The sequence below is a fragment of the Emydura macquarii genome, unplaced genomic scaffold (genome assembly GCF_026122565.2).
Source record: "Emydura macquarii macquarii isolate MOO-44397 ecotype Brisbane River unplaced genomic scaffold, CSIRO-AGI_Emac_v2 contig_3004, whole genome shotgun sequence".
NCBI classification, from domain to species: Eukaryota; Metazoa; Chordata; order Testudines; family Chelidae; genus Emydura; species Emydura macquarii.
Window position 1 is genome coordinate 1 of NW_027133141.1, and position 63,410 is coordinate 63,410.

A 63,410-nucleotide genomic window follows, 5' to 3' on the forward strand; every position below is an offset into this window, starting at 1 on the left:
TATGCTCATGCATGATGGGGAGAAAGGGGGAAAATAAAATGTTGTGTCAGTTTTTGTTGTTGCAGATTCGTTTGTATTACAGTAACAATGACATAAACAACAGGGAGAGGGGAGTGAAGGAAAAATAAAAATAAGTCAAACGTAATACAGTTATATAAGAAGATCACAGTTAAGCCAAACACTTCAAAATAATAATTAATGATAAAAGGGAGGAGAAAAAGAGATCAGGATGTTAAGATCCCACTGATATTTGGACACACGTTGCCTGAATCAAAATTCAAGGCTTTATGCCATGGAAAACCAGCTACTCTCTCACTGAACAGCCAGGATGAGCAGGATTGAGTTGGGACGACCTTTTGGCTTCAGTCACTGAGTGTTTCTTTCTGTTCCCTGTCCCTTTCTCTCCCCTCCCTTCGTATTTCCCTCCTCTACTCTCTCTGCCATTCCCCTTGGGCTCTCACTGCCCCTGAACTTTCTCAGGAACTCACCCCATACAGCATTTAGGAAAAGCCAGAGATTCTATAATCTGCACACATCAGAGGGGATGTGACCCAGTTCATAACCAGTCAACAGGAGAAAATGAGTCTTTATGGGAAACTATTTCACACAACGCACAGCCAACCTGTGGAACTCATTGCCAAGGGATGTAGCGAAGGCCAAAACTATAACTGGGTTCAAAAAAGAATTAGAAAAATTCATACAGGATAGGTCCATCAAAGCAATTAGCCAAGATGATCAGGGATGCAACCCCATGCTGCCAGGGTCCTAAGCCTCTAGCTGCCAGAAGCTGGCAGTGGATGACGGGGGATAAATCACTCAATAATTGTCCTGTTTTGTTTGTTCCTTCTGAGGCATCTGGAATTGGCCACTGTCAGAAGGCAGGACACTGGGCAAAATGGACGGTTGGTCTGATCCAGTATGGCTGTTCTTATGTTCCCAAAGTTACCCCCTCAACAAAAGGGGAGGAGCAAATCTGGTTGCGACCCCATAAGGGAAATTTCAGTCCAAAGGCAAATTTGTATGAAATGATGAGAAGGGATGAGTGCCTCCGACCCTCCCAAAAACCCAAACCAACCAAACTAAAAAGGGGAAATCCCCAGAACTTCAGCATCTCTAGCACAGAGGATGTATCACTGGAGCACACAGCTTTTGAACCTTGGACAAAGCAATGCTGAAGGGGTGCCCAATCCAGGGCACTCAGTCTGTGCTGATGAAACCTTTCCTTCTAGGACTCAGGGGTCTCCGCCTTCTCCTTCATCATCGACCCATCATCCCAAGAGACACAGGGGACAGGAATCTCAATAGCGCCAAGGTGATTTAGGAGCACAAACCCCTCTGACCTTCCATGTGACTGGCGCTTGCCTCCTGCAATGAACAGGAACTGAGACTGTGCAGGGAAACCCCACTAGATATTGAGTCCAACGCCTTAACCAGCAGATCGTCACAGCTGGGCAGGACAACAGAAACTGGACACACAAGGGATGGAATCCAGGAAGCAATGTACACACCCATCCACTGAGCTAGGGAGCCCTTCCTGTATATTACACCCAGAGGCCTGCTTTTCCCAAAGTGTCCCACGCCCTCACAGCTGCATGGAAAGCAGATTTTCCTCTCCTTCCCAGCGTTCTCTCTGGGAATGGGTTTGGTTCTGCAAGGGAGGGTTCATAGGGAATGCCCTCACAGCAGGGCCACACGCTGTGCAGCAGAGGTGGGCGGGGAGGCTGTTGTGCCCTGGATTCAGGATAAAGGATATGTGAATGATCAATAAACAAGCAGAAAGCGATGGTTCCCCACCCCAGCACCACTCACCTGGGCAGCAGGGAGTCCTTTGCAAGGCTGGTTGAAGAGGGCCAGGGGAGAGAGGAGGGAACAGGAAGGCTCCTAGGCAGTGGGGAGATTTTTAAATGAGAATAGAAAATCAGAGAGAAAATGGGGTAATTTCTGAGGAGGAGAATGGGGAAAGGGTCAGTAACATGAGAAAAATGGGGAAGTGACATGGATTTTACATACATATATGATAGTTACACTGTACAGGGGGAGAACTGGGAATAATTTTATCGTTATTCGAGAAGAAAGTGGAAAAATAGAGAGGATTTTATCACCCCCTCCCGTCACCGGCTCTTTCCCCCTGGAATTTCCTGCCTGCAGGAAGACAGTTCAGTCTCCCCCGTTCGCACTGTCTTCCCCTCCCTGCATTTCTGGCTCATTTTTCCTCCCGCCCTCCCTGACACCTGCGGCCCAGACACACAAAGGGGAAACCCCGCTGGGGCCCGGTCTCCATCCCCACCAGAACCCCGCCTTGTGCTCCTGGAGCAGATCCTGGCAGGAGCTTTGCCAGCGGCTCCCCTGTCGGTAGCGGGGCCCCGAGCTCTTACCGAGCAGGGAGCAGAGTCTCAGGGGCTGCAGAGCTGAGCCCCCGGGGGTCCCCCTTGTGCAGAGTCTCTTTCCTGCCTGTCCCTAGCATCTGCCCCCAGGTGCCTCTCAGTTACCGGGCTGGGGTCGCAGAGCCCGGGGCTGCTCTGGGGGGCTAGTTCCAGCTGGAGAAAGTCCCCCCTCCCGGCGGGGCACTGAGGGGTTAATGAAGGTCTCTCCCCAGCACAGACCCGGCGGGGAATTCAGCAGCTGCGCAGCCCGGCTCCAGACAAATGGCAGCCCCCGGTACTCCAGAGCTCTCCAGCCAGGAGCTGCCAGAGTCTGATCCCTTTGTTCTCCCTGCCTCCCGTCCCTCTCCCGGCCCCACCAGCCCCCTGGGTCCTCAACACCCACCCAGCTGCTCCCGGCTGCAGCGCTCACCGGACAGGGGCTTTCCCCGGCCGGCCTGGCCCCATCCCTGCTCCCCGCGTGTCTCCCAGTCCCGGAGCCGCTGCACCGGCTGACAGAGGCGGGGCCCATCCCGCTGGGGAGAGGGACGCGTGTGTGTCCCAGCCGGGGGCTGAGCAGGGTTTCCCCGGCGGCGTCCCCGAGCGTCACGGACACCCTGCGAGGGGCCCGCCGGGGGCAGGGCCAAGTCTGGGTAGGAGCCGCCTCTTCCTGCCCCCCCAGCTTTCCCAGCCCAGGAGCCCTTTGTGTGTCCGCAGCCGCCGAGCCATGTCCTGGGCTGGGAGCGCAGCGCGGAGGCTGCTCCGGCCCTGCGGCGCGGTGGGTCCGGGGGCAGAGGGGAGCGGGCGGTCCCGGGGGGGGCGACGTGGCCGGAGACACGCGTGGGGCGGACACGCTCCGGCCGGGAGGGGCCGGGCCGGGCCCGCCTGCCTGGTTCGCCCCCTCCCCGGGTGGGTGCCCGGACTCCCCGCGGCCGCAGAGGGGGTGCGGGAGGCAGGGCGGGGGTCCCCGGCTGGGCAGGGAGGAGCAGGGTCGGGGCGACAGAGACAGGCAGCGGCTGGCCCGGGAGCTGCCGGAGGGGCCCGGAGCCCGGTTTGTGGGGGGCAGAGCTGGGGCTGGGGTGGGGCCATGTTCAGATCCGGTACTTTGGGGGGGGAGGCTGGAATTGGGGAATGTCTGATGGTGGTGGCTTGGGAGGTGGCTGGGCCCAGGGGACATTGGGAGCTGGGGGATTGAGCTGCACCCCGTCACCTCACCATGGGGGGGGGAGGGCGGTTGTCTGTGTTTTGTCTGGAAAACCGGATCCCCCTTTCACCAGCTCCTCTCAGATCTTCCTCACTGAGGCTGAACTAGGCCTGGGGAAAAACTAATCTAAGCAAGTCCCAGGGACACTGCCTGGGAGTCTAAAGGGCCAGATGGACCCTGAAATCGGGCAGTTGAGAGGCGGTTTGTAGCAATTTGTAACTTCCATCCCCTGCTTCTTCCAGGAAGCACCGGGAGAGCATCTGGCTCCTCTACGAAAAGAGAGAGAAGCAGCCAAAACTGAGGAGGAGCAGCAAAGCGAGGAGCTGCTGGTAGGTGCCCAGAGCCCCCTGCCCCTCAGGTTGGCCTGGGATCCAAGCGCCCTGAGTGACATGGTGAGTGCAGGGCCCGTCCTGCCAGCCTCAGCCAGGAAACCATCCCCGCTGGAGCCCAGGGAGAGCGCAAGGTCTGACACATGTGGGTGACACGATGCCCTTAGGGTGCAAAAGGCTGCTGTGCAGGAGAGTGTCAGTCTGTGTGATAGGCCAGAGACCCTGCCCATGTGCTGTTTGGATGTCATGGGGATAGGGGTTCCTTTCTAGCACCTAGGGAAGATGGGGAGGAAGGAGAGGAAATGTGGAGAGATGGAGAGTTTGGCCAGGGCAGTTTGATGAAGTTTTGGGGAGAAAAGTCCCTCCTGTTAGCGACGTACAGCTCACCCCTGCCATGATCCCTCCACCCTTCCAGGCTGAAATGAAGTTCCCATCCCCAACTGTAAGAGTCCCTGTGATCTGGTCAATAACTCCCCCATCTGCCGGGAGGGACATTTGTGGTTCTCCCCCGTTACCAATCTGCCATTTCCCTGTGATTGCAGAAAGAGACAGAAGCTGAGAGACAGAAGATCATCAGGGAGTGGAGGGAGCTGCGGGAGTTTCTGGAGGAGCAGGAGCAGCTGCTGCTGTCCCAGCTGGAAGAGATAGAGAGAGCCATTGTCAAGAGAAGGGCTGAGGGCCTCTCCAAACTGTCCCAGGAGATTTCCCTACTCAGTGAGATGGCAGGAGAGAAGGGGCAGCAGCTGCTGAGCCGATCTGTGCAGGTCAGACCATGTTGTTGCAATCATAATATTCAGCATTTTTATCGCAGTCTCAGGCCTAAACCCCAAAGCACTTTATAAAGGGGGGTGAGGGCAAAATCCCGATTTTACAAATGGGGAAAGTGAGGTTCAGGAAGGGGCAGAGCCCTGCCAAGGTCACACAGGAAATGCCCTGTAAATGTCTTAATTGCATTTGGGGTGGAGGTTGACATCCGCTCCCTACCATGCTGAGGCCCCGAGCCAGGTCTGAGGCCCCACATCACCCCAGGTTGATGGGTTTCATGGAGTAGGAGGCTTGTGGGTCTCTCAGCACTGGTGGAAATTTCACTCTCCAGGCAGATAAGTATTTTTTCCCTGTAAAGTGCCTGGGCAGAAACTTTCCCCTATGGCGATGTCCCAGCAGGGATCCTTGGAGGGGGGGGAGGGGCAGCTCCTCTCTAAACATGAATCTGAGTGTCTGAAATTCCCCAAACCCCCAAGACTTCAGTGGTGGCTGCCTTGTGGAGCAGGAGGCCTTCCCAGACTGGGACACCGCCCTTAACTTGCCTCTTCTTTCTCTCCCTCTCCAGGCTGCTGGAAGCACTGAGGGAAGGTAAGTCCCTGGCTCCATTACACTCCCCCTCGTGCTCAGTTATGCTTGGAAACTGCACTAAATATAGAGCTTCCCCTGGCCCAAGGAGTGTGACGCTCTGGGTTGGTATTTGCAATCACGTCTTCCCTAGCAGCTGCCTCAGCAAGGGGAAGAGCCGGTTACTCTCTGACATCTAGTGAGGTCACACCAGGGCTACCAGACATGGAGCAGACCTGTCCTGTCAGGTATTTATGTGGCATATCACATATTCACAGTGTGCAGCACCTCAGCTTTCAACTTTATAGTAAGTTCCTAGGCCTCATGGCAGCAAAGAAACCCTCCCCGATGCAGATGGAGACGCTGTTGCCTTTCTGAGTCTGCCAGTGGCCTGAAGCCATGGCTCCGAGATCTGTGAACTCCCCTGTCCTCTGTTCGTCCCATTGGTGCATCAGCTGAAATGATGAGACTTTAATGTCAACGTTCAATGTTCCATGGCTGATCCCTTGAGCAGGTGGAGTGGGACCGGGGGCGGGGAGTGAAGCCCTTGAAGGGTGGGAATAGGGAGTTTCCGTAAGGAGGGAAGAGCAGGAGAGACACTAATGCCTGGTCTACGCCAGAGAGTTTTGTTGACAAAAGTGAGCTTTTATCGACAAAACAGTGGTGGTGTACACACTGCAATCACTCCCCCGCCCACAAAACTGCCCTGTTTTATTTTCAACAAAATAAAGCCACCTCAACGAGAGGTGGGGGCTTTTGTCGGCATAGCTAGGGCGACACTGTGTCAATGTAGACACTGCGTCCCTTTACGTGGGTGGTGGGGCTGCCATTCTTGTCCATTTCACCGCTCTCCGGGAGTGGTGAAATTGACAAGAAAGCCCAAGCCCTGAGCTGCTGGTTCCCTCTGGGGCCTGGGAGTGGGGCACGAAGCCCAGGCTTCTGCAATCCTGGGTGGCTGGAGCCTACCTCTGGGCTGCGAGCAGGGACTGGGGAAGACACGGTCGGGAGGGGAGAAGACCTAGGCAGCTTCTCTCCCTTCCAGCCCAAGCCTGGCAGTCTTGTCAATTTCTCGCAGAGCCAGGAAATTGACAAGGCTGCCAGCTCCTGGTGGGGAGAGGAGGGGTGAGACGGTGGGGCAGCTGGACCCCACTCCTCACGGCTGCTTCCCCCTGGGAACAGGGAGGAGGGAAGCCCCTGGTGGCTGCCCCTGGCTCCCAGTGAGGATGGCAGAAGCCCAGGGCTGGCTCCTGGTGGGAAGAGGGATGGGGGGATGACGACAGCCCCCCGGGCGCCAGGCTGTTGAGCTAAGAGCCCAGTCTCTGAGCTGACACGGCCCCTCTTAGGTCGTGGAAGTGCTTTTAGTGAAAACGCACTCCACCGACCCAAGGAGAGTGGTGTGAACGTCAGCCACCGCAGCAGTTACTGCAGAGGCTGTAAGTCGACCTATGTTTTGTCGACTTGGTTTTTGAGTGTAGACAAGGCCAAAGACAATGAAGAGAAGAGAGAAAAATGGAGAAATGAGGGTGGAAAGGAAGGCAAACAAAGAGTAGAAATAGCAGGAGCCATACCAGGTGCGAGAGGAAGCAGCTCTCCCAGTGTGTGATCCTGAATGTGTCAGTAAAGGACTGAATAAATACAAATAACTAAAAGTTTATTTCCTGTACAAAGGGCAGCCTCTCCCCTTGATATCTGTGCCTGGGTGTCCCATTGAGAGCCGTAGGTGTCGTGCTGTGACTGGAGCACTGTATCAAGTCCTAAACCATAACCATGACCATCTTAGGTTACAAAGCTCAGATCCAGCTTTCCTGGAGTTTGAGGGTTGCTGGGCTCAGGGGTTGGGGATCAGGCCCATTTCTCACCCCCTCCTCCTTTCCCTAGCATGAAGGACGGGACATCGGAGAAGCCAGAGCTGGGGTTTGTGGAGCTGGAGAAGAGACTCAGCTATTTCTCTCTGAAAAATGTCATCCTGCGGCAGGTGCTGCTGGGATTCAAAGGTGAACGGGAGTCTGGGGGTGGTGTCTCCCCTCGTTAGAGTGACCCGTGCCCTGGGGAGGAGTCGGGGACTCAAGTGAGGTCACAGAGCCGGAGCCCCGTTTCACAGCCCGGCTCACTGAGTCGCCCTTCCCCATGAGAGTAACCCTGTGAGGCTGGCTCTGTCTGCAGCAACAGCATTATTGGCTTCAGGCTGTGTCACCATCTCAGAGTGAACAGCAGTTATTTTAATAATCAAGAACAACCCCATGAGTGCAAGAGCCTGGATTCTCATTTCTCCTGTCCTCTCCTTCCCCTAGAAACTCTGCGCCTGGAGCTGGGGAGAAACACAGGTATGTGTCTGTCTCTGACAGGCCATGGGGGGATTTCAGACCAATAACCATATTAGTGACATGGGATCACGGCCTCCAGCCCCCGTGTGTGCCTGGAAGTGGTGGAACAATGTGAAGCAGGGTGAGCCCCGTGACTGGCAGATTCACTTCTGCTGTGCGGTCTGATGAGGATTCAGAGTGAATCCCAATCTCAGTGGTGTGTTTCCCTTTGGAAAAAAGAACACAATAGTGTGAAATAGATGAGACAAGAATGAAACATCCATACACTGAATAGTCTGACAGCTTTGAGTGAGCGAACATGACCACATGGGGGCAGCAGAGTCTCAGGAGTGAGGAGGGGTTGGATCCCAGCGGTAGCCTGAATTGGGACTGCCCTTGAAGAAGAAACAGGGCTGGGATCCTGTGTGCAGACTGGCTAAGAAGGGGAAGAGAGCACTATATTGTATTTGGGATCATTTGAATGAGAAGAGAGCTGCTATAGTGCCTGTTAGAGTATTGCACACTTTTCACATTGGTGGTAACTTATTTCAAGTCAGTTTTCTGGGGGGATCCCCTCACATTTACTGTAAAAATAAGAATAAAACGTGCACCAAGGCTGATCCCGTATAACTCGGATGTGTGTGTTTCAAGAGGCTGACAGAGAATAGTGACCTTGAAAGATAAAAGTGGCAGGAAGTGGGAGAGTAAGAATTTCTTTCCTTTAAATGATAACAAAACAGATAGTGTCTCAAGGTCCATCTTATTGCCTGTCATGAGTCACTTGGGGTTGCAAACCACCACTTGAGAAACAGCCGACTAAATCATTCATTTTCTTATATTGCTATTGGCTAGGAATGGGAAGAGGGCATTATTTTTTATATCAAGCTACTGTGAATAGGCAGTTAGCTGCTATAGCAGATCTGAACAGAGCCAAGGAACAATTAATTCCCATATAACCAACATTTCAAAAATCTTTTCCATATTTAAGAATCCCATCTTGCTGTTAATCCTGATGTCCAGTCTAAACTGCCCTTCTTGCAATTTAAGCCCTTTTGCTTTTTGTCCTATCCTCAGAGTTTAAGGAGAAAATTTTTTTATTCCTCCTCCTTGTAACAGCATTTTATGTACTTGAAAACTGTTAACTTGTCCCCTTCAGTCTTCTCTTCTCCAGACTAAACAAACCCAGTATTTTCAAGCCGCCCTCATAAGTCATGTTTTCTAGACCTTTAATAATTTTTGTTGCTCTTTTCTGGACTTTCTCCAATTTGTCCACATCTTTTGTGAAATGTGGTATAATACTGGACACAATACTCCAACTGAAGCCTAATCAGCATAGAGTGGAGCAGAAGAATTACTTCTCGTGTCTTGCTTACAACACTCCCGCTAATACATCTCAGAATGATGTTTGCTTTTTTTGCAATAGTGTTACACTGTTGGCTCCTATTTAGCTTGTGATCCACTATGACCCCCCAGATCCCTTTCCACAGTTCTCCTTCCTAGGGAGTCCTTTCCCATTTTGTACTTGTGCAACTGATTGTTCCTTCTTAAGTGGAGTACTTTGTATTTGTCCTTATTGAATTTCATCCTTTTTACTTCAGAGCTTTTCGCAAGTTTGTCCAGATCATTTGGAAATTTATTCTTATCCTCCAAAGCACTTGCAACCCCTCCCAGCTTGGTATCATCCACAGACTTTGTAAGTGTAGAATAGTGAAGGCATCCATGAATAAACAGTAACCAAGTCCCCAAGCCAGAGGGAGAGGAGAGAGAAACTGAGGAGAAATAAGTGGGGAGAGAGTTCACAAGCTCCCAGACCTGCTCAGTTCCAGTTATTATCTCAGGACTGGATAGATTTTGTCCAATCCCTAGCTCTGCCTAGGTCCTACCCTGCTGGGGGAATGTGCTGCACTTGGAGACCATGTCAGGTTTTAAATGATCACAGTCGGTTTAGCTCTGGTAGGAAGAGTTAGGTCTGCACTGCAATAAAGTGACTGATTGTTTTGCCAGTCTGAGAGCCTAGAACATTCCTCTGCAGGAAAAGGGCCTGGGGCAAAGGTGCTGTGAAATTAACTAAAGCTGGTTATGAAACTGCTCCAATCACCCTTCTCACCCGGACAGGCGGAAGAATAACAACCACATTTCACTCCAGATTGTCCCAGCCTCCCAGGGGGCGGGGAAGGGAAATGGCTGCAGTGGAGCTGGCTCAGGTAGGGATTATGAGAAAGTTGCTGGTGGGTTCCCATAGAAGGTGGGAGCTTCTGGAGGGAGTTGAGTCTGGAGGTGGGAGGGGGCAGGAAATACACAGGGTGGAGAAAAGGAGGGAGACAGGATGTGACAAACCTGCTTGGACTTGTTTCACCTGGGGGCTTAGATTCTAGTAATAGACCCCTTGGGGTTGTGGGAAGAAATTACCCTATTTATGGGATAGGAAACAACTCCCCCTCCCCGCGTCTCCCCTCTGCTACCACACAGGGCTGGAGAAATGACCAGACTGCCAGTTCTGGAGCCTAAACCCACTAGCCAGAGGCTGCTATGAAATACGAAGTGGGCACCTGCCAATGAGGCTTAGTGGAGATGCCCTATCCCCTCACATGCAGCTGCTGACAGTGAGGAGGGGTTGGGGTTCCCACCAGGGAGCTGTCCTTGGACACTGCTTGGGGCTCCATGTCCTATAGCAGCCTCTGGCTAGTAGGTGTGTGAGGAATAAAAATATTCTGCCCCCTCCATCTGCTGGGCGGGATGAGGGGCTCTCTCTATCTCCCCTACACCTCTTGGCTGCTCTGAGCAGGGTGCAGGTGGGATTCTGCTGACTGTGAGCCTGCCAGAGCATCCATTGGATTGGCCCCGCTCCCCCGTGAATAGTGGGGTGGTGATGGGGGCAGCAGGTGCTGAGTGCTGGACCCTTGCTCTTTCAGAGGCCGGTGACCTTCGAGGAGGTGGCTGTGTGTTTCACTGAGGAAGAGTGGACTCTGCTGGACCCCACTCAGAGAGCCCTCTACTGGGACGTCATGCGGGAGACCTATGAGAATGTGACCTCGCTGGGTGAGGATTCCTGTCCCCTTGGTTATTAGAAGGGGAAATGAAGAGTTAAGGCTCATGTCACCCCACATTGCAACCTTCACTCTGTCCTGTTTCAGCAACACCCCAACAAGCCAGTTACTCATATGGTAACTGTCTGCCCTCCCCTGCTAGAGAACTGTCTGGGAACAGAGCACAGGAGCCGTATAGCAGAGAGTCTAACATCTTCCCTTTCCAAAGGCAAAACTTGGGTTTAGGTCTGGCATAAAGAACAGAAGCTGCCTTCACTTGGCCAACACTGTATCACTGAGCCTACTCCACACAAACCATCTCAGACCTGAAAATATTTCCACTCCTTTACCTTCCCTGCTCCCTCCCCCAAGGATTACTTCTGAGGCATTGCCTCCGCGTCCCCCTCCCTGAGCCCTGGAGACAACTGGCATGTGTGTCACCCGAGTGCTGACGATCCACGTGGCAGAACATACCCGGGTGCATATTAACTGATACACCCTACAACACTTAGCACTGAAATGAGGCACACTTGGTCCTTCAAGCGTCACATGCACCTCTCTTCATAGCACAGTCACAGCTCTGCCAAGCTGCTCCAACTCATCCATCTGCAATCCCATTACAGCCACAACTGGCACAGTGCACACGGCTGCAAGCACATGCAGATACATGCTGGTGTTCCTGTGTGTGGAACACAACACAGCTTGTTCTTTTAGTTCTTCCTCGTAGCTATTATAGAGTCATAGATTTAAAGGCCAGGAGTGACTCTTAGGTCATCTAAGGAGACCTCTTGTATAACAGACCATAGAATTTTATTCAGTTACTGCTGTAATGAGCTGAATACCTTCTGTTTGACTAAAGCATCATGCAGAAAGGCGTCCAGTCTTGCCTTGAAGTCTTCAGGAGGTGGCAAATCCTCCACTTCCCTTGATAGTTGGTGTACCTTTGCACTACCCTTACTGAACTATTCCCAGTGGCTATTGCCATTTCCAGGGCTAGGGGCTTGGGGCAAAGTTGAGATTAATTGGCAGAGGTGTTGTGGACTTCAACTCTTCATTTCCTGGTTTCAGAGGTTTCTTTAGCCACTGTCTATGCAGTGAAAGGCATGAGGCAGCTGTTGCGAGTCTGAGTTAATGACTCAAGGCTGTCAAAATAACAGGCTCAATTGGAATGATTTAATCTAAGATTTTTCAATCAGAGATTTAGTACAGAGCTATACAGAGTACAGAAAGTAATAGATATGTTCTCACCCTTTGTTCTCAGACCAAGAGCTGGATCTGTGTCTCTTTTCCATCTGGAAGGGACATGCAGTTTTCATTTCCTCAGCTAAATTCCCACATATTATCATTATATATAGGGTTTTGGATAAAGAAAACCTCGTTGCCAAGCATATTCTCCCAGAAACTTACATTGTGATGTCATTTCAATACATTCTCAGTTTACCTGACGTATTTGTGAAGGCATGATTATTTACAGCTGGGAGGACTAACCATTTTTCAAGATAAAGTCTCTCACTGGGTCCTTTTTATTCCACAGTCATTCTTCCCTGGTGATTCCCCAACAGGAAATATCTGCTTTAACAATCATCCCTTATTAGTTTCCCAAGTCTATATATGTTTATATAGCATTATAGATATATGTTAAGGAGATGGTTTCCGTGAACATCTGGAGTTGTATAGACATGAATGTGCCCAAGGTTGTTAAAATATAGCATAATAAATAAAATTCCTGACTAGGATTACTTAGGGCTCTTGGTAAGATCGCCATAGGTGAACTGGACTGGGGGAAGGTTCCTGATTAAAAGCAATCCACATTAAGACTTTCATGAAGGCACAAAATCGACCACATGAGCCTCTCCTGGATTAGGGATATTGGGACTCACCCCTTGCACCAGATCTTGACGCGGTGTTAGGTGAGTGTCTGGTGGCTGGGCCACTCATATAAACTGGTTCCATCCCAAAAGATTACATTAGACCCACGAAGCAGGTCTACCACCCACAAAGTGAAGGGTGCGGGCTGGGTGCGATGCCAGAATGGCAGCAGGAGGGATGGACCAGAGCGGACTGGTGCTCTGCAATGGAAGATGGCTCTAGGGTCATGGAACGTGACTTTTGTTAGCAGGGAAAAGAGCCAGAGCTGGTTGAAGAGATGGAAAAATATAGATATAGGCTAGATATAGTTGGTGTCACCTCCACACATAGCAGGGGCTCTGGAAACAAACTTCTCAATGGAGTGTGGTCTCTTTCCTTCTCTGGAGTGGCCCCATGTGAGTATCCCAACACCCACCCAGGACTTCTCACAAGTCCCCACAGGGCTGGGTGCTTTACAGTTGGAGTTTATCCTGGTAGACAAGAGGGTTGCCTCAATGAAACTTTGGGTCTCAGAGAGGAAAGTCTTGATGGCTGTGTCTGTTTACGTGCCTAACAGCGGTTCAGAATACGCAACCTTTTTGGAGATGGTGGGGTTGGTGCTTGATAGAGTGCCACCTACCGACTCTGTCGTTCTACTGGGGGAATTCAACGCCCACGTGGGGAATGATGGAGATACCTGGAGGGGAGTGATTGGGAGGAACGGCCTCCCTGATCTGGACTCAAAAGATGAGCTGTTGTTGGACTTCTGTGCTACTCATGAATTGTCCATAACAAACACCATGTTCGAACACAAGATTGCTCATAAATGTGCCTGGTACCAGAGCACCCTGGGCCAAAGGTTGATGATCAACTTCATAGTCATTTCCTCAGACCTGAGAGCATGGGTTCTGGATGCCTGGATGAAGAGAGGAGCAGAGCTGTCAACAAATCACTACTTGGTGGTGAGTTGGCTCTGACGCATGGGATGCCGGTCCAAACAATCAGTGTGGGTCACCTGGGAATGTCTGTTGGAGGATCCTGTGATGAAAGACTTCAATTTCCACTTCCAGAAGAACTTCTCCTGCATTCTGGGTGAGGTTGTGGACATTGAGTCTGAGTGGATCATGTTCAGGACCTCAATTGTTGAGGCAGCCACAAAAGGCTGTGGCCTGAAGGCGGTTGGTACCTGTCATGGTGGCGATCTAGGACCCGCTGTTGAGGAAAGCTGTCAAGGCAAAGAAGGAGGCTTTCTGAGAAATGTTCATGAAATGACTGAGAGGTACCGGTGGGCTAAGAGGGCTGTGGTGGTTGTTGAAGTGAAAGCCCAGGCCTGGGAGGAATTTGGAAAGACCAAGGAGAACAACTACTGGATGGCCTCAATGGTGTTCTGATAAACCATTTGTCTCCTTAGGATGGATTGGCAGGACATTGTCCAGGGTGTTCTCAGCAAGGGTGGCGAAACGCTGACTGCAAATGAGAAAATTGGTGGGAGGTGGAAGGAGCACTTTGAGGAACCCTTCCACCCGGTGGACATGCCCTTCTTTCAGGAGGCAGTGATGGAAACCCCCATGGGATCAGATTTGTTTCTGTTGATGAGGTCGCTATGGTGGTAAAGTGCCTTCCCAGCAGTAAGGGAGCAGGTGGACAAGATTTGCCCAGAGATGTTGAAATCACTGGACAAAATCAGGGTGTCATGGTTAACGCGCATCTCCAGTGTTGCAGGAATGCAGGTGCAGTACCTCGGGATTGGCAACCAGAATGGTGGTCCTGATCTTTAAGAAAGGAGACCAGAGGGTGTGTTCCAAGTACAAGGGGATTACACTTCTCATCCTCCCCGGCAAAGCCTATGCCTGGGTGTTGGAGAGGAGGCCCATTAGTTGAACCTCGGCTTCAGAAGGAACAATGCGGTTTCCATCCTGGATGTGGAACAACGGATCAGCTCTTTGCTCTTTCACAGATACCAGAGGAGGTTGTGGGAGTTTGCCAACCCAGTCTACCTTTCTTTTGTAGACCTGGAGACTTATGACTGCATTCCCCGAGATGTTCAGAAAGAAGTGCTGCAGTAGTATGAGGGGCCGGTGCCACTGCCACGTGCTATCCGGTCCCTCTATTCCTGGCGGGAGAGTAGTGTCTGCATTCTTGGCCTTAAGTCGAGTTCATTCAAGGTGGGCACTGGACTCCACCAAGGGTGTGTTCTGTTCCCACTCCTACTTGCGGTCTTCCTGGACAGCATATCAAGGTGCAGCTGTGTTGGGGAGTGTATCCAATATGGGGACTTGGAGGTGGCATTTCTGCTGTTTACAAATGATATTGTCCTTCTTGTTGCTTCAGACTGATGCACTTTTGAATGGTTCACTGCTGAGTGTGAAGTGACTGGGATGAGAATCAGCACCTCCAAATCAGAGGTCATGATTCTTTCCTAGAAGAAAGTGGAGTGTTCTCTTCAGGTGAAGGGGGAGCAGCTGCCCTCAGTGGATAAGTTTAAGTATCTAGGGGTTTTGTTCATGAGCGATGGTAAGCGGGAGCGGGAGATTGACAGGTGGGTTAGTGCGGTGGTGGCCATGATGCGGGTGCTGTACCGAACCATGGTGGTGAAGCAAGAGCTAAGTTTGTGGATGAAGCTCTTGGTTCACAGCTCAATCTACATACCCATCCTCACCTATGGTGATGAACTTTGGGTAATGACTGAAAAGACAAGATTGCGGGTACAAGTGGTGGAAATAAGGTTTCTCCACAGGGTGGCTGGGCTGTGTCTCCGAGATAGGGTGATGGGCTGGGCTATTTGGAAGAGCTTTGGAGTAGAGCCGCCACTCCTCTGGACCGAGAGGAGTCAGATGAGGTGGTTTAGGCACCTAATAAGGATGCACCCTGGTAGGCTTCCTTTGGAACTATACCGGGCACATCCCATAGGGAAGAGGCCCTGAGGCTGGCCCAGAACACATTGGAGGGATTATATCTCCTGGCTGGCCTGTGAACGCCTGGGAATCCCCCAAGAGGAGCTGGAACCTGTTGCGGAAGAATGGGACATCTGGACCGCGCTACTCTCCATGCTGCTGCTTCAACCTTCACCAGGAAAAACAGCTTAAGGGAAAAGAAGAAGAAGGGTTACTTGTTGGTCAAGGACTAGTGTTCTGGGCATTAGAGCTCAGACATACTCTTCATAGAAGATAGATTCTAAAGAATCGTTAATATATAAATGAATCAAATATACAGGAAGAAGGAACCAAAAGTGTTCATATTTACTAATGGGTATAAACACAGCACTGGGCAACCTTAACTGTGCATTAATGTGGTTTATGAACATTTCATTATCTTGATTTTTTTTTAAATGGGCTTTTTTTGCCACTATAACTGTGCTAGCGCTTTTGCTGGTATAGCTATTTCAGTTAGTCGTTGTCTTCTTTTGTATGCTGCCATTGCTTTGCTGCCTTCTCAGGACATTCAGTTGCCAGTTTGAAAACATTCCTTGTTCTTATGCCCACAGTTGGGGAGACCGTGAGCAGGTTATCATCTCCTGCCCCGTTTCAGTTAGTTAAGCAATTTTTCACATAGCTAACTGACACAGCTATACTGGCACAACTTTCGAGCATAGGTCATGTGAAAATCAGCATTTGGATTTGAGTGCTTTAAAATATTGGGGGGTTTTCCCCAAAAGTTTGGTATCAGGGCAAATCTTCCCAAAGGAACCCCTATAAAATGCAAGAAAAAGCTCAACACACAGTGTCTGAAGCTGTCAATGGTAGGGCTCAAATTCAAATGTAGCTCAGGTTCATCAGTGGCCACAGCAGGTCCCCCTGTGACAGCTGATTGCAAGAAACCCTCTGCTGTTAACAGAGCCTTAGTCTTCCTGCACATGCACATTTCCAGGTCTTTGATTCATCAGTTTAGCTCATGCTGATTTGAAATTCCAAATTTTAAAGTTAGCTTTTTCAATACTGCTTCCCCAGAGAGGCAGTGGGTGTCATGTACTAGCTGAGAGAAATGCCAAGTGATTGAGATCCTTTGAGGGCCAATCAGAAGCACACGTTCATCCTCGGTGTGTGCAAAACGTTGTACGAGCAAGGTGATTTTGGAAAAAAAAAGTTTTTTTGGAGGGAGTCTGTGGGGGGCATGTCAGGAACTCCTTGCTCAAATAACTAAATTTAAACTGCTAACCACACTCCCCCGAGCCCATAGAGAGCAGCAAATGTCAAGACAATCTGAGCAGGCTTGTGGATTTCAGAGCAGTTAGAATAGTTGACTTTTAAACAGAAAGGAGTGCCGAACTGTAACTATGGCAGAGCTGGCGCTCTGCTATAATCACCACACGATACTCATCATAATTACAAAATAGGCTCCCACTCCACCACGGGGGGTCTGGAGAAATAGGGCTAAGGGCTTGTCTACTCCTCAAATGCTACAGCTGCTCCGCAGTAGCACTTCAGCATAGATGTTAACCGGAGCGATGGGAGCGATTCTCTCATCTCTTTAGTAAATCCACCTCCCCAAGAGTTGCTAGCTAAGATGACAGAAGAATTCTTCTGTTGACCTAGTGCAGTCTACACAGGGGGTTAGGTCAGCTTTATTATGTCACTCCGGGGTGCTGATTTAGAATTTGAGTGGCCTAAGGGACAACTGGTAATTGGGGAGATGGAGTTATGGGGGGGAAGAGAGGAGTGGTTTGGGGAATCTAGAGTTACAGTGGAATCCAGCCTGTTAGAGAAGAATCCCTCCCAGTTCATGCTGAGGTGGAGCCTGCACTCCATTTTAATTAGAGTCCACTTTCACTTTGTTTTGCATATTCTCAGATATTCTGATTCTTTTTCTTCTCTCTCCACTGTTCAGTGCCTATTCACACCACATACACAGGTCTTAGACAGGGTTATTGACCTAGGGAATTATAGGGAAGCAGCAGATTAGCTATATCCTTATTTTAGTACGTCCTTTGACACAGTCCCACATGACATTCTCATAAAGAAACTAGGCAAATGTGGTGTAGATGAAAGTATTATAAAGTGGGTACAGAAGTGGTTGAAAGACCATTTTCAGTCTTAATCTGCAGCAAGGACAATTTAGATTAGCTATTAGGGGAAAAAGATGTGACAACAAGAGTAGATAAGATCTGGAATAGGATTCCAAGGTAGATTGTGGAATCCCCATCACTGGGAGATTTAAAGAACAGCTATGGGCTTCTCTGCACTGGCACTTATGCCGGCAAAACTTTTATTTCTCAGGGCTGTGAAAAAAACACCCCCCTGATCAACATAAGTTTTGCCGGCATAAGCGCTAGTGTAGCTGCTCTGTGTCAGCAGGAGAGAACTCTCTCACCGATACAAGAAAACCACCTAAATGAGGGGCATTACCTATGTTGGCGGGAGAGCTCTCTTGTTGACATAGCACTGTCTACACTAGCACTTATGCGGGCAAAATTTATCTTGCTCAGTGAAGTAGTTTTTTCACACCGTTGAGCGACAAAAGTTTTGCTGGCATAAACTCCAGTGTAGACAAGCCCTTAGACAAATGTCTATTAGGGATGGTCTAGATTAACTTGTTCCTGTCTGAATTCATGGGCTGGATTAAATGACCTCCTGAAGTCCCTTCCAGCCCCACATATCTGTGATTCTGTCATTCAGTAACCTTCACCATACACTGGGGGATTTTCATACTCCTTCCCATTACACTTGACTCACTTTCTTCCCTAACTTCTCAAAATGTGCTTTCCTGATATTGTTGCCTGATTTTAGGTGCTTAAACTTATTGTTTATAGAATGGAATCATAGGCCTGCCAATTAATCTGATCAGAAGATAATAAGGTTCTTGTCCCAGAATCATGCTACACAGAACTTTGCAAGGACCCTCAGGATGCATGACAAGGACACTCACACTGAGAACCAAAATATAGCCTTCGGGACTTTTATTGAGATAAAATAGGATAATAATCAAATGGATAATAATCAATCAGAATTACAAAGGTAGTAATATTGTTCTAGAGATGCACGTGGTATTATATACTATAAAGCTTTTTAGATTGATATACTCACACCCTTCCTTGATAACGTGGTGGTAAGAGACAAAGGACTAACTTTGCCCCTGTATGCTGATGTTCAGGTTCCTCAATTCTTGAGGGGAAGTTGGAGAATTTAGGACGTTCTAGAGAGCTAAGAGCTATAGAAAGACTATAAGATCTAACTTAGAACTAAAAGAACTCTTTCGATAGGACTAGAAATGAGACTAACATGGTGGATTGCCCTTTCTATGACCTGAGCACTATGTGCCCTCCTTCCATGTCCAAACTTCCCTTCCTCACCCACAAAATATCTGGGTACACTTATTCTAGAGGCTGGCATATTGGTGCGTATTAATGACATATCCATACTCTTTCCAGGCAGTCTGTTATTTCTGGTCTAACCATGTTCTTTGTGGTGCAACTGTTAAGTCTACCAAGGGCATAAATTGAGGCATCCCCCCATCTTAACGCAGCCTGACTTATCTAGGACAAAGATTACAAACATACAGTATATATACTTTATGCTTTAGCCCAGGGGTTCTCAAACTTTTTTTGCTGGGACCTCCTTTGAAAATACTTCAGGCTGTGATGACCCCCCAAAAATGACATCCACCCTTATCGGCATGCACGAGGGCTGATAGCTCGCAACCCCCCCACCCGTGAGACACCACCCTCACTTTGAGAACCCCTAGCGCATCATCACTTATCTAGGCTAAAGGTCCCAAACATATGTATGCTAACTTGCCTTAGCTCATCATACAGGATGTGGCCTGTAGGTTTCTTGAGTTACAGCCAAAATACTCTAATACAAATCTATCAACCTATTATAATAAAACAAGCGATTAAATTTATAACAAATATATATGGAAGCAAGCTGGTTAGTCCCAGGGGCGCCAAAATCTAATCGCTCTGACATACTGCACTCACTGGTATCCCCGCTCCTTCCTATTCCTTACTAATTGAGCCCTGCAAGCCCATGCTCCCCAGTCCCAGTTTCCCTATGACTGTCTCATTACTTTTGGGTCTCTCTGTCGGTAAGAAGCAGTTCCAAAGCGACTTCTCCTTGGCTTTCTGTGATAGAGAGTTATTTTCTCTGGGTTTTAGGAACCCCTTTAAAGAGGAGTGTGTGGCTGTGTGTGCATCAGCAAAGTACGGTTGAGTTAATCTCTTTATAAGCGGAATATCTGATACCTTTGAGCATCTGGGAACCTAACCCCAGAATTGCAGTGCTTTAAAATGAGCAGGGGTGAAAAAAGGCCGTGTTCTTGTGATAAATATTCCATGAATTCACCTGATCTGACCTGTTGTCTTTCATCTGAGCAGGGTTTCCAGTTTCCAAACCTAATGTGATCTCCCATCTGGAACGAGGGGAACAGCTGTGGTTCTCAGGTCCCCAGGGCTCTGAAGAAAGAGAAATCCTGAAGGGAACCTGCCCAGGTGAGGAATCACTAGACCAACTCAAATACTGCCTGTGCCTGAAGGAAACATCTGGGATTCTCTATCAAGACCTTGGGAGCTCTTTGAGTTCAGGATTGTCTCCCAGCAGGTATCATATCCTCTGGGCAGATATCGCCCCATCCTGTCCGACACATGGCAATCACTCACTTCCTAGCCTCCCTTCATTCTGAGTGTTTTGATGGGATGTGGAGACAGAGTTGATGCCCACCTCTCCCTCTATGTGGGAGAGTTTGGGGGAATTAATTTCCTGATATTTTCCCCATCTCTCCAGCACCTACTTAGGTTTCTTCTCCCATTTTCCTTCCCTGCTTCTGAGGTTTCTCTCTCTCACTTTCAGGACATAATGGGATGCTGAATGAGAACAAGGAGCAGGATCCACAGCAGAAAGATGCTGAGCATGTGGAACTGCAGGGCAGATTATCACAAGGAACTAAAGGGCACGTGAGCAGGATTCGTGAGGAGAGGCAGCAAGAAAACCAGCCAGGGGAGAAAGTGGGTAAATCCATCAGTTGTGAGGAAAATCACAAGGACCTCAAGGAAACCACTGCACAGCAGAGAATCCTCCTGGGAGAGAGAAAAAACATATGCCCTGAATGTGGCAAAATGTTCACTCGACGCTCACACCTTAAAGTACATCAGAGAATTCACACAGGAGAGAGACCCTATAAATGTTGTGAGTGTGGGAAAAGCTTCAGTAACCATTCAATCCTTATTATACATCAGAGAATCCACACTGGAGAGAGACCCTATAAATGCTGTGAGTGTGGGAAAATCTTTGCTCACCGCTCAAACCTTATAAGACATCAGAGAACCCACAGGAGCGCAAGCCCCTATGAATCCTGTGAGTGCGGGAAAACCTTCTCTCAGCGCTCAGACCTTATTAGACATCAGAGAACCCACCAAGGCAAAAGCCGTTATGAATCCTGTGAGTGCGGAAAAACCTTCACTCGGCGCTCCGAGCTTATTATACATCGGAGAACCCACACAGGAGAGAGACCCTACGAATGCTGCGAGTGCGGGAAAACTTTCACGCGACGCTCACACCTTATTAGACATCAGAGAACCCACAAAGGCACAAGTCTCTATGAATGCTGTGAGTATAGAAAATCTTTTCTGATAAATCAGATTAAAAAAGGAGAAAGACCCTCTGAATGTTGTGAGTGTGGGAAAAACTTCATTTACCACTGAGACCTTAGAAGACATCACGAGATCTATACAGGATAGACACCCTCTAGATCAGTGGTTCTTAACCTTTCCAAACTACTGTACCCCTGAAGCCTGAGTCCCACCCCCCACGGGGCTGAGGCATGTAACTTAGTTTCATGGCGCCCCTGTGGCTCCAGGCAATTGCCTTTCTTGCCACCCTCAATACCAGCTCTGCACTTGCGACCCCTCTAAACCCCCAGGTTGAGAAACACTGCTCTAGATGGTAAGGTAACACTTTTTTTATGATCTGAAAATTCACATGGGAGATAAACAGCATAGAAACCTTGTACAGGGCTAAGAAAAAAGTTGTTTTCTTTAATATTTTTGCTAAAATCCACATGTGGCCTTTAAGGCTGTTAGTACCATTTACTTCATTGTGATCTCTCAGGTGAGTGGTCCAGTATTACTTTATGCAGCTTGCAATTCTTTAGCATGAATCCTAGAATATTAGTGTTGGAAGGGACCTCAGAAGGTAATCTAGTCCAACCCCTTGCTCACAGCAGGACCAATCCCAACTACATTCCCCAAAGAAAACCCTTTCTATCAAATGTTTTGTTTTATGAGTTATGGGAGTATGAGTCCCTCTTACTAGGAATGAGCCCCAAGTAGGAGAAACACAAAGGACTTCAGGTAGCTCCTTTGTGGAAAAATCTGCCTGAGCCTTGTGTCAATTAGCAGTTTTTGTAGTTAGCTCAAGTGAGCTATCCAGATATAGAATCACAGCTATGTTTTGTAGGCTGACATGACCCAAATACAACAGTCTGGGTTAGTAACCATGTTTTCCCTTCACCTGTCCTAATCTACTCCATGTTTTCTAGTTGAGACAAACCATTATAATAATGCTAAAGACAACTCAATAATAATGAGACAATGCTGAGTGAAACAGGTTATGGCGGATCAGAGGACAATGCAATGGGAAAACCTGTGGTCCTGATTCTGAGTCATTAGGTGTACCCTGGTCTAGAATCTCATTCTGTTTGAAACAGAAAATGTCTTATAACTCTGCACTATAGATTTTTCTCTTTCCTGAAGGTTGTTTGCTCACACAACTGCATATTAGTTTTCTCTGGCAGAATATTGTTCAAATTTATTGGGGACTTTGAGACAAGTAACTATTTTCTTCAATATCAATTTCTTCCTTTATTTTTGCTTTTCCCCACACCTCTCTGATGACATGAGGAAAGTGTGACCCGTCCGTGCTCAGGGTAGCCACCTGAAAATGCCAAGGTCAGGGCAGGCTGCAAACAGAGAGCAGATTCTCCCAACACTGGTGGGTGACACTGAAGTCAGGCTTCCCAACCAGCCACAAACTGCACTTCTGAATCCCCACAGAAGCCAGTACAAAAATACACACAGCCCCCTTTACTGCATTTCAGCTTCTTGCTCCCAAATCTGCACGAGGTCCAGTAAAGAGACCAGTTATTTAAACTCTATGCTCTTTACTAAATAGGTTCCCTCTGACCCCAAGGGGTCACCCACAGTGCCAGATCAATATGAGTTTGGTTCTTACCTAAAATACCACGTTGCCAGCCAATCCTTTAGTAAATAAAACTAAAGATTTATTGTAAAAAGAAAGAAAGAAACCATGAGAGAAATGTTCAAGGATTAGCGCAATCAGATACATACAAATGATTAAAAGTCCATATACTTCAGGTTTCTGGGAGAATTGTGGAGTTGCAGGCTTGTACAGTTCCTTTGGTACACATCCAGTACTGGATGGGTCTAAGTCCTTCGGTTCAGTTGCAAAATGAATAGATCCTGAGGTAGGTGAGTGTCTGCAGCTGGACAGGAACAAAGACAAAATGGATTCTCTAGCTTGGCCTTATATACCCTCTGGCCTTGGCCATGTGGTCTTGTGGAATGTTACAAGAACTCAAATGGAGTCCAGAGTCACATGGGCCAATCCTGGTAACTCTTCAGGTATGTCTTTAGTTTCTTCCTGGGCCCTTTGCTTCTGTAAAGGTTTTGATGGGCCATTAAGTGGGCTATTGTCCTGCCACCTCTCTGTCTGGGGTGTGTCTTATACAGCATGGTTTGAAACAGAGGTACATCAAATATGTCCATAACTTCCATCACAGATATAACACATGAACATAAGTATTGCCATCTTTCTCAGTGCATTACATCCTTTCTAACAGTATCTGACATGGCATATCCCACATGAATTAATATAATTTTGACATATTGATGTAAAATAATATAACAAATGTTCTCCCCCCCATCTACCCAGCATGACAGAAAGCTTAAATGCAGTTCAGTCAGCTGGAGAGAATATTCCCAATTATGGAATATGCTACCAAGGAAACAATAGTGGTTTTAAATCTTGTGTCTGAAATGGTGAACAACAGCACACCCCAACCTGTGCAACTCACTTCATTAATTGGATATCATCACAGTTTATTTAGGTCATTATTATCTCAGATAATCCGGGGAGAAAGTCTCAAAGTAAGTGACGGGAAACTAGACAAAATGCCCATGTGTTTGCTTCCCAAAACAATTGTAACTGAGTCCCTAAAGGAGATTACCATGTACTAGCTGAGATAAATGCCAAGTAAATGAAATTGGCTGGGGGACAGTTAGAAGCATATTTTCAGCCTAGGTGTTTGCAAATTAATGTAAGGGCAAGAGGATTTTGTAAAAAGCATTTTTTTTGGGATGATGTGGGTGGGTGGAGATCTCAGGAACTGCTTGCTCAAATAACCCCAAATTTAAACCACTATGGCCATAGACAGTAGCAAACGCCAAGACAATCTGAACTCACATGTGGATTTCAAAGCAGTTAGAATAGTCAACTTCTAAGCAGAAAGCAGTGCTGAACCATATCTTTGTCAGAGCTGGCACTCTGCTATAATCTATTCCCAAACGCATGGAGAGTGTGACAGTCAGCTGGGCCCATCCACTGATGGAAAACAGTGTGAGTTTTCTATTCCAGGATCCTTGGGAGTAGAGAGAGCAGGAAGCAGTGGAGGTTGCTGATGATCCTGCAGTACCACAAACCAGGGAGTTCTGAGAGCTGTGGGAGTGCTGTTCTGATGAGTGACAGGGCTAGCTATATCTCTGCCCCCTCCCATTATGTCTCAGTGCCTCCCACCTGTCAGGTGTCAGCCTCATGCTTTTCCACCTCCTGAGGTGGATTTTTGCAATAATTCCTCTCCGAAACTGGGCCCTAGGCTGCTATACCCAGCATATCAGCTGTGCTTACCCGGTAGGTCAGGCGGAGTGCAGACAACTTTGGGAGTCTAAGATCAGTGGTGGGCAATGACTTTAATTTGAGGAGGGTGTTTTTATTTTCCAGTAGGGAGAAAGGAAAAGAGAGAAAGGATTTTAAAATAACAAACAGGCTTCATGCCTGTGTCTTCCCTAAGACTTTCCCTCCCCCAGTGGTCAGCAAGGCAGGTGTAAGTTCTTCAGACATCCCAGTGGGGTTGTTTTGTCTTTGTCTCCTCCAAACTATCACCTGAACAGCCACGCCCCTCCCGAAAAGGTCCTTTTGATCTTCTGATCCTGTTCGTCTAAGCCAGTTCTGTAAATTGGCTGGAGCTAGGAGGTGGAATATTCAAAGCTAAAGACACTGTCTCTTCACAATCCTTAAGGGTTTACCAAGTTATGGCCCATCTTGAGCCATTCTTCTACCCTTTCTGGTTCTTTTCCTTACAGCCCCCATTAAAGCAAACCAAAATATTTATACAGTAAATATACCAGTGTTCGGAACAACACACGGTACTCATAATTATTAAAGAGCAGCTTCAGCTCCACCACAGGGGGTGGTTGGAGAAATAGGACTAAGGGCTTGTCAACACTTCAAATGCAGCATTTACTCTACTCTAGTACTTCAGCGTAGATGTTAACTAATGACTGTGGTTAATCCACCTCCCCAAGTGGTGGTACCTAGGTTGATGGAAGAATTCTTTCATTGAGCTAGTGAAGACTGCACAGGGGGTTAGGTCAGCTTAACAATGTCACTCCAGAGTGCGAAGTTTTCACCTCTCAGAGTGATGGGTCCATTTAACACAGTGGTTCTTAACCTTTCCAAACTACTGTACCCCTGAAGCCTGAGTCCCACCCCCACGGGGCTGAGGCATGTAACTTAGTTTCATGGCACCCCTGTGGCTCCAGGCAATTGCCTTTCTTGCCACCCCCAATACCAGCTCTGCACTTGCGACCCCTCTAAAACTGTCACAACCCCCAGGTTGAGAAACACTGATTTAACATTTGAATGGACTATGGGATGCCTCATAAATGCAGTTAGTAGGGGGTGTGGAGAGGTGGCTTAGGGATTCTCGACCTGCAGGGGATCTCAGCCTGTCCTTGTTCAGTCTCTGTTGATGTAGAGCCTATTTTCCATTCAAATTAGAGTCTACTTTCACTTTGTTTAACATATTTTCAAATATTATGATACCCATTCTTATCTCTCCACTGTTCAGTGCTTACCCTCACCACAAACACATCTCTTCCCTATAAACTGTGACATCAGCCTCCATTCCTGTTTCCTTCATTACTCCCATCACAAGGTGACTCCTTCCCTGTCACAAATGTGCATTTTTTTGATGATGTCTTTGGTTGGTAATAAAATCACTAGGGACTTGGAGGGTATCCCGCTCCCTCTTTCCCCATCCCTATCTGAAGCAGCCATAATTGTGGGAAACAAGCAGGAGGAATTGGAAGTCCTGGCACAGTCAAGAAACTATGACATGATTGGAATAACTGAGACTTGGTGGAGTAACTCACACGACTGGAGCACCGTCATGGATGGGTATAAACTGTTCAGGAAGGACAGGCAGGGTGAAAGGGTGGAGGAGTTGCACTGTATGTAAGAGAGCACTATGATTGCTCTGAGATCCAGTATGAAACTAGAGATAAGCCAGTTGAGAGTCTCTCGGTTAAGCTTAGAAGCAAGAACAATAAGGGTGATGTCGTGGTGGGTGTCTGTCATAGACCACCAGACCAGGAGGACAAAGTAGATGAGGCTTTCTTCAGTCAATTAGGGAAAGTTTCCAGTTCACAGGACCTGATTCTCATGGGGGACTTCAATCACCCTGACATCTGCTGGAAGAGCAATACAGCAGAGCACAAACAATCCAGGGAAATTTTTGGACAGTGTTGCTGACAACTTCCTGGTGCAAGTGCTGGAGCAACCAACTAGGGGCCGTGCTTCTCTTGACCTGCTGCTCACAAACAGGGAAGATTTGGTAGGGGAAGTAGAAGTGGGTGGCAACCGAGGCAGCAGTGACCATGAGATGGTCGAGTTCAGGATCCTGACAAAAGGAAGAAAGGAGAACAGCAGGATATGGACCATGGACTTCAGAAAAGCAGACTTTGACTCTCTCAGGGAGCTGATGGGCAGGATCCCTTGGGAGGCTAATATGAGAGGGAAAGGAATCCAAGAGAGCTGGCTGTATTTTAAAGAAACCTTATTGAGGGCACAGGAACAAACCATTCCAATGTGCAGAAAGAATAGGAAATATGATAGGTGCCCAGCTTGGCTTAACAAAGAACTCTTTGGTGAACTTAAACACAAAAAAGAAGTTTAGAAGAAGTGGAAGCTTGGACAGATGACTAGGGAGGATTATAAAAATACTGCGTGAACATGCAGGACTGAAATCAAGAAGGCCAAAGCACAATTGTAGTTGTAGCTAGCAAGGCATATGAAGGGGAACAAGAAGGGTTTCTACAGGTATGTTACCAACAAGAGGAAGATTAGGGAAAGTGTGGGCCCCTTATAGAATGGGGGAGTCAACCTAGTGACAGAGGATGTGGAGAAAACTGAGATACTCAATGCCTTTTTTGCCTCTGTCTTCACAGACAAGGTCCGCTCCCAGACTACTGCCCTGGGCAGCACAGAATGGGAAGGAGGTGAACATCCCGCAGTGCTGAAGGAACAGATCCAAGACTATTTAGAAAGATTGGACATACACAAGTCCATGGGGCCAGATGCAATGCACCCGAGAGTGCTGAGGGAGTTGGCTGATGTGATTTCAGAGCCATTAGCTATTATCTTTGAAAGCTCGTGGCCATTGGAGGAGGTCCCTGATAATTGGAAAAAGGCAAATATAGTGCCCATCTTCAAGAACGGGAGGAAACAGGATCCAAGGAACTACAGATCGGTCAGCCTCACTTCAATCCCTGGAATCATGGAGCAGGTCCTCAAGGAATCCATTTTAAGGCATTTGGAAGAGAGGAAGGTGATCAGAAGCAGTCAACACAGATTCACCAAGGGAAAGTCATGCCTGACCAACCTGATTGCTTTCTATGAAGAGGTGACAGGCTCTGTGGATGTGGGGAAAGCTGTTGATGTGATATACCTTGACTTTAGCAAAGCTTTTGATACAGTCTCTCACAGTATTCTTATTAGCAAGTTAAAGTAGTATGGATTGGATGAATGGACTATAAAATGGATAGAGAACTGGCTAGAGCATAGGGCTCAACAAGTAGTGATCAATGGCTCCATGTCTAGCTGGCAACCGGTCACAAGCGGAGTGCCCCAGGGGTCGGTCCTGGGGCCGGTTTTGTTCAACATCTTCATTAATGATCTGGAGGATGGGGTAGATTGCACCCTCAGCAAGTTTGCGGATGACACTAAGCTGGGGGGAGTGGTAGATACCCTGGAAGGTAAGGATAGGATACAGAAGGACCTAAACAAACTGGAGGATTGGGCCAAAAGAAATCTGATGAGGTTCAACAATGACAAGTGCAGAGTCCTACACTTAGGACGGAAGAATCCCATGCACAGCTACAGACTGGGGACCGATGAGCTAGGCAGCAGTTCTGCAGAAAAGGACCTGGGGGTAACAGTGGATAAGAAGCTGGATATGAATCAGCAGTGTGCCCTGGTTGTCAAGAAGGCTAATAGCATATTGGGCTGCATTAGGAGGAGCATTGCCAGCAGATCACGGGAAGTGATTATTCCCCTCTATTCGGCATTGGTGAGGCCGCATATGGAGTATTGTGTCCTGTTTTGGGCCCCCCACTACAAAAAGGATGTGGAGAAGTTGGAAAGAGTCCAGCGGAGGGCAACAAAAATGATGAGGGGGCTGGAGCACAGGACTTATGAGGAGAGGCTGAGGGAACTAGGCTTGTTTAGTCTGCAGAAGAGAAGAATGAGGGGGGATTTGATAGCAGCCTTTAACTACCTGAAAGGGGGTTTCAGGGAGGATGGAGCTAGGCTATTCTCAGTGGTGGCAGATGACAGAACAAGGAACAACGGTCTCAAGTTGCAGGGCGGGAGGTCTAGGTTGGACATTAGGAAAAAGTTTTTCACTAGGAGGGTAGTGAAGCACTGGAATGGATTACCTAGGGAGGTGCTGGAATCTCCATCTTTAGAGGTTTTTAAGATGTGGCTTGACAAAACCCTCGCTGGGATTATTTAGCTGAGGTTAGTCCTGCTTTTGAGCAGGGGGTTGGACTAGATGACCTCCTGAGGTCCCTTCCAACTCTATGATTCCATGATATTTCAGTTAATCCCTCTTGAGATCACATGGTTTTATTCTTACTTTTCATATTCCCCTTCTCCAGAAGAATTAGTCTGTTGCTTCTGAGTTATAATTTCTAATTTCGCAACCTGATCCTAGGTACTGCAGGAATTAGTTGAGGCAATCTCAGCAGCATTAGCATTTATCTTTGATAGCTCATGGAGGCAGGTGAGATCCCAGAGAACTGGTGAAGGGCAATCATAGTACATATCTTTAACAAGGCAAACAAAGAGGACTTGAGGAATTATAGATTAGTCAATGTAAGTTTGAGAGCTGTTTATACTGGAACATATTATTAAACAATTAGTTTGTAATCACCTGGAGGATAATAACGTTATAAGGACTAGAAAGCATGGATCTGTCAAGAACAAATCATGCAAAACCAACCTAATTTCCTCCTTTGACAGGGTTATTAGCCTCGGTATTACAGGGTAGTAGAAGATCTGCTATATCCTTATTTTAGTACATCCTTTGACACAGTCCCACATGACATTCTAATAAGGAAACTAGGAAAATGTAGTCTAGATGAAATTATTATGAAGGGGTAAAAAACTGGTTGAAAGACAGTATTCAAACTTTATCGGAAGCAAGGGCAATTTAGGTTGGATATTAGGAAAAATTGTAATTACAAGGGTAGTTAAAATCCTGAATAAGATTAAAAGGAGGGTTGTGGAATCCCCTCATTGGAAATTTTTAAGAACAGCTTAGACATTAAATGAATTATATGACCTTCTGAAGTTCCTTAGAGCCCTACATTTCTGTGATTCTATCATTCTATAGTCGTCTTTATACACTGGAGGATTTTCATAATTTTTTCCATTACACCTGACATGCTGTATTCCCTAACTTCTCAAAATGTGCTTTCCTAATATCTAATACCCCTGAGATACTGCACTCCATGATATCCTGACTTCTTCCTATTGCTTACTGCGCTGATCCCCGCAAGCCCATGCTCACCAGTCAGTTTCCCTATGACTGTTTCCTTACGTTTGTGTCTCTCTGTCAGTAAAAAGCAGTTCCAAGGTGACTTCCCCTTGGCTTTCTCTGGTATGGAATTACTTTCTCTGTGTTTTAGGAACCCCTTCAAAGAGAAGTGTCTGGTTGTGTGTGCACCAGCAAAGTACTGTTGAGTTACTCCATTTATAAGCAGAGTGTCTGATACCTTTGAGCATCTGGAGAGCTAGCACCAGAATTGCAGTACATTGAAATGAGCAGGAGTGAAAAAAAGGCTGTGTTCTTTGTGACAAATGTTTCATGAATTCACCTGATCTGACTTGTTGTCTTTTATCTGAGCAGGGTTTCCACTTCCCAAATCTAATGTGATCTCCCAGATGGAACAAAAGGAAGAGCTGTGGGTCTCAGAACCCCAGGGCTCTGAGGAAAGAGAGATCCTAAGAGGAACCTGCACAGGTGAGGAATCATTAGACCAGCAGGTGTCATATCCTCAGAGCAGATATTGCTCATGGCTTCCTACCCATCCTGACTGATACATGACAATAGCTCACTTCCTAACCTCCCTTCATCCTGATTGTTTGGAAGGGATGTGGAGACAGAGTTGATGCCCTCTTCTCCCCCTTATGGGGAAGAGTTTGAGTGCATTCATTTCCTGATGTTTTTCTTGATCTCTCCAGTACTTACTTTGGGGTACTTCCCTGCTTCTAAGGTTTCTCTCTCTCTCTCTCAGGAGATGATGGGATGCTCAGTCAGAACAAGGAACAGAATCCACAGCAGAAAGATGCTAAGCCTGTGGAACTGCACAGGGGATTACTACAAAGCAGTAATGGGAACGTGGCCAGGAATGGTGAGGTGAGGCAGCAGGGAAACCAGCCAGGGGAGAAAGTGGGTAAATCCATCAGTTGTGAGGAAAATCAGCAGGACCACAAGGAAACACCTGCCCAGCAGAGAAGCCTCATGGGAGAGAGAAAAAACATGTGCCCTGAATGTGGAAAAACCTTCACTCGACGTTCACAAATTATTGTACATCAGAGAATCCACACAGGAGAGAGACCCTATAAATGTTGTGAGTGCGGGAAAAGCTTCAGCAACCATTCAATCCTTGTTACACATCTAAGAATCCACACAGGAGAGAGACCTTATAAATGCTGTGAGTGTGGGAAGATCTTCGCCCACCGCTCAAACCTTATCAGACATCAGAGAACCCATACAGGCACAAGCACCCATGAATCCTGTGAGTGCGGGAAAACCTTCACTCGGCGTTCCGAGCTTATTATACATCGGAGAACCCACACAGGAGAGAGACCCTATGAATGCTGTGAGTGCGGGAAAACCTTCACGCGACGCTCTCACCTTATTAGACATCACAGAACCCACAAAGGCGGGCGCCCCTATGAATGCTGTGAGTATAGAAAATACTTTTCAGATAGGTAAACCTTCATTAATCCAGAGAGAATCCAAAAAGGAGAGATAATCTATGAACGTTGTGCGTGTGTGAAAAGCTTCATTTACAGCTCAGACTTAGAATGCATCACAAGGGACATACAGGATAGACACCCTATACATGCTCTGAGTGTAGGAAAAGCTTCCATGAGAGGTCACACCTTATTTATCATCAGAGAATCCACAAGGGAAATAAACAGCATAAAAACAACTATTCTTATCAGCCCTAGAAAAGGGTTTTTTTTGTTAAAAAGTATTTTTGCTAATTCCCACATGTGGCCTTTAAGGCTGTTAATATCATTTACTTCATTGTGATCTCTCAGCTCCCCCAGATGAGTGGTCCAATTTAGCTTTTTACAGCTTGCCCTTTGGGTGACTCCCCAAAGGCCCTTTCTATCAACTGTTGTGTTCTATGAGTCCTGGGAGCATGAGTCCCTCTTACTAGGAATGTACATCAGTCCCAAGTGGGGGAAACACTAATGACCTCAGGTAGCTACACTATTGTAAAATCTACCTAGGCCTTGTGTCCATTACCATTAATTGTAGTTAGCTAGTTCGAGTGAACTATCCAGATATAAAATCACAGTTATGATTTCTGTACTGACATGGACCAAGTACGATAGTCTGGGTTAGCTATTATAAAATCAGAGAATAATAGAAGATTAGGGTTGGAAGAGACCTCAGGAGGTATCTAGTCCAACCTCCTGCTCAAAGCAGGACCAGCCCCAACTAAATCCTCCCAGCCAGAGCTTTGTCAAGCTGGGCCTTAAAAACCTCTAAGGATGGAGATTCCACCACTTCCCTAGGTAACCCATTCCCGTGCTTCACCACCCTCCTAGGGAAAAAGCTTTTCCTAATATCCAAACAAAACCTCCCCCATGGCAACTTGAGACCATTGCTCCTTGTTTTGTCATCTGCCACCACTGAGAACAGCCTAGCTCCATCCTCTTTGGAACCTCTCCTTCAGGTAGTTGAAGGCCGCTATCAAATCCCCCCTCACTCTTCTTTTCTGAAGATTAAATAAAGCCAGTTTTCCCTCAGCATCTCCTAATAAGTCATGTGCCCCAGCCCTCTAATAAATTTTTGTTGCCCTCTGTTGGACTCTGTGTAATCATGTTTTTCCCTTTGAGCTGTACTAATCTACTCCATGTTTCCTACTCAAGATAAACCATCATCATGATGCTAAACTGTTTGCAAATAATGCCACACAATAATGATGAGACAGCACTGAGTGAAACAGGTAGATCGAAGGACAATGCAATGGGAAAGTCTGCGGTCCTGATTCTGAGTCATCAGATATAACCTGCTTGAGAATCTCATTCTATCTGACACAGAAAATGTCTTATACCTCTCAGAGATGTACATTCTTCTCTCTTTTTCTGAAGGCTTTTTGGTCACACAACTGCATGTTAGTTTCCTTTGGTAGAATGTAGTTCAAATTTATTGGGGACTTAGAGACAAATAACCATTTGCTTCAATAGTCATCTCTTCCTTTGTTTTTGCTTTTTCCCTGTTCTTCCGTGATGACATGGGGAAAGCTCAAATGCAGTTCAGTCAACTGGAGAGAATATTTGCAGTTATGGGATATCCTACCAAGAATACAGTAGTGGTTTTAAATATTGTGTGAGATGGTGAACAACAACACACCCCAAACTTTGCAACTGACAAGTACCTGGAGATAATCACAGTGTTGTTCAATTATTTAGGTCAGTATTATCTCAGATAATCCAGGGAGAGAATCCCACAGTAAGTCCTATGTATTTGGTTCCCAAAACAATTGTAACCCAGATCCTCCAGGAGGTTACCATGTTGTAGTTGAGATAAATGCCAAGTAAATGAGATCAGCTGGAGGACAATTAGAAGGATAGTTTCAGCCTAGGTGTGTGCAAAATGTTGTAAGAGCATGGGAATTGAGTAAAAAGGTTCTTTTTGCAGAATGTCTGGGCAGGTGGGGATCTCAGGGACTGCTTGCTCAAATGAACTCAGATTTAAACCACCATCTATACCATGCATGCTCATAGAGAACAGCAAATGTCAAGACAATCCGATCATGTTTCTGGATTTCAGAGCAGTTAGAATAGTCAGCTTCTAAGCAGAAAGCAGCACAGAACTGTAACTGTGTCCTAGCTGGTGCTCTGCTATAATCACTTCTTCTTCGAGTGCTTGCTCATGTAGAATCCATTTTAGGTGTGTGCGTGCCCATGTGCACAATGACCTGAATGTACTTCCCTTGGTGTCTATAGGTCCGGCTCTGGCACATTCTGCAGCCACCCGCTTATGCCACAGTATATGAGGAGCCACCAGCCCTACGCCTTCTCTGTTCCTTCTTTCCACCAGCAATGGTTGCTGGAACCCATCTCTCGCTTGCATCGCCAGAGGCATTTCAGGTGACCAGGGTCCTAATGGCCCTACTTGTACCTCTGACCCTGAGACTGCCTCCAGCACCGGTTAGAGGGAAAGCCCAGTTGTTGAGGGGGAAACCAGCGATAAGCCCCCTATGACACTCACCCCACTTGGCGTCTCCAGGACCGCAATCACCGGTGCAGAGGAGAGTCCACCCTCTCAGCACCAGTCGTCGAGATTGCTCTCGCAGTCTCCTGAGTTGAGGCGCTCGCTCCAATCTCAGCGGCAGCAATCATGCCCTCTGCGGCACCGGTCTTCAACCTCCCAGCACCAGTTCTCGACGTCCTGGCTCTGATCCTTGATACCGCCACACCAGACCCGGGATTCCTGGCACCGATCCCCAGCATCCCAATCCCCGCCATCGCATTGGCACCTGTCAGGGCACCGTTATTTCCGAGACTTGAGGCACCAGTCTCTATCCCTGCAGCACCATTCCCTGGTACCACACTGTAGCCACACAGGTACTTACAGCTCCTCCATGGTCCCCACAAGGAGAGTCCGACTTCGGGCTCTGCAAAGGGCTACCCCTGAACCGACCGCTGCCAACAGCTGAAGACACAAAGGGTTGGGTCAGGCCTTCGTTCACCAGGCTGGCCCCAGAGGCAGTGACCTATTCAATGACCTTATTGGAATCCGCGAGCTTTCCCTGTGGTGCCAGGCACCCAGCTCCTCAGGAAAATTGTCTGTGGTACCAGTAGCCCAGGAGGAGACTCAGGACTTGGCATCGGACCACAGCACTGAGCCCTGAGAGCCCGCGTCGGCCCAGGCACAGGAGGAAGCGTTAGTCCCTCCGCCAGTTCTGCCGTCCTCCTCCTCATCCCCAGACGAGGCTGTCAACTGCGCAGAGCCCTTAGTCCTGCTAGATGACTTCAGGGCTCACCAGGAGCTCCTTTAAAGGGTGGCTTCCAGTTTGGGCCTTGAGCTCAAGGACTCGTTGGACCCTCTTCAATTTATTGGCAGCTGCATTGCCAGCCCAGGTCACTCTGCCCATACTCAAGGTGGTCAGAGCCTTGTGGCAGATGCCATCTTCACTGCCACCAACATCTAAAAGGGACGAAAAGAAACACTATGCCCCAACCAAGAGGTTTGAGTGCCTCTTCACCTACCCACCCCTGGGCTCCCTTGTGGTTTTGGTGGCCAATGAAAGGGATAGGCAGGGCCAGCTGAGTTCCACTCTGAAGAACAAAGACTCAAAAAAGCTGGACTTGTTTGGCCGAAAAATGTATTCCACAGCCAGCCATTGCTTTAGAATTGCCAACCAGCAGGCAGGTATAATTTCAGCCTGTGGAGCTCACTGTCAAGGTTTGTGGAGGCACTGCCACAGGCACACTCCCAGGACTTTACCACCATCTGGGAGGGGAGCAAGACAGTAGCTAGAGCAGCATTGCAGGCAGTGCTTTATGCAGAGGTTTCAGCAACAAGATCCATGGCCTCAGCTGTGTCCATGCACAGGTGTTCATGGCTGCAATCCTCCAGATTATCCCAGGAAGTGCAGCAGTCCATCCAAGATCTCCCCTTTGATGGCTCTGTACTCTTCTCAGACCAGACAGATGCTAGGTTCCATGGACTGAAAGATTCAAGGGCCACCTTACACTTGTTGGGCCTTTATGCATCTCAGGCCATGAGCAAGCAGTTCCGCCCTCTGCAACAGCAGCCCTGATTTCAGGCCCTGTGCTCCTTTTCCTACAGGAGGAGAGAGAGGGATAGAGGTTTCAAATGCCAACACCCTGCCTTAAACTCCTCTTCTCACCTCGGTCCCTCATGACAGCCCAGCAGCCAACAGCAGTTATTTTGAGAATGCACCCAAGGATGCACCTCAATCCCTGGAAAGATCATGGAGCAGGTCCTTAAGGAATCCATTTTAAGGCACTTGGAAGAGAGGAAGGTGATCAGGAACAGTCAACACGGATTCACCAAGGGAAAGTCATGCCTGACCAACCTGATTGCTTTCTATGATGAGGTGACTGGTTCTGTGGATGTGGGGAAGGCGGTGGATGTGATATACCTTGACTTTAGCAAAGCTTTTGATACGGTTTCTCACAGTATTCTTATCAGCAAGTTAAAGAAGTATGGGTTGGATGAATGGACTATAAAATGGATAGTGAACTGGCTAGAGCATAGGGCTCAACGAGTAGTGATCAATGGCTCCATGTCTAGCTGGCAACCGGTCACAAGCGGAGTTCCCCAGGGGTCGGTCCTGGGGCCGGTTTTGTTCAACATCTTTATTAATGATCTGGAGGATGGGGTAGATTGCACCCTCAGCAAGTTTGCGGACGACACTAAGCTGGGGGGAGTGGTAGATACCCTGCAAGGTAGGGATAGGATACAGAGTGACCTAAACAAACTGGAGGATTGGGCCAAAAGAAATCTAATGAGGTTCAACAAAGAAAAGTGCAGAGTCCTCCACTTAGGAAGAAAGAATCCCATGCACAGCTATAGACTGGGGACCGACGAGCTGGGCAGCAGCTCTGCGGAAAAGGACCTGGGGGTAACAGTGGATAAAAAGCTGGATATGAGTCAGCAGTGTGCCCTGGTTGGCAAGAAGGCCAATGGCATATTGGGCTGCATTAGGAGGGGCATTGCTAGCAGGTCACGGGAAGTGATTATTCCCCTCTATTCGGCATTGGTGAGGCCGCATTTAGAATATTGTGTCCAGTTTTGGGCCCCCCAATACAAAAAGGATGTGGACAAGTTGGAGAGAGTCCAGCGGAGGGCAACCAAAATGATTAGGGGGCTGGAGCACAGGACTTATGAGGAGAGGCTGAGGGAACTGGGCTTGTTTAGTCTGCAAAAGAGAAGAGTGAGGGGGGATTTGATAGCGGCCTTTAACTACCTGAAAGGGGGTTCTAGGGAGGATGGGGCTAGGCTGTTCTCGGTGGTGGCAGATGACAGAACAAGGAGCAACGGTCTCAAGTTGCAGGGAGGGAGGTCTAGGTTGGACATTAGGAAAAAGTTTTTTACTAGGAGGGTGGTGAAGCACTGGAATGGGTTACCTAGGGAGGTGGTGGAATCTCCATCCTTAGAGGTTTTTAAGCTGCGGCTTGACAAAGCCCTGGTTGGGATGATATAGCAGAGGTTAGTCCTGCTTTGAGCAGGGGGTTGGACTAGATGACCTCCTGAGGTCCCTTCCAACTCTAATATTCTATGATTCTATGATTCTATGACACTCCAGTTTCCATCCAGGTTCCACTTTTCTGTTTTTTCCTGAACCGTCTCTCCCCCTTCTTCCCAGAATGGGCTCGTATTACGTCGTACTGATGGGTCCTCAAGGTCATCTCGGAGGGCTATATCCTACAGTTTTCCTTGCCTCTTCCCCACCAACCCGTCCCTCTTCAGGGACCCCTCTCATGAGCAACTCCTTCAGGAGCTGGAAACTCTTCTGAAGGTCAGAGCCGTGGAGGAAGTTCCTCCAGACATGCGAGGGAAGGGATTTTTTTCCTGCTACTTCCTTATCCTCAAAGCAAAAAGGGGCCTCAGACTTATCCTAGACCTGAGATATCTCAACAAGTATCTCAAGAAACTGAAGTTCCGCATGGTCTCTCTAGCTGCTATCATTCCCCTACTGGATCAGGGAGATTGGTATGCTGCCCTCAACCTAAAAAACTCATATTTCCACAACTCAATCTTCCCCAGTGATAGAAAATTCCTCAGATTCATTGTGGGCCATACCCACTACCAGTTCACAGTGCTTCCCTTTGGCCTCTCATCCTCCCCAAGAGTATTTACAAAATGCATGTCGGTGGTGGCCACTTACCTAATACACCAAGAGGTACAGATTTATCCCTACCTGGACAACTGTCTGAACAAGAAATACAGCATGTTTTGCTTGCTTCACAGGGTTGATGAAGGATCACTTTCCGGTGCCTTTCTCCTCTCTTGGGCAGGGGCACTCATGTACACCTTCCCACCAACACCTCTGATCCACAGGATTCTTCTAAAGATCAAGAGAGACAAGGCGGAAGTAAATTTAGTAGCTCCCGCGTGGTCGAGACAACACTGGTTCAGCACATTGTTGGAAATCTCCACTACCCCTGCCCCCTTTCCTCCCCCCTCGCACCCCCCCGCTGGAGGTACCATGTTGGCCGGACCTGCTGTCACAGAATGACAGCCAACTCCTACACCCGGATCTAGGAGCCCTATACCTGACCGCGTGGAGGCTGAGTGGTTGAACACAGACGAACTGGTGTGTTTGTCTCAGGTCCAGCAGGTTCTGATGGGCAGTAGGAAATCTTCTACAGGAGTGTCTTATCTGGCCAAATGGAAAATATTTTCCTGCTGGGCATCAAACCAGAGCATCCAGCCTCTCCAGGCCTCGATACAGTCAATTCTGGATTACTTATTACATCTTAAATGACAGGCCTAGCAATTGTATCGATAAAAGTCCACCTAGCAGCCATTTCAGCCTTTCACCCTCTGATCCAAGGGAGGTTGATGTTTTCCCATTACATGATGGCCAGATTCCTTAGAGATCCAGAGAGACTTTATCCCCAGGTCAAGGACCCACTACCTCCCTAGGACCTGAACTTAGTTTTGTCAAAGGTTACAGGGGGTTCCCTTCAAACTTCTGGTGACTTGCCTCTTATCGTTTCTCTCCTGGAAAGTAACCTTCCTGGTAGCAATCACTTTGGCATGCAGAGTTTCTGAGTTATGAGCGCTCACCTCAGGAGTGCCGTACATAGTTTTCTATAAGGATAAGGGTCAGCTGCAACCACATCCGACCTTCCTGCCCAAGGTAGAATCCCATTTTCACAACAACCAAGACATATTCCTGCTGGTATTCTATCCTAAACTGCAGAGTTCCAGCAAGAAGCATAAATGGCACACCCTCAGTGTTTGGAGGGTATTGGTTTTCTATATTAAAAGGACAAAAACCTTTCATAGGACCACACAACTATTCATTGCAGTGGTGGAAAGGATGAAGGGTCTACCTGTTTCCTCTCAAAGGATCTCCTCATAGATATTTTCCTGCATTAGACTTTGCTACGAGCAGGCAAACTTACCTCCACCAGAGATTCATGGCCCATTCTACCAGAGCGCTAGCCTCGCCGGTGACCTTCCTGGCACAGGTATGAATACAAGACATTTGTAAGGCTGCTTCCTGGTCCTTGGTCCATACTTTTACATCTCGCTATGCCATCGTTCAGCAGTCTTGGGATGACGCCAGTTTCGGGAGAGCAGTGCTGCAGACGGCACATCCATGAACACTGAGCCCTCCTTCAATGGGACTGCTGGTGAGTCACCTAGAATAGAATTGACATGAGCAAGCACGTGACAAAGACGGTTACTTACCCTCATAACTGTTGTTCTTCGAGATGTGTTGCTCATGTCCATTCCGTGACCTGCTCTCCATCCCCACCATCAGAGTTGATGGCAAGAAGGAATGGAGAGGGCGTAGGGCCGGTGGCAGCTCATATCCTGCGGCATAAGTGCAGGGCTCCAGAGGGCACCAGAGCCGGCCCTACAGATACTACTAAGGGAAAAAAATTCCGGTAACAGTGCACTTGGGCGTGCCACATGTAGAGTGAAATGGACATGAGCAACTTATCTCAAAGAATAACAGTTATGAGGGTAAGTAACTGTCTTTTCCCAAACACATAGAGAGTGTGACAGTCAGCTGGGCCCATCCACTGTTAGAAAACAGTGTGAGGTTTCTATTCATCGGTCCTTGGGAGAAGAGAGCAGGGAGCAGTGGAAGGGATGAGATGATGGGGAGCTGGTGACCCTGCAGTACCACAAATCAGGAGGGCTGAGAGCAGTGGGAGGAAGGGGAGTGAGTGTCTTAGTGAGTCACAGGATTAGCTGTATCTCTGTCCCCTTCCCAGTATGTCTGAGTGCCCCCGCAAGGTGTCAGCCTCATGCTTCTCCATATTCTGGAATGGATTTCTGTAGTTCTCCCTCTCCTAAACCAGGCCTTGGGCTGCTATACTGTGCATATCAGCTGTGATTACCAAGCAAGTCAGACTGAGTGCAGATACCTTTGGGAGTCAGGGACCAGTAGTGTGTAATGACAAACATTATATTGGTTTGAAGAAAGCAGTTTTTTATTTTACAGTAGGAAAAAAGGAAAAGAGAAAAATGATTTTAAAATAAGTCTCCTTGCCTTATCTTCCCTAAAGACTTTCCATCCCCCAATGGTCAGTGAGGCAGGTCTAAGCTCTTTAGAAACCCCAGTGGGGTCCTCTTGTTTTTTGTCTCTACCTCCAAAAAATCACCTAAACAGCCATGCCCCTCCTGAAAGAATCTCTCTTTTTTAACAGCTCCCGTCCTCTTGATCTTCTGGTGCTGTTCATCTAAGCCAGCTCTGTGAATTTCCTGAAGCTAGGAGGTAGAACATACAAAGCTAATCATTCCGGCATTGTCTCTTCACAACCCTTAAGGGTTTACCAAGTTGTGTCCTATCTTCTTCCCTTTCTGCTTCTTCTCCTTACAGCCCCCTGTTGAAGTAAACCAAAATATTCATACCATAAATATCCCAGTGTCCAGGATAACACACAATACTCATCATTATTACAGAGCAGCTCCCACTCCACCATAGGGGGTTTGGAGAAATAGGACGTCACTAATGGCTTGTTGACGCTTCAGATGTTACGGCAACACACCCGCAGTGTGGCAGCTATGCCACAGTACACAGTAGCACTTCAGCATAGACGTTAACTAGAGCGACGGGAAGGATTCTCTGATCACCATAGTTAATCCACCTCCCCTAGAGTTGCTAGCTAGGCTGATGGAAGAATTCCTCCACTGATCTAGCGAACAGTGCATAGGGGGTTAGGTTAGCTTAATTATGTCATTCAGGGGTGTGGATTCTTCACCCTCCGAGTGATAGGTGGACTTAACATTTGAGTGGCTTAAGAGATACCCAGTAAGTGGGGAGGGCGAGGTTAGTGGAAGGAGGAGATGGGTGGTTTGGGGGATCTTGGGCTGCAGGGGTTCCCAGAGAGAGAATCCATGTCCAGTCCCTGTTGATGTAGAGCAGGCACTCCATTCTAATTAGATTTCACTTTCACATTTTCAAATACTATGATTCTCATTCTTCTCTCTCCACTCTTCAGTGACTATCCCCACCACACACACACTCTTCTCTATAAACTGTGACCCCAGCTTCCATTCCTGATTTCTTCCATTCCTCCAGCCACAAGGTGACTACTTCCGTGGCATAAATGTGCATTTATTTGGGGATGTCTTAGATTGGTAATGAAACTTCTGGGGATTTGGAGGGTCTCACTCCCCCGTCCCTGTCTGCAGCAGCCACAGTTTCTCTCCCTGCAGGTTCTTTGGATATTTCAGTCATTCCCACCTGAGATAACATGGTCTTATTCTTACTTTTCCTATTCACTTTTCCAGATGAATTAGTATGTTGCTACTGAATTAAATTTGTCATCTAATTCCCTGACCTTATCCTATGTACTTCAGGAATTAAATGACACAATCTCAATAGTATTAGCAATTATCTTTGAGAACTCATAGAGGTCGTGTGAGATCCTAGAGGACTGGTGAAGAACAAACATAGTACTTGTCTTTACAGAAGGGGAACAAAGAGGACCTGAGGAATTATAGATCAGTCAGCCTTACTTTGAGAGCTAGAAAGATACTGGAACATATTATTAAACAATCAGTTTCTAAGCACCTGGAGGATAACGTTTTAATAGTCCACATGGATTTGTAAAAAAAAACCATGCCTAACCAACCTAACTTCCTTCTTTGACAGAGTTATTGCCCTAGGGTATTACAGGGAAGTAGACGATTTAATATATCTTTATATTTGTACATCCTTTGGCACAGAGCCACATGACATTCTCATAAGGAAACTAGGGAAATGTAGTCTAGATGAAATTCTTATAAAGAGGGTACAAATCTGGTTGAAAGATGATTCTCAATCTGCAACAAGGACAATTTATGTTAGATATTAGGGAACAACTTGTGACTACAAAGGTAGTTAAGCTCTTCCAAGTGGGGTTATGGAATCCCCATCAGCTTAGACAAGTGCTTATCAGGGATGGGCTTAGGTTTACTTGTTCCTGTCTGAGAATATGGGCTCTTGAAGTCCCTTCCAATACACCTGACTAGCTGTATTCCTTAACTTCTCAAAATATGCTTTCCTGATATCTAATACCCCTAACATACTGCGCTCATATCCCTACTCCTTCCTATTCCTTGCTGTGCTGAGCCTCGCAAGCCCATGCACACCTGTCTCAGTTTACCCATGACAGTCTCATTGGGGTCTCTCTGTCTGTAAGAAGCAGTTCCAAGGTGACTCTCCCTTTACTTTTTGTGGTATGGAGTTACTTTCTCTGGGTTTTAGGAGCCCCTTTGAAGAGGAGTGTCCGGCTGTGTGTGCACCAGCCAAGCATTGGAGAGTTGATCCATTTATAAACAGAATGTCTGATAGCTTTGAGCACGTGGAGAGCTAGATCCAAAATTTCAGTGCTTTAAAATGAGCAGAGGTTAAAAAAGGCTATGATCTTCGTGACAAATGTCCCATGAATTCACTCTTATTTCCCTTCTTTTCTTTCCCCTAAGCAGGGCTTCCAGTTTCCAAAACTGATGTGATCTCCCAGCTGGAACGAAGAGAACAGCTTCTGGTCTCAGATCACCAGGGCTCTGAGGAAAGAGAGATCCTGAGAGGAACCTGCACAGGTGAGGAATCATTAGACCAACTCAAATACTATTGGTGCCTGAAGGAAACAGCTGGGATTCCCTATCAAGACCTTGAGAGCTCTTTGAGTTCATGATTGTCCCACCAGCAGGTGTCATATCCTCAGGGCAGATATCGCTCAGGGATTCCTACTCATTCTGACTGACACATGGCAATCACTCACTTCCTACCCTCCCTTCATCCTGAGAATTTGGAAGGGATGTGGATATGAAGTTGATGCCCTCCTCTCTCCCCTATGAGAAAGAGTTTGGAGAAATTAATTTCCTGATATTTTCCCCCATCTCTCCAGTACCTACTTTGCTTTCCTGTCCCCTTTTATATCCCTGCTTCTGAGGTTTCTCTCTCTGTCTCAGGAGATGATGGGATGGCGAGTGAGAATAAGAAGCAGAATCCACAGCAGGAAGATACTGAGCATGTGGAACGGAAGGGGGGATTATCACAAGGAATTAAAGGGAACCTGTCCAGGAATTGTGATGAGAGGCCGCAGGGAAACCAGCCAGGGGAGAAAATGAGTAAATCCATCAATTGTGAGGAAAATCAGCAGAACCTCAAGGAAACCACTGTCCAGCACAGCATCCTCATGGGAGAGAGAAAAAACATATGCACTGAGTGTGGGAAAACCTTCTCTCGACGCTCACACCTTGTTAGACATCAAAGAATCCACACAGGCACCATCCCATGTGAACGCTGAGAGTGTGGGAAAACCTTCACTCGGCGCTCAGACCTCTTTAGACATCAGAGTACCCATGCAGGCCAGAGCCCCTAGGAATATATGAGTATAGAAATAACTTTTCTGATAGATCTGTGCTTATTACACATCAGATAATCCACTAAAGAGAGGGACCCTATTAGTTGTGTTAGTATGGGAAAAAGCTTTATTTATCTTTCAGATCTTCAGAGACATCAGAAGATCCATGCAGGAGAGACACCCTATAGATGCTCTAAGTGTGGGAAAAGTTTCCATCAGAGGTCACACCTTATTTATCATCAGGGAAGCCACAAGCCAGATAAACAGCATAAAAGCCTTGTCTAGGGCTGACAAAAATGTTTTTTTTCTTTAGTAATTTTTGCTAATTTGCACGTGTTGCCTTTACGTTATTAGTATTTACAGTTTACTTCATTGTGATCTCTCAGCTTCCCCAGTTGAGTGGTCCAGTTTTGCATTTTGTAGCTTTCCCTTCTTTGGATGAATCCCTAAACACCCTTTTAATCAACTGCTGTGTTCTGTGAGTCGTGGGAGTATGAGTCTCTCTTACTAGGAATGTGCATCAGCTTCAGGTGGGGGAAACACAACTGAACTTAGTTAGCTACATTGTGGTAAAAATGACCTGGGCCCTGTGGTCCACTGGAATTTTTTGTAGTTAGCTCAAGTGAACTACCCAGATGTAACATCACAGCTATGTTTTCTATACTAACATAGCCCAAGGACAATAGCCTGTGTTAGCTAGCATGCTTTCCCTTCACCTGTCCTAATTCACTCCACGTTTTCTAGTCTAGGATCAAGGTACTAGTTTACCATGATAAATCTTTTGCAAATAATGCAACTCAGTAATAATGAGATAGTGCTGAGTGAAGTAGGTTTTGGTAGATCAGAGGACAATATAATTGGCAAATCTGTGGTCTTGATTCTGTGTCATCACATGTAACATGCTCTAACATCTCATTCTATCTGAAACAGGAAATGTCTTTTAACTCTCTGAGATGTAGATTTTTCTCTCTTTTCTGCAAGCTGTTTGGTCACACAACTGCGAATTAGTTTTCTTTGGCAGAATGTAGTTCAGATTTATTGGAAACTTTGGGACAAATAACCATTTGCTTCAATAGACATTTCTTCCTTTATTTTTGTTTTCCCCCCATGCCTTTATGTTGACATGGGGAAAGTTCAAATGGGCTTCAGTCAACTGGAGGCAATATTCACAGTTATGGGATATGCTACCAAAGAAACAGTCACAGTTTTAATTCTCCAGTTTGAAATGGTTAACAAGAGCATACCCCAGCCTGTGCAACTGACTTAAGTAACTGGATATAATCACAGTGTTGTTCAATTATTTATATCACTATTATCTCAGATTATCCAGGGAGAGAGTTCCACAATAAATCACTTGGAAATAGGTAAAATGCATATGCTTTTGTTTCTCAAAATAGTTGTGACCCAGGCCCTAGAGGAAGTTGCTCCTGAAGGTATCTTCTACCTAATCCTAATATTTGGAAAATACTATCTCTAGCTATGCAGCTGTGGAGGAGATAGAAGTGTTGTTTTTGGTGAACTCACCCTTCAGAGTGTTTCAAATGTGTATAAAATAAAATCAGTTTTGCATATGAGACAGGCGCAGAAAAATTACTCTGAAGAACATAAGAATGGCTATATTGGGTCAGACCAATGGTCCATCCATCCCAGCATCCTGTCCTCCTAGAGCAGCCAATGCTAGGTGCTCTAGTGGGAATGAACAGAACAGGCAATCATAAAGTGATCCATCCCATTGCCCATTTTAAGCTTCTGGCAGACAGCAATCCCTGTCTATCCTGGCAAATAACCATTGATGGACCTATCCTCCATGAATGTATCTAGTTCTTTTATGAAAACCATTATAGTCTTGGCCTTCACAACATCCTCTGGCAAGGAGTTCCACAGGTTGACTAGGTGTTGTGTGAAGAAATACTTCCTTTTGTTTGTTTTAAACCTGCTGCCTATTAAGTTCATTTGGTGACTAGTACGTTCTTGTATTATGAGAAGGAATAAATAATTCTTCCTTATTTACTTTCTCCACAGCAGTCATGATTTTGTAGACCTCTATCATATCCCCCTTTAGTCATCTCTTTTCGAAGATGAAAGGTCCCAGTTTTATTAATCTCTGCTTGTATGGAAGCTTTTCCACACCCCTAATCATTTTTGTTGCCCTTTTCTGTACCTTTTCCAATTCCAATATGTGCTTTTTTGAGATGCAGCAACCAGATCTTCACACAGTTTTCAAGATATGGGTTTTCAAGATGGGTTTTCAAGATGGGTTTTCAATATGGGTTTTCAAGATATGGATTTATATAATAGCATTATGATATTTTCTGTTTTATTATCTATCCCTTTCCCAACATTCTATTAGCTTTTTTGACTGCCACTGCATATTGAGTGGATGTTCTCAGAGAATTATCTACAGTGACTACACGTTCTATTTCTTGAGCGATAACAGCTAATTTAGACCCCATCGTTTCATGTATATATAGTTAGGATTATCTTTTCCAGTGTGCATTACTTTTCATTTATCAACATTGAATTTCATTTTGCCATTTTGTTGCCTAGTCTCACCTAGTTTTGTGAGATCCCGTTGTAACTCTTCACAGTCTGCTTCGGACTTTACCTTGGGTAGTTTTGTGTCATCTTCAAATTTTGCCACCTCACTGTTAACTCGTTTTTCCAGATCATTTATGAATATATTGAACCATACTGGTCCCAGTACAGTCACTTGGGGAACATCACTATTTACCTCTATCCATTCAGAAAACTGACCATTTATTCCTACCCTTTGTTTCCTACCTTTTAACCAGTTACTGGTCCAGGAGAGGACTTTCCTTCTTGTCCCACGACCACTTACTTTGCTAAAAAGCCTTTGGTGAGGGACCTTGTCAAAGGCTTTCTGAAAATCTAAGTACACTATATCCACTGGATCACCCTTGTCCACATGCTTGTTGACCCCCTCAAAGAATTCTAATAGATTGATGAGGCATGATTTTCCCTTACAAAAACCATGTTGAGTCTTCCCCAACAAATCATATTCATCTGTGTGTTTGATCTTTCTGTTCTTTAATGCAGTTTCAACCAATTTGCCTGATACTGAGGTTAGGCTTACTGGCCTGTATCTTCCAGGATCACCTCTCAAGCCTTTTTTAAAATTTGGCGTCACCTTAGTTATCTTCCCATCATCTGGTACAGAACCTGATTTAAATGATAGGTTACATACCACAGTTAATTCTACTGCAGTTTCACTTTTTGAGTTCCTTCAGAAGTTTTGGGTGGATACTATCTGGTCCTGGTGATTTATTACTGTTTAGTTTATCAGTTTGTTCCAAAACCTCCTCTAATGACACCTCAATCTGGAACAGTTTCTCAGATTTGTCACCTAAAAAGAATGGCTCGGGTTTGGGAATCTCTCTCACATCCTCAGTCGTGAAAACCGATGCAAAGAATTTATCTAGTTTCTCTGCAATAACTTTATCTTCCTTGAGTGCTCCTTTAACATCTTGATCGTCCAGTGGCCCCACTGGTTGTTTCACAGGCTTTCTGCTTCTGATATATTTTTAAAAAATTTTGCTGTTACATTTTGAGTCTGGCTAGCAGTTCTTCAAATTATTTTTTGGCCTTCCTATTTATATTTTTACACTTTACTTGCAAGAATTTATGCTCCTTTCTATTTTCTGTGGCAGGCAGCCAACTCCCCCTCCAGCGGGTCTCAAGCTCCGGTTGCTTGTAGTGGGCCAGGGCATCTCCAGTCACCCCGTCTTCCCTGAGGAGGGGGTAGGGACCCAGGCCCACCCACTCCTCCGGGTCCCAGCCCAGGGGCACTATGAGAGGCAGCTATGTGCTGCTGGCACCATGTTCCCAACTGCACTTCTCTTCCCCTGGGCTAATTTTCCCCCTCCTTCTGGCTTCTTGAGCCTGGTACCTTCCTCAAAGCTGTTCCTCAGAATCTCTGCAATCTGGCCTGTTCCTCTTCTTTTCTTTTCTTTTCTTTTCTTTTCTGCTCTGCTCTGCTCTGCTCTGCTCCCAGCTCCTGCCCTGTCTATTTGGGGTGGAGGGTTTTTATGGAGCACCTGGTTGGTCCCTAATTGGCTCAGCTGCTCCTAATTGCTCCCTAGCAACTCTCAGCTAATCTGCAGAGAACAGAGCTCTGAGCATTCTGAGGCTTACGTATCTGCTGTCAATCACTTTCCTACAGCTTTCTGCCCTCGCTATATCACATTTCCTAAATAGGATTTAACTTACACTGTCTTTTTTTTTTTAAAATAGAAACAGCACCTCTGATTCCATATAGTGATTCTCATCCAGGTGTTTATTTAGTTTCTAATTTAGACCTGTGCTACCAATGAAATAAACTGGGCATTCCTTCCTCATGGATCCCAATTTGGCTGCATTGTTGGACAATAAGAACTTTCCTTCCGTGCAAGTGATGATAACCCATTAGGGAATGAGTGTGTCAAGCTCCCAAGTTCAGACTCCAGGATATATGAATGTTAATTCCTGATTCTATGCTTTAGTCTCTTAGTATTAATATTCTGTTTTATGCCTTGGCATCACGTCTCCATCTCCTGCTACTTGGAAAGTTTAAAAAGTGTGAAAATAAAATAGATTTTTTTTTCTCATGTTGCAAACCTTTCCACATAGTGTGAGATCCCATCTAGCAACACTTTTATGACAGAAAGTCTAGAGATAAATTAACTTCCAGAAATGGAAGGCACCTCTATAGGTGTAAACCACAACTTTACAGAGGGGTTCACTTGGTGGAAATGGGTGTTAAATGGAATTAAAAGAAACTCACATATATTTTTTTTATTAGTAGCAGTGAGTATGAAATTAACCATTAAGTTAATTATTTGTTAATGAACTAGAGACTAATTATGTGATAACGCTAAGCTTTCCAATATACTTCTGATTATGTTGTTTCTCTTTTCATTAGTAATGTAGGCAACAGTGGCCAATACTTAAAAGGTTATTTGAAGGATTTTACCCCCTTCGGACTAAGGAATTCTGAAATAAAACCATACTCCAGAGGTTGAGGTGATGGAATATGTGAGAGTAATAGTGTATGTAAGAATACAGATCAGTATGGGCTTTAATTATTTCTATTTCAAATGGAATTTATTTTGTCACGCTATAAAGTCAATTTCTGTTAAGGGGACAAGTACTCAGTAAGACAAGTTGTATAACTTTTTACCTAGTTAGACTGTAAGGGTTACCTAATTCCCCACTTCTCTTGTTAGCAAAGGAAAGACATGATTTCTGTGATGAGATGTCCATATTTATTTATAAAAAGGATGATGGGTGCATAATGCTGTCAGTAATTTTGTTTTTTTTTTTGTTAAAAACTTCTGCCACCAGGGCCAGTCCTAGACCAAATGGCGTCCCAGTCTAGGAGTATCTTCCCCACTCCATTTGTTACATTTTTGAATACCTTATATTTTATTACATTTGTAGCTTATTTCATGACTTTGATGCATGATTTATCCCTGTCATATAAGATGACAAATTTGCATGCTAGAATCTATAAATCTGTATTTATTTATTCATGCCATATATAAGCAAATAAAAAAATAGTTTCCTCTAAGCTTATAGAAACGTCTTAATTTTAAGAATAACTGAAATGTACAAACATTAAGAAATTGAACTGTGCATCAACATTGGGTGACCAGTATTAAATAGTGTTACAGTAAGTGACAGCCTTAGAATGTTAACCCTAGTTTTTTAATTCAAAAGGTTGTTTTTCTCACCTTTGCCCTTGCGAACTGAAGCACAGCATCAGAATGATCCAAAGACTGACCAATGGCATTTTCAAACGATAAAATAGCAAGTGATATCAGTCTCTCGTCTGCCATTGTCGATCAGATACGTTTTAATGAGCCTGATTTTCTAAAAGCTCTGCTCACCACTCATGACTGTGACCAGCAGCATGAGCAGAATCCTCAAAGCTATACATACATTAGGAAAAATGTCCTTCAGCTCTGCATCAGGAATGAATTGGAGAACTTGGAGTGGAAAGGTCTTCCCATATGGCAAAATCCGATCGATGTTGTCCTGTTCAACATAGAGGTCTTTATCATTGATGTCCAAACATTCCCCATGTGTCAGCATCCCGCAAAGGTCCATACAATTGTTTAAGAACGTTTTCCTGTCCTCCAGCAACTTACTAAAGGCAAGCAAAAAACCCCAAGTCTTTTTGTGGTGCTTCATTTGTTGAACCTTTCTTCCATGGACACTCAAGCAGTGTCTATGAGCAAGCAAAAAAAAATGCCCTTTTGAATTTTTCTTCCAAGCTTCCCATCACCTCACCTCTGCCCTCATAACCACACTGTCTCTTCTTCCGATGAATATGAGTTTCCTTGAAGAAAGGCTCAACTCATAAGTTTTCCACCATTTCTTTGGCAGCAGTGATGGCATCTTCAAATCCATTGTTTCTGAAGGCCACAACGAAATCAAGGCAGCTTCTCATCAACGTAGTAGCAGTCGCGATTTCTGCATACTGAGTTTGTAATGCCTTGCTTACAACATTTACTTGGAATAGTGTATCATGCTGAGCCACAACTGAGACCAGAAATTTGAAGTCAGTGAACTGGTTTGCCAGGCTTTGAGCCTTTTGTTGGTTCCAGCCTCAGCTTTACTCGACTGTGCCATTTCCATCAGGGCATTGTAAACTTCAGTCACTTGGTACCTCAATGGCCCCATGCTGTCAATGTGGCTCTCCCAGTGAGTGTCACTTAGGAGCTTCATGGTCAGATTTGTAACATTGTCCGTGAGGATCTGCCACCTGATAGTTGATGCTGAAAACAGGACATATGTCCTTTGCAGTACTCTGAAGAGAGATACTGAATCTAAAGATGATGACGCCGCATCTGATACAACCAGGTTGAGGGAATGGCAGCCACAGGGCACAAAGAAAGCTCTTGGATTCAGTTCAAGGATCTTTGCCTGGACGCCACTGTTTCTTCTCTTTATGTTTGTGCTGTTGTTGTAGCCTTGGCCGTGGTAGTCCTGAAATTTTATTTTATTCTCATTCAAAATGTTCACAAACAGTTCTGTTAGGCCTTTTCCAGTATAGTCATCCACAGACCGGAAACAGATAAAGTGTTCCTTTACTTGGATTCAGCCATCCTTATCATTGTCAAATCTTACTGTAAATAAATGACATCTTTTCACTGTGACTAAAGTCAGGAGTGCAGTCCATTTTTACGGCGTACTTTGCTTTGCCAAGCCGCATCAATATGTTTTCAAGCACCTTCCTTGCCCTAAGATCAATCAATTTGTTTTGAATTTTTTTGCTGCAGGAATGGTCTATAGCTCATGTATGACATTATGTATTTCCCAAGGACCATTACCAAACTAAGAAAATTACCGTTCTGTTTAGTGAACAACTTATCCAATGAGCCCTGGAAAGCCAAATTATTCTTTACAAGGAAGAGGGTAACTGAGATTAGACGCTCAAGCACATTCCTCCAGTGCTGGGTTTCTACATTAATAATGCTCTGGTTTTCTGTGACTATGTATTAATTCACCTTGAGCTTGGACTTGAACTCCATCCATTTGGAGTAGGCTATAAAATGGGTGGGTGACTTGCTTTAGAGCATCAACTAAATTATACCAGTAATTGTACCCAGAAAGTGCAAAGCTGATTCTTCTTTATCATTTCTCTCCTTTCCATGTAAACCAGATTTTTCTTTGTCATTACTCTCCTTTCCATGTGAGCCACATTCTTCTTTATCATCACTCTCCTTTATGCTGCCAGGAAAACTGGACGATTCTCCATCACTTTTCTCACATTTCCATTCCTTATTTTCAGATAAATCTGCTAATTCCTTAGAAATTGGATTTCCATAATTTATGCTTCACTCCTCAATTTCTTCTGCACTGGGATGATCGCAACTGCCTAAAGCCCAGTTTATGTTGTTCCGTTTAGATATTTTCCCATCAGATTTGCCCCTTGCTGCAAACAAGATCACTATTGAGCTTTTCGCTTGCTACACTGAACTCCTGAAGTCTTCTTCAGGGGCATCTTTTATTTTCTATGGGGAAAACAGACATTGTTTGAGAGAGCAAAAGTCTATGTTCCACGTTCTTAGAAAGTCGTCAAATATTGTGTGTTAAGCATGGCAAAAGAAGTAAAATAATTTCTTTTTGTTGCATAGATAGGGGTTCAATAGATATCTCTGGTGTCTCATTAAATATGTCCTTTATTAGTCACTACTTACTGTTCACGTCTTAAAACACAAGTACACTTTCACAATAGAACAAGGTTCACAATATTGAAGGTGAGCTCTCACTTCACTTCAGTTCATTCTTATATCTCACTGACTGACTGGCAAACACCCTGCACCTTATATGCCCATGAAGGCATGATTGACAACATTCTAGGAGTTTTGAGGAAAATGTAATTCTCAGAAAGTCTGGAAGGTTCCATGTCATTCTACAAAGGTCCAGAACATTCTAAGAGGTTGTGAAAAATGAATCCACATGCGGAATACCTGAAATATTTTACTTCAAACATTCTATTTCCCCTTTTGTTGCGAACAACGAAAAGCACCCCGAGCCCGGGGCCCCCCAAACCTGGTGGTCTCCTGTGTCACCTGTCCCTGAATCCAGTCCTCTCTGCAACCAGTTATTTTTATGGGTATTCAGTGTGACAGGTTTTCCCAGGGTGCAACTTGGACTGTGAGACTGCTGACAAACCTCTGGCAGGTACTGCACTTACACAGATATCCACAGCAGGGACATGCCCAACTGAGTTACATGAATGCTTTTCCCAGCCACTCATTACCAAACAACAGAGAAGCTGCATCCAGTTCCCGCCCAGGTCTCCAACCTTGCACCCCAGAACTGTACCACCTTGCCCTGGTCAGAAGTCTGACCAGTGTCAGTTCATTACCCAGACTGTCCCTACCTCAATATGGAGAGGACACATACTAGCCTTCGTAAACTGAGCTGAGATTTCCCCAAGCGTGTCAACCAAAACACACTGTTTTAGGTAAAATACAAAACAGATTTATTAACTACAGAAAGATAGATTTTAAGTGATTATAAGTAATAAGCATAGAGATCAAAGATGGTTACCTAAGAAATAAAAGCAAATTCTTAAACTAAGTTCTATAAACTAAACAGGATTTGATTCAAGCAGTATCTTACCCTGATAGATGGCACAAACAGGTCACAGTTCTTTAATGCACAGACTGGAACTGCCTTCCAGCCTGGGACCACCCTCCTCGGTTCAAAGTCTTAGTCCTCCAGATACGTTTCCAGGTGTTGAGTTGTAAGGGGGAGTGAGACCCAAGTAATCATAGTTTCTTCCAGCCTGCTGGAAAGATCTTTTCTGACCTTATGTGTGGGTCTGCCCCCCTTGGTCAAGCAATCTCCATTGTCTATGTGCTCTCTATGAGAAGTCTTCTGGGATGGCCATTGGAAGAGTGTATTCTCTTTCAAGGGCCATCGGCATGTCTGGCTGCTCCTTTGATGTACCTGAAAGGATTGTTGTAGGTGTTTCTAACCTCACAACTTATTTTAGTAACATATATTGCAATACTTCATAACTTCACATACAGTGATAGTACATACAATCCAATAGGATATTAATGTCTTGTCTAGCAGATCAAGACTTTTAAAATGATACTCACAAGGCATACTTTGTACAAAACATATCATAATTATGACAGTGATGAATATGGGGGTTCCAGAATGTTGCTTTGAGGTACAGAGTTCCATGCTCAGACTCCTTTCCTTTTGAAAAGGCCAGATATTAAATTACAGCCATTGAACCCTTAAGCCAGGCTATATACCTCCTCAAAACTGGCCTTGCTTTTCTTTCATTTTTATCTTTGGGGTTCACACATCCACAGTGAATGTGCTTTTCAAGAGCAGATATTTTAAGAAGAGTGCTAGATTAAGGAAGAATTTTCCAAAATGATGTTAGCCCAGAGTTTGCCTCATTCCAGGTGGATTGGGTCATGTTGTCAGTATCCAAGGCATACTTCACCCCGGGTTTGCACAGAGATCTCAGGGGGTGCACCATAAAGTGGAGTAACCTGGAATCGTCCACCATAAAGACCAAGGTAAAGGCTGAAGTTTTTCACCTTTCAGGTCAACAAGCTCTCTAAGAAAGATTGATCCCCTCTAGGGAAGGAAGTGATGTCATCAATAACAGACTATGTCAGCCTTTTCCATCTCCCTATACCGGAGATGCCCTGGCTTTTCTATTATATTAGGGTGTGACAGTGTGGCTCAGTGTGTGCATCAGGGTTGATGACCTGTGGAATCCACACAGGGAAGGCACCAGATAGAATAGTTCTCCAAATCTAAATATCCCTTAAACTTTGCCCTCTGAAATGGTTGAATGGCTACTCCTCATTCTGTGAAGTTTGAAGAAACTAAACAGTCAGCTGAAAACTATTCAGTGAGAACTTTTAAACTTCTGCTTATTAAAGCCGCAGTAAGGTAACAATCTGTGTCAGAGAGGGAAGGAGAAGGATTTAGCCAATTGTGAAATCTAAGGAGGAAGATTTAATTAGCTTTGAGGTTGTATCTTGAACATGAACAATCATTTGGTTTCATTATTGAAATGTTTGACTGCCTCAGTGTGGGTTGAACTGCCTGGGATTGGGGTTTATAATTAAACGAACAGCTGCATCTCAGAATGATTGTTTTAGGATTTATGAGGGTTGATTTTCTGTTCTATTAATATGATGACTTGACTTGATCCTAATCTAATATCATTGTTAACTCATCGGTTCACTGATGTGACCTTATTTAATACTTGCCTGGGGTCTCTTACAAAGAAATACCATTTTTTAGCAAAATACTAAAATTTTTAACAGAAATGGGTGAAACAAAATGGCCACACAATGGTGGCAGAACCTGAGGAACAAAAAGCCCCATGATTCCTCTGTGTGCCTTGGCTCTGAAAAGGGATTTGGTTCCACTCAATTTATTGCTGTGATCTTTAACATATACAGGCAAAGCCAGGTCAATGATTGTGACACTGGCTGTAAGGATGGTTTAATCTTATTAAAGTGTAATAATGATTTTACACCTGAGTTATTAAAAGCAGCTATCCAAAGGCATTTCCAATTTGTTCCTCCCAAATATGGGGGATGTTAGGCAGCTCCATACTCTGGGGGAATCTTCCTGGACCCCACTGTCAGTTCTCCAGCCTTTCTCCCCTAAACACACAGAGCACACGTACTCATACACACATGTACACTGTCACACCCTTCCCCCTGTTATCAGTGTTTTAGAATATCCATAGCACTTCTCTTCATCCCCCCCCCCCCCCCCCCCCAACACACACACACACAGTATGGGATACAGACTCTCTGTGACACAGACAGATTGGGGCTTGTCTCCGAATCTCCCCATGGGGGAAGGAAAGAGGCTGAGAGGGGATGAACAAGAAGGGCAAAAGGAGTCAAATGGGGCTAGAATGAAACAGGGGAGACTTTTTTTTGTTCAAGTTTACCTGGCTTTCATCTCTGAAAAGCTCAGTCTTTGAACCATCAACTCTTCAATTAACAACCAAAGGGGTTAGCCACAGAGATTGATGGCTGCCTGCTTCTCTGCTTTATCAAAGGGGAAAAAGCTGTGTGCTCCAGCCCTCTGTGCTGGTAACACTTATATTTTGAGGATTTTTTTGTTTGTTTTCTGGCGGGGGTGGGGGGGGGGGTTGGCTGTGGGGGGAAATCTTTTCTTCTCAGCATTTCATACAAATTTGCCTTTTGGCCAAAATCTTCCCTGTCGGGTCTCGGCCAGATCTGTTCCCTCCCCATTTATTTGGGGGGGTAACATTGGGAGCAGGCAGAAGAGTTTCCCATAAAAAGCCATTATCTCCTGTTGACTGGTTGTGATCTGGATCACAGCCCCTCTGACACAAAACCGTGTGCAAAATGTAGAACCTCAGGAATCTCCTAAATGGTGTGTGTTGAGTTCCTGAGGAAGTTCTCGGAGGGAGAGAAGAGATGAAGAGCATGGCAGTAAGAGTGGAGAAGAAAAATATGGGGGTGGGAAGACAGAAAAGGTCAGGGGACACAAAGAAATATTCCATGACTGAAACCAAAAGGTGGGCCCAACCCAATCCTTCTCATCACAGGTGTTCAGCAAGATGGTCAGTAGCAGGTTTTCTATGGCATAAAAGTTTGAATTTTGATTCTAGCAAGCGGAATTCAAATATCAGTAGGTGTTACCCTGGAACGGAAGGGAGCATTACCATTGGGCCAAGCTAATTGCAGCCATATCATGTGCATTCAGCCACCATTACTTAATAAAATAGAACACCACAGAGTTACGGGTTAATTTGGACAAGCAAGGCTTTTGGAGGCAAGGTCAAATACTAGCTGCAGGCTTACAGTTTCTGTACATCAGAATGGGAGGAGGGGGAAAAGGAGTCAACATTATGAGACTAAAAAAAAATTATTTTTATTATTATTCATTATTTTGAAGTGTTTGGCTTAACCGTGATCTTCTCCTTGCCTATATATATTACCATTTTTAGTTTTCCTTTACACCTTTCTCCCCCCCCCCCCCCCCCCCATTGTAATTGTAATACAAAAGAATCTGGAGCAGCAAAAACTGACACACAACTCTATTTTCTCATTTTCTCCCCATCATGCAGGAGTATAGTACAAACATCTCCTACAGCTGAAATTATAACACTAAAGACAAGGAGATAACACATGCATGCTTCCATGTTTCTGTCTTTCTCAAATGACTCACTAAAGCTTACTGTATATTCCAGCCCCTTGTGTATGTCCACCTTGTGTGTTGAATGACCTGCTGTACTTTGAGACATTTATTGTCTTATTCCATTGATAATGTGATTATAACATAATACAACTGAAATTAGACCAATTCCAAACAAGGGGGAAAAACACAACACTGCATTGGTTGGGAATTGAAGTCCCATCAGCTGCTTGGAAGGCACCTGTGCTCACCACTATACCTGATGGCACCTTCTCACCTATGGTCCAGCTGCACAAGCAAAACAGTGATGCTGCCTCAGAACTAATGAGCAGGGGGTGTGATGCTGTCTAGATTAGGGGTGACCGTTTCTAATGTTAATGATATCAATATGGCAAAATTACAATCATTTGTATGAGTTAGGCCACGTCAGGTACTGTTGGAAAGGTTATATTTATAAAAGGCAGCCAGCTGCGAAGCAGCTGAGCAGCGAACAGAGGGGCGGCTAACAGAAGGAGAAGGAGGGATGCTGTCTAGATTAGGGGTGACCGTTTCTAATGTTAATGATATCAATATGGCAAAATTACAATCATTTGTATGAGTTAGGCCACGTCAGGTACTGTTGGAAAGGTTATATTTATAAAAGGCAGCCAGCTGCGAAGCAGCTGAGCAGCGAACAGAGGGGCGGCTAACAGAAGGAGAAGGAGGGAGTTTGCCTGGGAGTTCGCCTGTGGAGAGAGCCCACTGCAGGTGTTTGCCTTTCAGGCATTGCGGAGGAGGCTCTCAGAGCAGAGATATGGAGATGGAGCGATCTGTTGTTGTCACCTGCACTGGGTGTGCTATGTTTGTCTTCCTCCCCCAGGATAGAGATGACTTCATCTGTACCAAGTGCAGGCTGGTTGCCTTATTGGAAGAGAAGGTTAAAGGACTAGAGGCCCAAATGTCAACCCTGCGGTGCATTACAGAAAACAATGTCTTTCTCCATCAGGCACAGGCAGAGGGTAAGCAAGATTCAGAGAAGGCCGGGCAGGCGAAAATGAAGAACGGGGAAGGAAATTGGCAGCATGTGACCTCCCGAAGAAAGAGAACCCATGTGCCCACCATGCAGATAGAAGTAAGGAATCGTTTTCATCCTCTCTGCACAAGTACTACGGCGGAGAATGATTTGGAGGACCCTTCAGAGGGAATGGATCAGAAGGAGACCCATTTGATCAGAAGGCAAGGGATGAATTCTCCTAGGGATGGGGGTTCCACAACCACCATTTCCAAGAGGAAGAGAAGGGTGATGGTGGTCGGGGACTCCCTCCTAAGGGGGACGGAGTCATCCATCTGCCGTCCGGACCGGGAAACTAGAGAAGTGTGCTGCTTGCCTGGAGCTAGGATTAGGGATGTGACGGAGAGACTGCCAAAACTTATCAAGTCCTCAGACCGCTACCCCTTCCTGCTTCTCCACGTGGGCACCAATGACACTGCCAAGAATGATCTTGAGCGGATCACTGCAGACTATGTGGCTCTGGGAAAAGAGATAAAGGAGTTTGAAGCGCAAGTGGTGTTCTCATCCATCCTCCCTGTTCAGGGAAAAGGCCCAGGTAGGGACCGTCGCATTGTGGAAGTAAATGCGTGGTTACGCAGGTGGTGTCGAAGAGAGGGCTTTGGATTCTTCGATCATGGGATGTTGTTTCAGGAAGAAGGACTACTAGGAAGAGACGGGATTCATCTAACAAAGACAGGGAAGAGTATCTTCGCAGACAGGCTGGCTAACCTAGTGAGGAGGGCTTTAAACTAGTTTTGACGGGGGACGGGGACCTAAGCCCGAAGGTTAGTGGGGAAGAGGGACACCGCATGGAAGCAGAAGGAGGAGGGGGCAGCAGGGGAGGCCTCCCGATTCATACTGTGGAAGTAGGCCAGTCGGCTACTTATCTCAAGTGCCTGTACACAAATGCAAGAAGCCTGGGAAACAAGCAAGAGGAACTGGAAGTCCTGGCACAGTCAAGAAACTACGACATGATTGGAATAACTGAGACTTGGTGGAATAACTCTCACGATTGGAGCGCTGTCATGGATGGGTATAAACTGTTCAGGAAGGACAGGCAGGGGCGAAAGGGGGAGGAGTTGCACTGTATGTAAGAGAGCACTATGACTGCTCTGAGCTCCAGTATGAAACTGGAGATAAGTCAGTTGAGTGTCTCTGGGTTAAGCTTAGAAGCAAGAACAATAAGTGTGATGTCGTGGTGGGTGTCTGTTACAGACCACCAGACCAGGAGGATGAGGTAGATGAGGCTTTCTTTACTCAACTGGGGAAAGTTTCCAGTTCACAGGGCCTGATTCTCATGGGAGACTTCAATCACCCTGACATCTGCTGGAAGAGCAATACAGCAGAGCACAAACAATCCAGGAAGTTTTTGGAGAGTGTCGCTGACAATTTCCTGGTGCAAGTGCTGGAGCAACCAACTAGGGGCCGTGCTTCTCTTGACCTGCTGCTCACAAACAGGGAAGATTTGGTAGGGGAAGTAGAAGTGGGTGGCAACCTAGGCAGCAGTGACCATGAGATGGTCGAGTTCAGGATCCTGATGAAAGGAAGAAAGGGGAACAGCAGGATACGGACCATGGACTTCAGAAAAGCGGACTTTGATTCCCTCAGGGAACTGATGGGCAGGATTCCCTGGGAGGCTAATATGAGGGGGAAAGGAACCCAAGAGAGCTGGCTGTATTTTAAGGAGACCTTATTGAGGGCACAAGAGCAAACCATCCCGATGTGCAGAAAGAATAGCAAATATGGTAGGCGTCCAGCTTGGCTTAACAAAGAAGTCTTTGGCGAACTTAAACGCAAAAAAGAAGCTTACAAGAAGTGGAAGCTTGGTCAGATGACTAGGGAGGATTATATAAACACTGCTCGAACGTGCAGGAATGAAATGAGGAAGGCCAAAGCACAATTGGAGTTGCAGCTAGCAAGGGACGTGAAGGGGAACAAAAAGGGTTTCTACAGGCATGTTGCCATCAAGAGGAAGATTCGGGAAAGTGTAGGCCCCTTAAAGAAAGAGGGAGGCGACCTAGTGACGGAGGATGTGGAGAAAGCTGAGGTACTCAATGCCTTTTTTGCCTCTGTCTTCACAGACAAGATCAGCTCCCAGACTGCTGTACTGGGTGGCACAGAATGGGAAGGAGGCAAACATCCCGCAGTGCTGAAGGAACAGGTTCAAGACTATTTAGAAGGATTGGACATTCACAAGTCCATGGGGCCGGATGCAATGCACCCGAGGGTGCTGAGGGAGTTGGCTGAGGTGATTTCAGAGCCATTGGCTATTATCTTTGAAAGCTCGTGGCAACAGGGGGAGGTCTCTGAGGACTGGAAAAAAGCAAATATAGTGCCCATCTTCAAAAAAGGGAGGAAAGAGGATCCGGGGAACTACAGACCGGTCAGCCTCACCTCAATCCCTGGAAAGATCATGGAGCAGGTCCTTAAGGAATCCATTTTAAGGCACTTGGAAGAGGGGAAGGTGATCAGGAACAGTCAACACGGATTCACCAAGGGAAAGTCATGCCTGACCAACCTGATTGCTTTCTATGATGAGGTGACTGGCTCTGTGGATGTGGGGAAGGCGGTGGATGTGATATACCTTGACTTTAGCAAAGCTTTTGATACGGTTTCTCACAGTATTCTTATCAGCAAGTTAAAGAAGTATGGGTTGGATGAATGGACTATAAAATGGATAGTGAACTGGCTAGAGCATAGGGCTCAACGAGTAGTGATCAATGGCTCCATGTCTAGCTGGCAACCGGTCACAAGCGGAGTTCCCCAGGGGTCGGTCCTGGGGCCGGTTTTGTTCAACATCTTTATTAATGATCTGGAGGATGGGGTAGATTGCACCCTCAGCAAGTTTGCGGACGACACTAAGCTGGGGGGAGTGGTAGATACCCTGCAAGGTAGGGATAGGATACAGAGTGACCTAAACAAACTGGAGGATTGGGCCAAAAGAAATCTAATGAGGTTCAACAAGGACAAGTGCAGAGTCCTCCACTTAGGAAGGAAGAATCCCATGCACAGCTATAGACTGGGGACCGACGAGCTGGGCAGCAGCTCTGCAGAAAAGGACCTGGGGGTAACGGTGGATAAAAAGCTGGATATGAGTCAGCAGTGTGCCCTGGTTGTCAAGAAGGCTAATGGAATATTGGGCTGCATTAGGAGGGGCATTGCCAGCAGGTCACGGGAAGTGATTATTCCCCTCTATTCGGCATTGGTGAGGCCGCATTTAGAATACTGTGTCCAGTTTTGGGCCCCCCACTACAAAAAAGATGTGGACAATTTGGAGAGAGTGCAGCGGAGGGCAACCAAAATGATTAGGGGCTGGAGCACAGGACTTATGAGGAGAGGCTGAGGGAACTGGGCTTGTTTAGTCTGCAAAAGAGAAGAGTGAGGGGGGATTTGATAGCGGCTTTTAACTACCTGAAAGGGGGTTCTAGGGAGGATGGGGCTAGGCTGTTCTCGGTGGTGGCAGATGACAGAACAAGGAGCAACGGTCTCAAGTTGCAGGGGGAGGTCTAGGTTGGACATTAGGAAAAAGTTTTTTACTAGGAGGGTGGTGAAGCATTGGAATGGGTTACCTAGGGAGGTGGTGGAATCTCCATCCTTACAGGTTTTTAAGCTGAGGCTTGACAAAGCCCTGGTTGGGATGATATAGCTGAGGTTAGTCCTGCTTTGAGCAGGGGGTTGGACTAGATGACCTCCTGAGGTCCCTTCCAACTCTAATATTCTATGATTCTATGATTCTATATTTCGCTAAAATTGATAAAAACAACGAGAGTTCTGTAGCACTTTAAAGACTAACAAATTTAATTTCTGCAGGCATAAGCTTTCGTGGGCTGTAACCCATTTCGGCAGATGTAAGGAATAGAAATCACATAGGAGGTATATATATACATATCCAAGGTAAGGAACAACAATGGGGAAGGTAGATATGAGCAAAGTCCATTCAGTTAGAGTAGTTGACTTGACAGTAACTGACTTGAAAGTTGCCATACTTCTACAAAAATAACTTCAAAAACAGACTTCAAAGAGAAACTGCAGAGCTAGAAATCATCTGCAAACTTGACACAATCAAACTGGGTCTGAATCAGGACTTGGAATGGTTATCTTATTACAAGAAGTAATTGTCACTGTTCACACATTCTCACCTCCTAATCAATGGTTGTGAATAGGCCTCAACTACCCTAACTGAATGGACTTTGCTCATATCTACCTTCCCCATTGTTGTTCCTTACTCTTGGATATGTATATATATATACTTCCTATCTGATTTCTATTCCTTACATCCGACGAAGTGGGTTACAGCCCACGAAAGCTTATGCCTGCAGAAATTAAATTTGTTAGTCTTTAAAGTGCTACAGGACTCTCGTTGTTTTTGCTGTATACAGACTAACACGGCTACCCCTCTGGAACATTTTAAGATTGATAAGCACGTTTATATGTATGTATCAGTGTTGCATTCTAAGTTCTAAATACGGAGGATAGATATTTATTTCTATTTTTGTTTTTGTGGGTGACACCCCAGACAGGAGGGCAGCAGCACTAAACCTGCTTAATGGCCCCTCAAGGGAACTCGAAGGTACAGTGAACCCAGTGAAAGAACCCAGGGCTACAGCTTATGAGTCACCACTGGCATGTAATAACAGGCCCAGGGACAGGGGACTCTGGGGCTTTTTCATGCCATGTGCTGTGTGTCTGTCAGTGGTGTACCCGAGGGTCTCTGGTGCCGGGGGTCCAAGCCTACATTTGCATGCCCTTCCCAGGGCTCATGCCCTGCATACAGGGCAGGAGGGGTCCCAGTGCTACCCCCCAACTGTCCTGGAGAGTGGGGGTCTGTACCTGTGGGGGGGGCATGAGGTGCAGGGGGACACACATGCAGGCTTAGCTCCGCCCCCCGCCACCTCTGCACTTACTTACCCAATGGCGCCCGCCTCTCCCGCTGCAGCCCTGCAGCCCAGCGCTGGCTTGGATGAGGCACCCTCACCCCCCCGGCCCTTCACAATGCGTGGGGAGTAGGTGCTATGGGGCACCCATCAGAGCCTTCTGCATCCCCCGCCCAGCGCAAAGGGCGGCCTGGCGTGCCTTCCCCCCCACACTAACCCACTGCTCCACCCCGCAGCCGGGCGCCGGCTTGGATTGGGGCAGCCTCACACCCTGGCTTCAGGATGCACACGGGGGGGAGGGGGTGCAGGAGCAGAAGCGGCGGGAAAAGTCGCCCCTCAGCCTCCTGCACCCTCTGCCCATTGCGAAGGGCCAGCCTGGCGCTCCACACTTACCCTCCACTCCATCCCCGCTGCCTGGCACCATGCGTTGGCCTCACCCCCCGGCTTAGGGGAGGCCACTGGGTTGGCCCTTCACGACGGGTGGGGGGCACAGGAGGCTGAGGGGAAGTTGCTCCAGTTTCTGCTCCTGCCTCCCCCCCACACATCGTGAAGGGCTATCCCCCCCACCCCCCTCTTTCCAGGCTGGGAAGTGAGCCATGCAATCTGAGCCGGCACCGGGCTGGAGCAGCAGGTAAGTGCTCCCCTCAGAGCCTCCTGTGCCCCCTGCCTCCTGTGAATCACGAAGGGCCGTCCTGGCACCCCCTTGTAGGCCGGCGCCCGGGGGCCTGCCCCCTTCCCATTCCTGCCACTGGTGGCTGTGTTCGGGACAAGCCACATGGCAAAGGGACATATTAGGCAGTTGCACCATCCCATCTCGTCTTCATTTTTGCTTCCTACCTCTGGATCAACTCATCTGCAACTGAAGCTGTGAAACAAAGGACCGAGACCCATCCATGTACAGGATGTTCACCAGAGGGACTGTGCAAGCCTGCAAACTCCACAATTCTACTGAGAATCTGATAGATATGGACTTTCAAATCATTTGTATGCATCTGATTGCTTTCACCATTTAACATCTCTCTTATTGTTTGTTTCTGTCCTTTTATAATAATCTTTTAGTTTTAGTTACTAAAGGACTGGGGGGCAGTGTGGTATTTTGGGTACGATCCAAACTTATTTTGATCTCTTGATGTGGCTGACCCTTTGGGGTCAGGAGAATATTTTTGGTATAGGGAATATAGTTTTAATAACTTATCACTTTACTACCTAGTTGTTAATTGGGAGCCAGAGACTGAAATGCAATAAAGAGGAGTGTGTATTTCTTGTTTTAGCTTCTTGATAACCAGTGTGGGAAATCATAAGCACTGTTTGTGACTGGTTGGTGAAACTAACTGAATCATAGAATCATAGAAGATTAGAGTTGGAAGGGACCTCAGGAGGGTCATCTAGTCCAACCTCCTGCTCAAAGCAGGACTAACCTCAGCTAAATTATCCTAGCCAGGGCTTTGTCAAGCCGCAGCTTAAAAACCTCTAAAGATGGAGATTCCACCACCTACCTAGGTAAGCCATTCCAGTGCTTCATCAGCCTCCTAGTGAAATTTTTTTTCCTAATATCCAACCTAGACCTCCCCCACTGTAACTTGAGAGCATTGCTCCTTGTTCTGTCATCTACCACCATTGAGAACAGCCTAGCTCCATCCTCCCTGGAACCCCCTTTCAAATCCCCCCTCATTCTTCTCTTCTGCAGACTAAACAAGCCTCATTCCCTCAGCATCTCCTCATAAGTCATGTGCTCCAGCCCCCTAATCATTTTTGTTATCCTCTGCTGGACTCTCTCCAACTTGTCCACATCCTTTTTGTAGTGGGGGGGGGCCCAAAACTGGACACAATACTCCAAATGCGGCATCACCAGTGCCGAATAGAGGGGACTAATCAATAAGCTGCAGTGTTAGCCAGCAGTTTGGGAGAATCCGCTCTCCTTTTGCAGCCTGCCCTGGCATTTTCAGGTGGGCCACCCTAGGCATGGATGGATCACAGGGTGGTTGGAATGGAGACAGCATGCCAACTCTGGGGAGAGGCAGAGTCCTGAGTGACTGAAAGACAGGGAGAAGGGATCTACATTCCAGCAGGAGTTGACCCCAGCCCCACTCCTCCCCTAAGAGGGAGGAAATG

General features: G+C 46.4%; 1 protein-coding gene and 1 long non-coding RNA gene across 2 annotated transcripts; one reads left to right on the forward strand and one right to left on the reverse strand.

The window, feature by feature from the left end:
• Window positions 1-1,290: 1,290 nt before the first annotated feature.
• On the reverse strand, window positions 1,291-3,043 carry LOC137141147 (uncharacterized). The gene is made up of 3 exons (XR_010916556.1): window positions 2,794-3,043; window positions 1,810-1,881; window positions 1,291-1,365 (listed from the first exon to the last, which is right to left on the reverse strand). It is a non-coding gene; the product is annotated as an uncharacterized lncRNA (long non-coding RNA).
• A 24-nt stretch (window positions 3,044-3,067) lies between these two features.
• LOC137141126 (zinc finger protein 250-like) lies at window positions 3,068-43,785 on the forward strand. Its single transcript, XM_067529974.1, has 14 exons — window positions 3,068-3,138; window positions 3,807-3,893; window positions 4,436-4,657; window positions 5,224-5,246; window positions 7,101-7,216; window positions 7,514-7,546; window positions 9,641-9,729; window positions 10,438-10,564; window positions 19,709-19,822; window positions 20,181-20,936; window positions 29,815-29,928; window positions 30,203-30,874; window positions 41,842-41,955; window positions 42,328-43,785. Exons 1-14 carry the CDS (start codon window positions 3,088-3,090, stop codon window positions 42,663-42,665), a joined length of 2,856 nt encoding a protein of 951 aa, XP_067386075.1. The 5' UTR covers window positions 3,068-3,087; the 3' UTR covers window positions 42,666-43,785.
• The last annotated feature ends 19,625 nt before the right edge of the window (window positions 43,786-63,410 follow it).

Excerpts from the sequence above, each read along its gene's own strand:
- LOC137141126 (XM_067529974.1), top strand. The coding sequence starts at position 3,088 with ATGTCCTGGGCTGGGAGCGCAGCGCGGAGGCTGCTCCGGCCCTGCGGC. Across the intron at positions 4,658-5,223 it reads TGCTGAGCCGATCTGTGCAG|GCTGCTGGAAGCACTGAGGG; the intron begins GTCAGACCATGT and ends CTCCCTCTCCAG. Across the intron at positions 9,730-10,437 it reads CTGCAGTGGAGCTGGCTCAG|AGGCCGGTGACCTTCGAGGA; the intron begins GTAGGGATTATG and ends TTGCTCTTTCAG.